The sequence below is a fragment of the Odocoileus virginianus genome, chromosome 28, assembly GCF_023699985.2.
Source record: "Odocoileus virginianus isolate 20LAN1187 ecotype Illinois chromosome 28, Ovbor_1.2, whole genome shotgun sequence".
NCBI classification, from domain to species: Eukaryota; Metazoa; Chordata; class Mammalia; order Artiodactyla; family Cervidae; genus Odocoileus; species Odocoileus virginianus.
The window spans coordinates 20,167,285-20,233,551 of NC_069701.1; the positions used below are offsets into that span (position 1 = coordinate 20,167,285).

The following is a 66,267-nucleotide window of genomic DNA, read 5'->3' on the forward strand; positions in this document are numbered from 1 at the left end:
GATCTCCTGGAGAAGGAAATGGCAACCCACTCCAGTATTCTTGCCTGGGAAATCCCGTGGACAGAGGAGCCTAGTGGGCTACAGTCAATGGGGTTGCAGAGTCAGACATGACTTAGCAACTAAACTATAGCAACATGCATGATACATGTATTTAAAGCAATATATAGAATCATCTAGAAATTATTGCTTAAATAAATGCAGATATTAGTTTGACTTTCCACATTGTAAGGGATAAGCTCAAAATTTCAAACTGATTATTCAACTATCAAGAAATACTTTCCATTTGTAATGAAGTCAAATAGTAAGCCAATCGGTAGTTAGTCCTGACATATTAAGAGATTAAGCACTAGGTTATAATGTATACATCATCTTGTTAATCAGAAGGACTGTTCAGAAGAGTAAAAATGCTCACACGCTTAAATATTTTATCTAACTATATTGCTATGTGTAGAATATCTGATTTATAAAACTGCTGTTTTTGTAAATTAAGTACTTTCCCCATAAATTATATATATATATATATACACACATATATATATACACATATATACACATATATACACACATATATACATATATATATATATATACACATGTATATATATATATAGTTGAATTTCATTATTTCTGCCACTATACACCTAGAATTTTAAAGAAAAGGGAAAGGAAAAGACAAGAACATCTGTTGTATTCAAGCTAGGTATGTCCCTCAGAAACACTGTGAGTTTGTTCTCAACTCAGACTTAACCACCTTTCCATCATATGCCTAGCATCCTGCTTTCTTCTCAAAATCTTCTCTCAGTTCTTTGCTTCTCATTCACATTTCATTAACCGATAAAACTTGAAATTGCATCTTGAACAATTTATTTCAATGCCGTGCTACATCACTTCAGTCGTGTCCGAATCTTTGCGACCCTATGGACTGTAACCCACCAGGCTCCTCTGTGCATGGGATTCTCCAAGCAGGAATACTGGAGTGGGTTGCCATTCCCTTCTCCAGGGGATCTTCCCAACCCAGCGATCAACGAGTCGCTCACATCTTCTGCACTGGCAGAAAGGTTCTTTACCACTAGCGCCACCTGGGAAGCCCCGTTTATTTCAATATTCTTCCCTATCTCTTTGAATCCTCTTAACAGTGGCCCATCAAAGACTCCTGAAGCCAAGAATCTTGACACTTATCATTAAATCTCCAATCTTAGCACCATTTTATACCAATAACCTTCATTTATTGAGTATCTACTGTATGTCAGGATCTGCCCTAAAATTTTTTTATACATTCCCTCACATTTTTTAATCTTCACAACTGCTATCATGTAGATACTATCATGTAGTATGTAGATACTATCTCTACTTCTCTGACTATCTCTGCTTCATAGATAAGGTTTGAAAGCGTGTTAGTCACTCTGTCATGCCCGTCTCTTTGCAACCTCATGGACTGTGTAACCTGCCAGGCTCCTCTGTCCATGGGGTTCTCCAGGCTAGAATACTGGAGTGGGCAGCCCTTCCCTTCTCCAAAGGATCTTCCTGACCCAGGGATCGAACCTAAGTCTCCTCTATCACAGGTGGATTCTTTACCACCTGAGCCCCCAGGGAAGCCCAAAATAAGGTTTAGGAGGCAACAAACCTCTCACAACTTTTAAGCCAACGCCTCTAGAAAATATTAGTCACAATCCATACATAGTTATTTTATTTGATGGGAATGCTAAGGACTATGAGCCCGGGAGGCAGTATCTCTGAGAAAATTGCTCCAAGTAGGCAAGAGATGGGCTCAGGCTATACACAAGTTTGTATCAAATGGGACAGACAGTCTGAACATCAAAGACTATTGTTAAGTAGTAAAGAAAAACCAGATATCAGGCTAAGGAATTTAGTGTTCTTCTGTGTATGGGAAGATGCAAACCTCTGGGCTCACTGAATTTGTTCCTTTCGTAAGCACCTCAGCTACCTGGGGCCGAATCCTGTTTCTTGATTGCTCACATCCTTAATTCCTTGTTCATCATAAGGGGTGACAGGTGTGGATGACTGCTTCTTGCATCCCCCTTCCCAGCTCCTCAGCAGTCACCACTGGGGATGGGGTGGCATTTGCTGGAATATAGGCATTGTGTTCCCTTTTGGAAGCCCTCATTCACATTTGGAGGCCAGAAATTGCTGATAGCTGTGACATTTCTTGCCAACCAATATGGCAGGAAATATTTCATTTCACACTACTGAGCTAGTAAAGGAGATCTGTCTACTGTAAGAGATAATGCATTTAAATTCTATGTTGTTTTGTGGTCTTAAAAAGGTGTCCAACACATGTTTGTTTAATACATCTATTCTAATATCAATTCAGTTCATCCTAATGAGAAAGCTGTGGAAACTCTTGGCTTGAAAAGAGTCTCTGTTCCATCAGGACCTGTCTTTCTTTTCTTTATTCCAGTTGTTTTTGCAAAGAAGGGACAATGTACCTTGTAAGCCAAAGGACTAATTGTGAAATTTCTCTTGATCATGATTTTATAGGCAGTATCATTCTTATCAAGTGGGTTTGAAATATGGCTGTACTTTAAACTGTCTTAATCAAATCTTTCTTTTAAATATATGCTCTTCTCTAGTATTTAAAGAGCACATATTGCTGTGGTTCTTAAGCTTATCAAAAGGTCACACCGAGATAAATTCAAGTAGAAGGGTGAAATGGCAAGGGGAAGGAGTGGGGATTTGTTTCAGAAGGAAACAGCAGGCCCAGTGGGAAGACATCTGACTCAGTGGGGGAGAGTCAGGGTTGATAAATGTACAGAAGAACGGAATCTAATTCCCATCAATGTCCATATTTGAAGGATGGAAAAGGGCAGGTCCAAAGCACAGGCCCTCCAAAGAAGGTTTTCTTAGGGTCCAGGAAAATATCCTGCCTGAAAAGGGTCTGAATCCTTCTTTGAGTATTACCTGTCACTTACTAGATGAGATCTTGCCTTGAGGGAAAGTATACTTCCAATAAATCACCCAAGAATCCCCATTGCAGGCTTTACTTTAAAAACAACAAGCAAACAAACAAAAGAAACCCTATTTAAGATTCCTCCTCAGAAGCTTTGGGCTTCCCTGGTGCCTCAGATGGTAAAGAACCTGCCTACAATGCAGGAGACCTGGGTTCCATCCCTGGGTTGGGAAGATCCCCTGGAGAAGGAAATGGCAATCCACTCCAGTATTCTTGCCGGAGAATCCTATGGACAGAGGAGCCTGCAGACTAGAGTCCAGAGGGTCTCAAAGAGTTGACACGACTGAATGTCTTTCACTCCCACACTCAGAGATTTTCTTGACAGCCAGACACCTTCCCACCGTTCTCCATCTCATTACCCTCCTTAATTTTTTGCCCTAACACATACCATTCTTAAAGTATCTTTTTTTATTCATTTACTTAGAAAAATCTGGTCACCTAGACATGTAATAAAGTCCATGACATACCTACCTATGTTTGGAGCAATACCTGCTGGTGTGTGGCCACATAGTCAATATTTGTTGGATAAATGGAATTCAGGCTTTTAGACTTAGATGAGGAGGGAAATGCTTTCTCTTTCTGGACTTTGATCTCTCAAACCTGGCTTCTGAGATGGGTAGATGCTTTTAAGCAGTTGAAGGAAAAAGGTAATCTTTGCACAGGGACATCAGCTAAGAGGAACCCAGGGAGTTATTCTTAGCTATTGCCAGCAAATCAGGTTTATAATGAGTGTGGGGCACCCTAGAAGATGCCTGAGGAATTTCTGAGCCTTATAGCCTCTAATAAAACTATGAGCCCAGAAATTTCCAACTGGGAGCCTGATGGCCAAATTGATCTGGAGACATTTTGCTGAGCTAACATTGATTGTTAAGCTGCCATTATGATTGCCAACATTAGAAAAAATTATGAGATTTCTGAGAAATGGAACATTTCCAGCCACAGCAGTAAACAAAAGATGGTCACAGTCATCAGCAATTACGGCCACCATGGAAGGTGATCTGAGGAGCCCCGAGGGAACTCAGGAAGGAAAAGAATACCTGTCCTCTAGGAGCTATCAGACCGCAACTACTCCCCAAGGCCGAACCCTGAGGAAACTCAGAACGTGAAAACACAGGGTACTGGCCCCAGAGAGCTGAGGTACATATGAAAGGAATGAATTCAGTTATCCCAGACTCTTGAATCTTCTTGTACAGAAAAAAAGCCCTAAATTCCTTTACTTGATGTTTGGCTTAATTTACAGTAATCTTTTAACATTCAGACCACCTGCTCTTTGTTGCAAAACTTCTGTGTAAACTGGCTCCCTCCCTGCCTCCTAGGAGCAGTTCTCTCAGGTTTATTTGAGGTACCTGTCTTCTGGACTTATGTCCTCCAAGTTTCTGCCAAATAAAACATAACTCTCAACTTTTAGGTTGCACTTTTTTGTTTTTCAATTGACATGTCACAAAAATATCTGGATTTTTAGTCTCTTGAAAAAAAAATGGCATCATTCCCATGTGACCACTGTCTATTGCAACTAAGGATCTTCTGCCCACTTTTGTCTGGTCATGAGTCTTCCCTGTCACCATATCCACACCATATCCACACTCGGCTCCCACTTTCTTTTGCATAATATGCTATAATCTTGGATCCTTTCTTGGATGAATCTTTGTATAATGAAATCTTTAGTTTGTCTCCTGCTGTGCTGTGAATGACTACATGGAGGGTTAGAGTGGTAAAAAGGAGCTTGTAGAACCATCTCATAACTTCGTGCAAGGTGTAGTCTGCACAAAGGCCAGGCTCCTGTGTGTCAAGCAATCTACCCTGACATCAATCCACCTAAACTGGTAGAAACAATGTCCCTTTCAAGTCTCATCATCCCTTTTGTCATCCACTCGCCACGGGCAAGCCATAGTTAGAAGCTGTGTGTGAGCCATACCCACTCTGGCCAGTGTGAGGGTAGCACGCTGAAACTTCTTCCGTTGAAACTTCCAGAAGAAGCACTGGCAGTGACCCATGGGTGGATCAGCTCCCTGGTACCAAAAACAGTAGAGGTCCTTTCAGTGACTCAGATACATATAGGAGCCAAAGGGAAGCTCCCCTCAAAAGAGTTGGATGCTGAGTCAGAAGGGAACTTCAGGTTTAACTGTTATGTGACCTCATTCGACCCCAGAAAGAGAACAACCTATAGGTATTCCGGTTTTATTTGATTTTAAGGTTCACATATCCTGGGTGTCTCACACTGAGATATGCACAGACGTTGATTCTTGAATAAATACTTGCACCAAATAATTACTCCTGCAGTGACTGCTGTCGCCACTGAGCAGCTTTACTGAATTTTCTGCGCGAGGTTAAGCATAGAGTAAGACACGTACTGCCAAATGGAAGAAATCAGCATCTTGAGTGATTTGAAACACCAGTCACACAGCCAAGTACGCTTGTTTCATGCCCTTGTCTTCAGCGCTCATTTTCTTTCTTGCCCTTTCATCTAGGACGTCTGCCATCTGATCCTTGAGGGGATCGACAGCATGTCTTGTCAGACGGATTCCTTGTCAGCGGAATGGCCATGCAGTGTCTCTGTGATGTTTTCCTCGCTCTCCAGGATGCGTGCTCACTCTCCCATTTCTGGCCATTTTAGCGGTGGGATCAAATGGTCATAGTCCTGCATGTCTTGGAGAAAATGCTGGGAAATCAATGACCACAGAAGCCAATGGCAACAATATTTTGCAAGAGATGTGTTACCCATAGGAAATTAAGAGTATTAAAAATAACTGCTTTGTTATCACTAATTGAACAAGCTCTGAAAAACAGAGAGCCTGGTAGACTCTCTTAAGACCAGACGGAGGTTGTTATAGATTGAATTCATAGGCAAAAGTCCTAACCTCTGGTACTTCAGAATGTGAGTTTATTGGGAAATAGGACCATTGCTGATGTAACTAGTTGAATAAAGATGACATCATACTGGACTTGGGGGAGGGTCTCCAATCCGATGTGACTGGTATCTTTAGAAAAGGAATTCCCATGAAGAGACAGACAGACACCTAGGGAGAAGAATGCCATGTGAAGATCGGAGTTATGCTGCCAATAAGCACAGGAAATACGCCAGACTAGGACAGAAGCCTGGAACAGATCATCCCCTAGCGCCTTCGGGAAGCACATGGCCCTGTTGATTTCAGATTTCTGACCTTGAAAACTGTGAGCCAATAAACTTCTGCTGTTCTAAGCCACCCGGCTTGTGGTACGTCATCACAAGCGCCCAAAGAAACTAGTGCAGCGGTGTTCTGAGCTCCCTGCATCTCAATTTCATATATTAGGTGGGAGGCATAGTTTTGCATAATGTGGGAATATATGAAAAGAAATAAAACATGATTCCTACCTTCAGTGAGTTCACTGAGGAACACTAATTTAGGCACAGACAATGAGACAATGATAAATAAGGGCTACATGGAAATAAAAGTAACTTGCCGTCAGTGGGCAGAGGAAAGAGTGATGTACCAGCCCAGTTCCCTTCCTTCTCAGCGCTCCTTTTCTCCTCGTCCACATGGGAATCCCATACAGTCGCTTGGCTGCTCCTGCCCACCCCCACTCAAGGGTCTCCCCACTGAATCTGCTTTTCCCAGAGAGCAGCTCTTCCCAATGACCACCCCTCCTGGAACTTATTTCCCTTGAATCTGTCCTGTCTAAGAATGAGTACTGTGGTGTATCTGAATTAGTACTAGTCCAGGGTTCTAATTGTGAGGCTGCCAGGGTTAATACCATGACAGGCGGCCTGGACCTAAGTTTTGGCTTTCCACGAAATGATAAGATTCCCTACCCCCATCAGGTAACCTGGAGCCAGCCAATATGCGCCCAGTAAGAAACAAAGGAAGAGCTGAAAAGCCCGCGAATGCCCAGGTTTGAAAAAGCCCGCGAAAGTTTGTACCAATAAAATTGCTTTGCAAACATGTAACCAATCCGCTTAAGCCAGCTACTAACCACTTATGCATACCTTATAAATTTGGATAACAGCCTCTGCTCAAGGCTTTTCTGACCTTGCGCCACTGTGTTGGTTGCAGCAGAAAGCCCTGACTCGAGTCAGTAATAAAACTTCCCTTTTTGTAAATTGCATTGTCTTGGAAGTTCTCTCTTCCCGCTCAGGGATTTGGACATCGGGCAGAACACTAATCCCAGATGGACAAATCAAACACTCTCTGAGTCCTAATTTCTCTTTTGAAATTGGAAAGAAAGTGGGGAAGGGGGATAATGATCCTTCTCCTTTCTATCTTACATCACTGGAGTGAGGATCAATAAGAGAGAATGTCTGGAGACACTTGGAACACCAGTAATATACCATAAAATATTCATAGTTACTAGTGGTCTGATATATTTGCATCCAGTTAAGACTTTCCTTTTACTGGGACCCTCTGGGTGTTATCATCATTCAAATGGAGAAACCTTGAAATTCCTGCCTTTGCTTGACACCTTATAAAAATTTACAAAACATGCAAATCAAACTACCTCTCATAACGTTTATTAGAGTTCAGTGAAATATGCACTGTGACCCCCATTTTGCAAATGAGGATACTGAGCTCAGAGAAATGAAGTGGTTTGCTTATATGTGATTAAAGGTGTGATGTGGAGGCAAGTCCAATACTTGCCTTGTTGTACTTGGCACCCCTAGTCAGGGGGATATTTTGGATCACCCAGCCCTTCCTATGCCTTTTTTTTTTTTTTTTTTAAGTAAATCCCAATACAGGCAACAATAATGTCCACAGTTATTGATGAAGAAATGTGATTTTGACCTTGAAAGCTCTCTAGTGATACATCAAGTTTTCATTTATGTTTCTAGACACATCATAAATAACTGTGCTCTATCAAGAGAAAAGGAAGAAATACGACAGGGGAAAAAGCACAACAAAATAATGGGGATACAGCCAAAGCTTAAGGTGAATCTACCCTTAAAGTGAGTGTCTATCGTTCCCTTGGTTGAATGCATCAATTTCCTTGAGGAAAGAGACTAACTTGAGAAACTTCTGGAATAAACATGCCCCTTGACATGAGAGAGAATGTGTATAAACTTTAGTTTCATACAGAATTCTGAAAATGAACAAGAGAGTATTTTCTCATAAATATTGTGCATGCTTCTTTCTATCTAAAGTTATGGAAGCCAGGGACAAGTGGATCATCCTGGCCTGGAAACATCATTCAAGGTGCAGAAAGTATGAATTGCATATTTGTTAATATTCACTATCCACATCTTGCTCTGTGGTTTGAGTTGTGAGTGGATAGATATGAAAATGAGTATACCAAGTTTTTGTCTTGATATCTGTAAATACGCCACAGTCCCCAGGTCATGCCATCTCCCCACACCACCTCCCTCCCTCCCATATCTTCCGTGGCACTCTTGTAGGGAACCTGCTTCCAGTCTCTCCCCTCTCCTCTGCGACATCTTACCAGATGGAGTCATCACTAATCACTCAGGCCCCACTTAAAATTCCCTCGACTATAAGATAGCATCTGAACACCTTACCCCCGCATCTATGGCACTGCAGAGCCAGCTTAATGCCCTGTCTATCTTCATATCTCCTATGCACACTTGATAGTCCAATCATACTCATTCCTCCAGACACATGCCATGCTAGATACACCCCCAGCATCTGCTAATGTTGGGGCCTCTGTCTCTAGGCCTGTTCTCCATTTATAAGGCTGTGTGTGTGTGTTCAGTCAGTCATGTCCAACTCTTTGTGATGCCACAAACTGTAGCCTGCTAGACTCCTCTGTCCAAATTACTTACCTGGAATTTCCCAGGCAAGAATACTGGAGTTGGTAGTCATTTCTTTCCCCAGGGCATTTTCCTGAATCAGGGATCAAACCCACATCTCTTGCATCTCCTGCATTGGCGGGCAAATTATTTATCACTGAACCACCTGGGAAGCCCTTTATAAGGTGGGCAAATAACTATTGTACTTTCAAAGTCTTGTTCTATGATTCCTCTCTCCAACTTCCTTTCTGGAAAGAAGAATTAATTTAATGAGCACAATATTCTGCCTACCTATATAATTTTCTGTGCATATCAAATATGATCATTCACTCTTCCATTCATTATTAGTTGAATTCTTTATTTATGTTAGACCTTGGATATAGTATAGAGAACAAAAGATATGCTTCATAACATTAATGGCTTAGTAGACATATGTACTAAAGTTATAAACAAACACACGTCTAAGGGCAAATTGTGATAAATCATACATAAAAGTGTTCTGAAAACTTTAAATGGTATAAGGAATAATTGTGAATATCTTTTGATATACAGGATTTGCTGCCAAAATGAAAGATTATATATACATAAGTTCTCTTTCATTTGCTCTGAAGACATTCTATACCTATTTCTATGTGCATCATTATTCACCTCTAAACCATGAATTTCTCAAGAGCAGAGACCATGTTTAATTTATTCTTGTATCCTCATAGTGTAATATAGGCCTGCACATAGCTTAATAGATGTTGGATGAGGTAATGAAAAGGTAAACACTGTAGCTCTTGAAAAAAATGTTTTAGTATGCTAGATTTAACCTTTAGTTGATTCGCATTTCTACATATTAGTTAAATTCCAGGTACACTATTAACTTTTAAGGAGTGCTAACACTAAATATTAAAATGCTTACCAAGATCTTTCCTTCTTGGAGTCTTTGCACATTCCTCTTTTTGAATCTCTCTTCCAATACTGCTCTGCCAGGCTAACTTCATCTCACCTCTGATGTCTCACACTGTATGTCACATCACTGAAGAAATTTTCCTCGACACATTGACTAGATAGATCAAGTCCCTCATTTGAAATCCTCAGAGCACCTATACTTCTATTTCATAAACATCTATCACAATTATAATAGATTTTTCTGTTCATTATTTTTGCCATCTGCCACCCCATTGTATTAGGTTCTATGAAGTCAGGATTCATTTAGTCATTTCCTCCCCCTATATTCCTAGGACCAGCCATGTAATACATTATCAATAAATATTTATTGCTTGAAATACTAACTTAATGAAAGAGTGGTTTTTTAATCTCAAGAGCCCAGTTGTGAATCCCAAGATATGAGTCCAAGTTACCCTTCTACCACTAACTAATTAGATAGTTAGAGACTGTCTCTTTACTTTTCTACTCCCAACTTCCCTAACTATAGAAAGAAGGGATTTGAGTATTCATTTCCATCTTTTCCAGTGCCAGGACTCTATAACATATTCCATTAAACCAGTAAAAGGTGAGTATGACCTGTTATGGGAATTTAAACTCATGTTTTTCACACAAATATTTCAACTCACTGCAGGGCTTTTCGTTAATGAGTGGTTTCATGAAACTCTCAAATCTCAGATCAGGATGAAAGGAGAACCACAGAATCAAGGCCACCAGGATGAAGCAAACTTTCAATAGTGTCCCTCCTTTTGGCTATTGAGATGGTGGCTAATTTTTTTAAAAGTCACTAGAAAGGTAAGCAGAAAATAAACATTTAGTCTTCTATTTAGCAGAATTTTCAGAACAATTATAATATTTCACCAAGTTAACTTGAGGAACTCAGCTATTTGTCAGTGAGAATGAAGTCAGAAAATTTCAGAGCTTCAAAGCTGGGAGGAACTTCAAAAACCGTACAAGATAACCTATCCCTTTATCCTCCAGATGAGAAAGCCCAAGCCTATTGAAGCAACATGACTTGCCTTGGATTATATAAAGGGGTCAGTCGTAAAGAGTTTGAATCCAAACAATTTTTTTTTTTTTTTTGTTTTTTGCTGCGATCCCATTGCAACTGGAATTGAAAGGGTCAATGAACCTTTTGAATGGTGATGTACTAATTTCCACCCTGAATTCATGGAGAGAGACATGCTCCTCCACCCACCCACCACACTCCCTTTTTTTAATCTTTGAGAAGCAGTCCGGTAGAATATGATGAGATCTGTCAGAATGATGGCTTTCATCTGTGACATTTATTCTCATGCACATTTTTGTTGGCTTTGTGCAAAAGAACTTCATTTGGATTCATAAATCTGTTCATAAATGTGTATAATTCTACCTTTACCTTGACTTTATAGAATAAAAACATTCTCCCAAAGCTATTGTATTAAATCCTGTGGCTTCAGAAAATTGTCAAATGCTCTTGAAGATCATGACAATATCTTCATTGGCAGCCCAGATATAAAATTAAAAAAAAAAAAAAACTGGAGAGAAATAAGACTAGTGTTCTCTGGGAATTATATCTTATCTGGTTTTCTTGCTTTAGTACTTCAAAATAAAGAAAATTACCATGAAAAATATAATAAAAAGCCACACATGAATTCTGAAAATAGATATTGATATTTTCTCACACATGATTCAGATCTTCTTTGAAATTAAAAAATGACAATTATAAATTTCTTTTATGCTTTTCCCAGATCCATTTTCTTTCTGGCTCTCCAGATACAACCTTAATGAAGACATTTATGTCTTTCCAACCTATGCATTTAACCTTTTACTATACACAGTAAATAGTTTCTTAAATTTGCATAAGTATACATTATATTTTATATAATTAGCAATGGTGTTTAGTTTTCTGCACTTGTTTTGTGTCACATAATTGATAAATACAATACAAAAAAATAATTTAGGGAACAAATCTGAGTAATATAGTTATGGTCAAAAAAAATTTCTCTAGTTTCCAAAATGGTCCATTTTGATGAAGCTTGCATTGAAGTTACACCTGAAGAGTTAATGTCGAGTATTTATTCAGTATAATGAGAAAGGGGAAAGGATATTTGTTAAACTCTTTATATGTGCAGCTTGCTCTGCTAATAAGCTCTGTTATTTGTTTAGATTGCAAAACCAGCTACTAATAAGGTATTAAATTGTCATTTTACAAATGAAAAAATTGAGCCTCAGAGGAGTCAAGTAACTTCCCAAAGTCACACAACTGTTCAGAGGCAATGAACAGTAGTGATGAAGAGCACAAATCTAGAGCCATATGCCTTGAGTTCACTTCCGACTTCTCTCCATTAGTTGTATGACCACAGATAAGTTACTTAACTTCTCTGTGCCAAAGTTCCCTTGTTTATAAATGGGGTTGATAGTAATATCTACCACAAAAGGGTATTGTGAACATTATGTCATACTGTTCACAGGGTTTTAATACATAAACCCTGAGATTAGTGTCTGGCATTTCATGAACTATAAATAATTCACATTACAATTATTGGGCTTCCCAGGTGGCCCAGGGGTTAAGAGTCCACCTGCCAATGCAGCAGATGCAAGAGACAGAGTTCAGTCCCTGAGTTAGGAAGATCCCCTGAGTAGGAAATGGTACCCTGCTCTAATATTCTTGCCTGGAAAATTCCATGCACAAAAGAGCCTGGCTAACTATAGTCCGTGGGGTTGCAAAGCTGAGCACACAGGCATGTGTATCATAATTGTTATATTTGATCACTCATTCACCTCCTCCTTCAAAATAAAATCAAAGGTAATAACACCAAAACAAACCAACAAACAGTAAAAGATGAAAACCAAATGAAAATGAGGAAAGGCAATATATATAAGCAGCAATTGAGCCAACAAATAAGTCTTTAAGTTTCTTGAGAAGCAGACAGAGGCGCCATGGAGGGTGGGGAGAGGGGGTCCCAGGTTCTTTCCTAAGTGTTGACAGTACTCTAATGCATCAGGAAAGGAATCCCTCAAACCCTTAGAAATGCAAGGATCTTTATCTAAAGCATGCTAAACAGGGTATTAAAACGTGTTTGCAAAAGTGATTTAACAAAACTGGAGAGGTTTCTTCATTTTGTTTGCTCTTGGTGAAAGCCGAGGGTTTCATTCAATAAAAAGCTGCTGAATTTGGACAAGGGTCAGGGTGACAGTCCAGATGATGTGGCTTTCAGCTGCCTGCTGCCCTCAGGGGAAAGCTTGGAGAAGCTGGAGCATTTTAAGGGACTGTATAGCATAGACCAACCTTCACAAGTAAAGTGCTTTTGACAGCTGCTGAACGAAAACTGAGGTTTGAGGTCTTGCATGAGGATGGAGAAAAAAGCAGGAAAAAACTGCTAATTATGACACTACAGCAGAATTAAATGTCAATAGCCACTGTGTTCAGTTAGAAATTAGAGAAGCACTATGTTAACCAAGAGGAAAAAAAAAATGAAAAGAGAAAATATACAGGTCCTTAGAAACCCAGGGGAGAAGCACAAACAAAAAGAAATTTGGAGAAAAAAAGGATGAGAAAATCTTTCTTACCAGAAACTTGAAAAAAAATAAAAGACACAGGGAACACATTGAAAGCAGCCCACAGATTAGGTCTTCGGGAGTTTAAGAAAAAAACCTTTCTGAGGGAGGTTAGTGAGCTTCTGGTATTCAGGAGCTTCTGTGTGGTCAGACTGGGCAACTGGGGTACCACTAATACCTCCAGAAGGGGAACTGGATTTTAGGGTCCAAGAGAGAGGACCAGTTTTCTCCCCATTGTATCCTACCCTGACTGTACACTGCAGTTGCTTAATAGATACTTGTTGAGTAAATAAGTGAACTAGTAAATGAACCCCAGAAAAGCTAATTGCCAGAAACAATATCTATCACAGAAAATCACAATAGCTATCACAGACACAGAAACAATATCTATCACACTTATAGAAGTTAAAGGTATTAATATAGGTGTATAGTATTTCATGTTTCCCCAAAACACCACCGGAGCAGGGGGACAAAGGGAAAGGGGCGCAAAAATGAAACATTCATAATGAAGAATGTATTGCATAAATAAATAGAGTAAATATAGCCCATGTTATGTAATAGAATATTAACTATAGAACTCTAGCATTCAAATAGGAAAATATGCATGCCATACTATTAAATGAAATAAATAGTTGGCAATAAGTAGATCAAGTATGACTTCAAATTTGCAAATCACAAAGTATATGGGCATTTTCTATGTTTTTTTCACTGAAAATAGCCTAAAATGTTAACAGTGCTTATCTCTGGATAGTAGGACTTTTGATTACTATTTTGACTGTTTTTAATACTGCTCTTTCTTTAATGAAGATCCCTTCCCCTTACCTTATATTCATAATCAGAAGAGTAATAAAGTGACTTAGGAGCAAAAAGTAAATTACTCTCCTGCTATAGTCAGATAGTATGTATTCTTGTTCCAATTCTGCCTGGGGACTCTTTAGGAAATTATACTGCTTAGACCCAGTTACTTTACTTGGAGATTAGAAATACTAATACTGATATGTGGCCTTTCAATTTTACAAAGCACATGTGTGGATGGAATGAGCAAATGCATGGAAAACCATTCTGCAAACTGCAAAATACTAGGTGCATAGAACAGGATAGATGGGGAAGGGCATTGGGATGATGTGGAAAATGAAAGGGAAGATGACTTCACACCTTTGAGATCAGAGTAAATGACTGTAGCCCGTGGTAACATTTATAGACATCATTATAACAATTTTCTTATGGGAACTGAAAAAATTATATAGAGTGTTAGATTATGATATTTTCATTCTTGCCATCAAGTTGTATAAAGATGGCATGTGGGCCTCCTTAAAAATTAAACTAGGTCTCTGCCTGTTGTTTCATTATGCACAAGATTATAGGAAGAGAAGATATACTCCCTCACCTCCCACTCAGAGGTTATGTGAGTAGTGAATATAAGGTAGTGAGTGAATCAATAAATATTCTTATTTAATTCCTTAAGTAAAAACCTGCCTAAAAAATAAAAGCAAAAGCATAACTAATCATAACAACTTCTTTCCAAATTCATAATATCCTCTGTGTCCTCTTGATCAAGTCCATTTCCCTTGTCGACCTTCAGGATCCTCATTTGTTAAATAGAGGTGTCAGCTAAGGCATCCCATAAGTCCCTTTAAATAGTACGTTCTATGAGTCTCAGTTACCAGTCTTTTGTAATGATGATCATCCCTTCCTACATATCTGTAAAAACGATGGTCATCCCTTCCTACATATCTGTAAAATAGGGAATCCGAGCAAATGATCACCTTTCCAGTGACAAAGACATTCCTCTGGCTTCGCTGAGAAATCTTGCTCAATGTTTGCTGATTTGGCTGACACATTATACTAACATGTCATGACTCAGTTTAACTTTGGGAAACTTATTTAACCTTTTAGAGCTTTGGTTCCTTCATTTGTAATCCGGGAATAAAAAGAGTACCCAGTTTGGCGGGGAGCGGGGGGTCTTTGTGGCATTGCATAAAATACTCGACTCAAAATGATTAAAGCAGTTCCAGCACCAGGTACGTGTACAATGAAAACTCAGTAGTGTCACTGACCTGACAAGTTTCAAGCTTTTTTTTCCTAATTTTTAGAACTTAGCGCTAGTTGTGAGAAACCAGGCATTGAAAGATAGAATTTGACTTAGAGACCTATTTTTTGATATAAAACTCTCTGCAGAATCACATCCCACACAATCTAAAGAATGCCATATTCTTCCATTAAATCTCAAGTGGCTGAAAAGGCTAATCTTCTTGAGCCTACATTTGACTTCATTGGGGTGTACACAAGCTAAACTATACAAAGTTAAGCTACAACAACATCAAAAAATGACCCCAAATTAATATATTGTTTTTGTGCAAAAGGATAAATAGAGCATTTTATTAACACTTTTGTTTTTGCAGCAACAAAATGATAGTCCATATCTTTTCATTCAACACAGTAAAAGCGATGATCACATTACATCACTTTGAGACACAAAGCAAAAGATATTTTTATTACCTTAAGGTCAAGAATGGTTTGCATTTTTAAAACAAACTTTACGTTTTATATTTGCAGTAGCAGGGCCTCCAGTCACTAGCACAATACAATGAACAGATCAAATATCCAGAATAGACAATTAGACACATCAATAATATTTTAAGTTGAATTGGGAAATGTATCATTGTCATTTTCAAACATTATAAAGAAGTCTGATGTTAACTTTTTAAAGGAAGAAAATCATTCCAACCACCCAAACAGCTACCGCAAGCAAAATGAAGATAATATACAGACAGGAAATTTTATGCATTGCACTTATTGCTCGGTACACAAATGTTGCAATTTCTGTTGAGTTATATTAAGAAATGACAAGCAAAATGCCTCTGCCCCATCTAAAATTCTATGACTCTATGAAAGTAGAAATTGCAGTCCCCTAACCCAACATTAGGTGTATGCTATTTTTGGTTTTTTGTGAAGATCGTTTATTATGTATATGTGTATGGATATGCATAAGATATACAGATATATATAGATATAATTTTATATAATTTATTGTCCTATATATTTAGGACAAATATTTTAGTGGGAATTTAAATAATAAAATCATCTACTTACAATATCTCTATTAATTTACCTTTTCATATTATATATAGCTCTGTGGCACAAGTTTCATATATATTTAATCAGTAAGGAAGAAAGATATCTCTATCATGTCTATTTCTTTTGCTGTTAATATTGCATTTTAAGGGCTATATCTCCATAGTAAATTTCTTATTAGATTCTTTATAGTGTATGTATCTTTTTTTTCCTAATGCAAGTTACAACCAGTACAAAGTTGTAATAAAAAATACATTGAAGTTTATTTATTTTTAACCTTTTTGCAAAAAAGTTATGTGATATGCTACATGAAAAGTCAGATTTTATTGAAGTGTGAAGTGTTTTATACTGTTAGGTAAATGAATGGAAGAACATGAAGCATACCCCGCACTCTACAACTTCTTTCTCACAGATAAAAGTGTTTGTGCCCAAGCGTTTCATATAAAACACTGCAAGATATTCCTCTTGAGAATCAACAAAATAGTCTACATTTTGTAATAACAATAATTATTTAGTACACCTTGCTAGTTGCTAGCCCACAACATTCTTCTCTACATGAGAGAGAGCTCAAACTCTATGATTTATACTCAATAAATGTTGCCAACACCTGATGCAGCCAACATGACAACTTCACCTTTTTTTAACAGGACTTCTGCACAATATCTTGCAATACAGTGTAACAGATATGTAAGTGCATTTTGCATGATCAAGTAGCTTTGGCTTCCTAACCTTTGTAGGATGGGATGTGCCAACTGTTTTAGTTGTGCTTTATTAAATGGTGATGAGTTTTAACTCATATGAATCTAATGAGTAACTAACTTGCTTCTACAATTTTGACCAGCCAACCTTTAAATCACAAATGCAAGAATGGATGACTTGAATGGAAATGATGGAATCTCACAACTTCTATAGATTGCACTTGATGGTAATTTCATGAGTTTGTTTTGATTTCATTTTTACAGCAAGACTTGCCTGGTTGATATGTGTACATGTTTACACCACATCTTTTAAAAGTTTTGTGCAATCACAATTAATTTAATCACAAACACTAAAAATAAATCCAGCAATTAGCTTTGTTATGAATAATCATCTCTGTCCTTATAGTTGTATGAGTCTTGAACATCGTCTTGTACAAATTCCTCTTTCTTTTCCCAACCATTAGGCCAACCTCCATTGGCCTGTGTCGTGGCACCATAAGACTTAGTGGTACCATAATTTATATAATTTTGAGTAATGTCCCCTGTTTCTTCATCGAGTTCATCTTCATGGATAAATCCACATTTTTCTTCACTTGTTTCCTCAGGGTCTGCCCAGGGTTGCTTCTCTCCTGAGGCGAATATTGCATAAAATATAACTCCACCATAGTGGACTAGGGCAGCGATCAGGAAGACATACTGCCACTCTTCACGTGACTGCAGTGACAAAAAGTGGCATTGTGAGAACAAACTCCCTGGGTTTGAAAAGCCTAGCATCTTCTCTAAATGTTCCACCATTAAGCGTTTCCTAAAATGCTATCTTCAGGGGAAACCCTTGTTCTGATTATATTAAGCAAACACTGAGAGAAATGTTCTATAATACTGTGACTTTCATTATTCAAAACTTTTTAATCTAAAGTTCTGAAACAGAACTTCAAAGATATCTATGGTCAGCTAATTTTTTAAATATTCATAATCTCTCTTTCAATTCCATTGAGTTACTTAGTTTTTTTCTCCCACTTCTTTTTATTTCCTTTTGGCAAACCATAATTTAAAAGGTCTACCTACAAAGACAAATACTGATAACAATATTCTTGCCATCAGAGAAGCCCTAATTTAGAAACTCTACCTATAAAGACAAATACTGATAGCAATATTCGTCCATCAATTACTACAGAGAAGTTTAAATTGATGTTTACAAATAAAGCTGAGAAGATTTCCACTTGTCTATTCAAATGAGCTAGGATGTTGTTGCTTTGCCACACCAGAGATTCCAGAAATATTAGAAGGTGTTGAAAGTATAACCTTTATCAGTTGGAGAAGCAGGCTTCCTCAGAGTTCAGAAAGAGATTCTCTTCTGAGCCAGTTATCTCCCCTACTCAGAGATGTGGTGACTGGACCACAAGCAAAATGCCAAAGAGCACATACAGATGCTTTTCCTAATCATGAGAGAGAATATTCCACAAATGAACATTTCTTGCTCTGTCTTACCTTATTCTTTGTCATTGCGCCAACAATAATAGGGCAAACCATTCCTGACAATGTGCCAACACCATTCGAAATGCCCATTAAGATACTGGCATATCTTGGAGCAATATCCAAGTGGTTGACATTGAAACCTGAAATACACACAGAAGATGTGACTCAGAGAATCCCAAACCTTGCAGAAGTAGGTGGCTACAGAATATCCTCCACCACCCTCACCAACCTCCTTAAAAGATACCAGGTTCATAGCATGTGCTTAATAACTATTTTTGATAATTTAGCTCAGGGATATAATGAGAATAGAAAGAGGTATGATTTGTTATCCAATACTTAACATGTGATATTTACTCCATAGAGAAGAGAAGATGCTCATTTTCAAAAAAAAGATAAGCAGGGAGTAAGTAAGTAGTGAATAGTAACAAATCCCAATGTGTTAGTTGCTCAGTCATGTCTGACCCTTTGCGACACTATAGACGATAACACACTAGGCTCCTCTGTCCATGGAATTCTCCAGGCAAGAATACTGAAGTGGGCTGTCATTTCCTTCTCCAGGGGATCTTCCTGACCCAGGGATCGAACCCAGGTCTCCTGCATTGCAGGCAGATGCTTTACTGTCTGAGCTACTTTCATCGTTGTTATTTTCTAGTGGAAATATATTGAGTAAACTTTCTCAACTGTCAAAATGTTAAAGAGGAAAGTAGAATATAAATTTCTTTTTATCACTAGCAAAAATCAGAATGTTATAAGTATATTTTTTTAAAAAAAGTATCTTACCAGAAATAGCAAATCCACTGAATCCCACTGCAAGTACCAAGAATGAGATCGCTACCCCTCTAGTGTGAGAATAACCAACCACCAGAAGCAGCGTTGCCTCCATGCCGAAGCCTTCAGAAACAGACATATGAAAATACTTCAGAAATTTATGGAAATGTTTCCACTGAGTCAAAACTATTAAAAATGAGCACGCTTATTTGACCTAGCAAAAACACTGCAGGGATTCTATCTTCAAAATAATAATAACAGTAATTTATTCACAGAAGTTACTGAAGCCTTCTTTGTGTTTTAAGAAAAACAACAAAAACAACCTTCAGTTTCAATAGTGGGAAGGGTCAAGTTAGTTATGCAATTATCTAAAACTAGAAGTTATGAATACTTGAAGATGGGAGACTGATTCTGAATGAACATTGAAGGTACAAATTTAATAGCATAGGTGATATGCATAGAAAAAGTTGATTCATGTCGATTCGAACTTTGTGAAGTAAAAACATATTCTTAACATACTTACCACCACAATTCATGATCTTCCTTACTGTAGTAGTTGAAAGAATTTGCTTGCTTCTTAGAAAATCTGCAATCTGCCCTCCAATAGGTACAATAATTGTCATTACTAAGTGTGGCACAGCAGATAGCATGCCAACCTTGATGAAAAACAAGAAGGAGAGAAATACCAAAGTAGAAAAACAAAAAGGAGAGAAATAAGTAATGTGGGCAATTTAATGGTCTTGTAAGCTCTTTATGGACAAAGGAAGGAAAAACTACTGTCTGTAAATGACCACTTACTCATTCTCAGAGTAAGCAATAACTTCCACAGAATAAATGAGAAAAGCTAAGTAAATTTACTTTGATTCTTTCTTCTCTTCTAGAAGATAACACTTCTTTTCTGCTATGAGTCAGTAAATCTTGAGTTTCTGAGTAAACTATCCTGAATTTTATCACAGAATGATTCACATTTATGTGCTTACTTTATAGTCTTAAATATGTTTGTAGAAATTCATCATTAGCAACAGAGGAAAAGAGAGAGAGAGACAGAATCAGAGAGAAGAGAAATACATTTGACAAACCTTGAAGAGACTATTTTAAAATTTGTTTTTAATTCGTAATAAAGATAAAACCTTAATTGCATGTTAAATATATATTTCTAATATATATATATAAACATATATATAAAACTCATATATAAAACTCATATATAAACTCATATATATAACTCATATATATATAAAACTCATATATATATGAGTTTTATATTTAGTTTCTATAGATTAAGAGCTCAAAAAATACAGATCAATTCTCAGTTTTAGGCACCTCCATGTCAAATACCAATATTTGGTTACACTGTCACATAGCATACTTAGTTTCTGAACTAATTTCATACTAAATGGCCCAATCTAAAACCTAACCTGCCAGCATCAATTCAACAAACATTTTTTTGATCAACAATTATGTGTAAAACACTGTCCTCTGGGCATCATGGAGGCAGAAATTGTGAATAAAATGTATTTTTATTGTGTATTACCACACATATGGACTTAGTAAATTTCATATACATCAATATATAAGGAAGATTTTTACTAAGCATACTTTGAAGAACAATTCCTAGAAAATAGTAAATACTAGATAAATGTTCATTATTTGTATAAATGTGTCCTTTCAAACTAGATTACTGAAGGATTAAGAAAAGATTCTGTTTTATTTTACAATGCTGTATACTGTGGTGTCACAATCATGGACTTGGGATGATTAATGACTAATTGAGATATTAAATGACTCTAAATAGTTTAAATATCCAAGCAATTTTATTCTTTCTTTCACTCCAAACAGAAATTTTAATATTATTATCTTCATTGCAATGATGAAGAAACTATGACTTAAAAGGATTATGCCATTCTCAAGAGGTTGAGAAGTTTCATATATGAGTATAGGCTGAGACTGTGTATGTGTGTATCTGTGTGTGTATTTATACACACATATGAAAAAAGTCATTGCATTTGTGATTTTATCTGTAGGATACTCAGTTTAATTAAGGTTTATTATACAATCCTCTGTATAAATACTTTAGTTCACTTAAAATTTCCTGCATTTCTGAAGCATGATCTTTTTTTAAAATTAATTTTTATTGGGGTATAGTTGCTTTACAATATTGTGTTACTATATAGCATAGGGAACTCTACTTAATGCACTGTGGTGAAAGACAGTCTTAACACTGTTATTTGCAGGTCAGAAAACTGAGGAGACAATTATTCAAGAACAGAACCAAGGTTATGTATCAATACTCTCTTGTGGAGCTTGGATTTAGGACCATGTCAGCCTGGATCCAAACCTCATGTTTTATTGCCTTCATCATCTCCTTTTCACATACTTTAGATAAGTCAGTCATTTTTAAAAACCAGTATAATCAAAATCTTCAGGCCGATGTGTATGTGTAGAATTTATCAAAATTGTAATTAAAACATAATAAGTGAATTAGATCAACACAGATGGTGATTATATTTAGGTTTTGCAAAATATCGTTTACTCGGGCATTTTCCGTTAATTGGAGCTAAGGGCCAGAATGACCACACAGTTTCACTAACATCAGTTGGCTTCCTCACTCCCCGATGAGACCTGACTTTATTAATAGCCTCTCAGTGTCATACTTGTCCTAGATTGTGAAAATGGACTCACACCTCCAGCAGCCTTTGTTGAGACGTATAACACCTCTTAGAGCTCCCAAAGGCTGCCCTGCAATGTTTGATCAGCTCCAGAGAGAAGAGCCCTGTCTAAAGCAGTCATTCTTCTCAGGCATGGAGGAAGCAGTTGCTTAGAAACAGGGATTACAAAAGAGCTCTTAGAATAGCTACTCCTAAACTCGGGTTTTCTTCAGTTTCAGGCCTCAGATAGTCATTCAAAGAGGCATAATATGAATAGCGAGCCCAGCTGGACTTATGTAATGACATGAAGAGAAATGGCAAGTCCATGGCCAATGCAGACAAATGTATTCAGCAAAGCACTTGGCACAGAGGTGGCATTGAGCAAATACTTGCTTCATGTTGAAACGAATTATGGTTTTCCTGAATTTGAATGGCATAGTAAAGGGAATTGAAACATAAATCGAAGGGTATGGGCTTAAACTTAATTCTGTCGCTTATTGTTAGCTTGACCTTTGATAATTTAAATACTTTCCCTAGCTTCTGTTTCTCCATCATTTCAATAGAAATGATGATAGTTATTCAGTTGGTTGACCATACAGGTTATTCATGAATATAAGAAGACCTTGTAAATTTCAATATATTGTAGTATTTTATGTTCATTTAAGCCTTACAAGAATCTTCAAATGATTATATTTTCATACCTACAAATAAATGCCTCTAGCATTGAGCATGCTGTGCTGTAGTTGGAAATGTTTTATTTTTGTCTACACCACCAAGCTGTGAACACTTGAGGAACCACATTTTTATTTCTCAATATAACACATAAATCTTCACATATCATGTTCAACAAATGCTTGCCAAATGATTAAACTGGATAAACAAGATACAAGAATGTTTTCAGATATTTTTGCTATCCTCAAATCTTTTAGCCAGACAGATTTCTGAGGGTGTCGAAGCAGAGTTAGACTGATAATTATATAAATACAATTCCATTTAAATGAAATGTTTTTTTTTGTTCACTGATGTATTGCCTTTGACCTGAAACTTAAAGGGAATTATGCTTGTTTACAAGAAAAAGGCTATGTTGTTGCCCGTCCCGACCAAGAGGTAAACTCTGTGAGGGCAAAGACTAGGTCTGTTTTGTTTATATCCCAGCAACAGTTTTTAGCAGGTATTTAAATGTAGTAGGCACTCAGATGCCTCACTTAGTCTTTACTAGAATCCATTTGTAATTTTAACTTTCAAGATAAAATTTAGGAGATAAAATATTGGCAAAGGAACTTAATAGTCACTAAAGTACAAAAGTAATGCTCTATTTAAAGAAGAATAACTTTTACATACCTTGCTGATTTCAAATCCAAAGACTTCCTCAAAATATGCTGGCTGACTAATAAGCAATAAATAAAAAGTCCAGCTTCTGCAGAAGTTTGCAACAATTATTGCATAGACTGGCATAGATGTAAAAAATTTTCTCCATGGAGTCTTGAATTTCTGAAATTCCAAAAAAAGAGCCATTCTGATCACTTTAAATATTTCCTAACTTAAACAAGAATCATAGATACTTTTGCATTTTTAGGATGTGTATGCATAAGCATGAGTGGGAGATAGGCAAGAGGTAGTGAGTTGTTAATTGCAACAGTCCAGTTAACCTTAGCTGCATAAATAACTGTTGGAAGAAGGAAAGAAGATACGGCTCTCCTTCTGATTAAGTTGTTTAAGTTTTAGAAATATATAAGATTCTATTTTTCTCAAAAAGTAATTCCAAATGCATAGACCCTAGTTTCCAAGATTTTTGTTTTATTTTGTTTTGGCAGTGATAGATCAGGCCTCCGCTAAAACTCGCTGCCAAATCAATGACCTCACTGGTATCTGACATATTTTATTTAAAATGTTGAAAATTCAATTCTGTTAGGAGAAGAAAATAAGAAGAATGTGCAGTATTCTAGACCCCATCAAAAGTCAATGATAACATCACCTAACTACAAATTCTCTTGTTAGCCAATGGATATCAGTATAAATTCTGTGACACTAAAGTGCAAGACTCTTTAAAATTCACATCGTATACATCTGGGTTAAGCATTTGGCCATCCAGCACACCATAACTAGCTATTTATGATATGCAAGACATTCAAAATTAACTTAAATATGATTGGCTTTGCTTATGAAACTCATTAAAAAATTACACCAAGTATATTTAAAGATGCTGTGTATGCCCAAATACAAAGTAATTATCTTCCCTCAAGACTAATATTCTTACACCTTAAAAAATTTCTCATAGTTCCAAACACTTTCTTAATTCTTTATTTTGAACACAGAAATACTCTTTGGTGAAGGAACAAGCACCTAATATAAATGTTTATCACTAGTTTTGGATTTTTTTTAGTATTATATATTTATTTTGGCTTTGTTTATTTGAATGTTATTTGTTTATTTAGGCTGTTCTGGGTCTTCGTTGTTGCGCAGGCTTTCTCTAGTTGTGATGAGTGGGGCCTTCTCTCTAGCAGTAGTAGACGGGCTTCTCATTGAGATGGCTTCTCTGGGTGAGGGGTGTGAGCTTAGCTGCTCCCCAGCATGCAGGGTCTTCCTGGCTCAGGGATCGAATCCATGTCTCCTGCATTGGCAGGTGAATTCTTTCCCTCTGAGCCACCAGGGAAGCCCTGTCTTGGATTCTTAACCTGATAAGTTAGTAAAAGAGGTGGCAAACAGTTTTTTTTTTACAAGATTTAGTCATTATTGCTGTGTGTAGAGCCTCGTAATTACTAGCAGTGGTTGTGAATCTAATGAAACTTTTTATAGATCACTTTAAAGCGATATAGTAGGAAGATACATTGTGGTGATCTCAGGGAACAAATTAAAAAACAAAAACCTGTCCTAATAATAAATAGTGAGTATTTTGGCTTTAGCTAAAAGTTTCTAGTGACACCATCATAGAGGGATTTAAAAAGTGCAAGCTCAAAAGAATTTTTTCCTGATAAGTTCTAGAAAAATGGTGCCAAATGAATACACTTATTTCAAAGATAATAAAAATGACCAAATACAGGAACATCTATTATAGCACTGTATTTTAATAAGTAATAACTTCAGAAAATTTTAAGAAGAAAATAACTTTTTCTTGCTGAGAAAGTGTTGTTTTTAATTTTTACAAGGATCAGCTTCATTAAGTACTTTTTCTTCAGGCCACAAAGCACTTCTTCAAATGTAAGAGAAAGTGTCTAGTCATCTCTCTTAAAAAATTGTTGATGGCTGGTAGTGGGGCTTGTAGTATTTTGATAAAATTCTATTTACTGAACTGGTTGTTTGTTTCATAGGTGTGTTTAGTTTGTAAAAATACAGCAAGTTATTTGCTTATGATTTTTGCATTTTCCTGTTTGCATATTTAATTATTTCATAGAGAAAAATAATAGATTTAAAAGACATAAGAACCAACTACAATATGTGATCCTTAATTTGATCCAAACTCCACAAACAATGGCTACAAAAGATGTGAATATTGATTAGATATTAGGATTGAACTGGGCATCTGAAATTTCAATATGATCTAGTATTGGATAATGTTAGAGAATTACTTTTAGTTGTGTTAAGTATGATGATAGTACTTAGATTATAAAGGAAAATATTAATTTTCTAGAGAAGCATATATTTGTGGGTAAAATATTATGATATCTCATTTACTTTAAAATTGTTCAACAAAAAGAAAAGTGAAATAAATAAGGCAAGATGTTAAAAACTTTTGTTTCTATGCAGTGGATATATGGATATTCCTGTTACTTATTCTTTCTGTTATAGGTTGAACTTGATCACAATAAAAGTTAAAAATAACTAAAATACAAGGCCTATTCCCACTTGATCTCATTTTTAAATTTTCTTCAGGAAAGTAAACAGAAAAAATCAGTAAGAAGTAAAACATTGTGTTTAGAAAAACAATAAGATCTAAGAAATGGGGAGTTTGAGCTTGCCTATACTGTTTTCTCAATCTACTGATTATTCTCTTTTGAGTCATTTCCAGAAATTGGTTTTCACTTAGACTAAATTTCTTGCTGTTTAAAAAAAATATACACCTCACCTCAACACACAATCTTTCAAGAACTGGTAAATAAAAGAAGCATATTTTATCAATGATGATATGGGCTAATCAGAATATTTTGGACTAGAACTTGAAGCTAAGTATGAACCCGCTCCCACATCATCACTTGTTTCTTGAGTAGCTACCATCAGAAAAAAATTATCAGTCTACTTACAGAAGAAAACAGGAAGGGGAGCATTCTAATGCCAGCCTATTTAGCTAATGGAACAACTACAATGTAAGATTTTTTTTTTTTTAAGTACTGGCTTAATTTTGAATGTTACCCAATATGGCATTTTCTTATTCATTAAAGGCCAAGATGCCCTCAGCAACAATGGGTGACAGACCTTTTTTCCTAGAATGAGATGTCAGGGACAGGCCTTTCCTAACAAGTGCAGTAGAGAATCAGAGCTAAAATCAAATACAACTGAAGTTGGGGGAAGCATAATGCATAAGAGATACTGGTTCCTCAACAAATGTACCATAACTTTCAACTCTTAGCATAAAGAAATTGAGTTGAGTAGGTCCTGAATTACCAAAACTGTCTACAATACTTTTGCTTAAGGGTTATATTTTATTTTTATAGCATCAGATGAGTATTCATTGGTGTACTAAAATATTTGTATTACTGTTATAGAACTGCATTTCTTTCTGTCAGCAAATCCTGCCCAAGAAACTAAATTATAATCAGAAAAAGGCTTTACAACATTATAACACTTTATCTTCATATGATAATCCTAAAAGTGGTAATATTTTATCAATAAAAGGGTTATTATTAAAAATATTTTTCAGATTAGCTACCTACGGTTGGCATGTTAATGTTTTAGTATTTACAAAATTGTGTAGAAATACACATGTATAAAACTTAGATTTAGAATATTCGATGAGTAAAAATATCTCCTTTCATGACTGTGTTAGGTGATTTGACATTTCCTGTCATCTAAATTTAACAAATATTGGTTTAACTTTGTTTCAATTAGCTATGTTGAGCTATTTTTAAAAATTTACTGAGGTTTACAGCTACAGTATTATAGCTATAATCCAGTTAAACTTTGAAGGTGCTTAAGAAAAGTTAAAGAAAAAAAGAAATCATAGATGGAAGAAGGCGCAATCATTTCTAAGTCAGGGAATATGCATGGAGTTTAAAAAAAAATCAATCATGACTGATACCAAATTAGTTTTGCTGAATAGGGACACATAAAACAATCTGCTTGGTCGAAGAGAGGTGAGATGGAGAACAAGAATAGGAATATACACCATAATAAAGTTCTTACTTCCATTGCACCTAAAAGATTTGCACTCTCTCCAATGCTTTCTTCTATGTACCTACGTTCTTCATCTGTAATAGTAGGATGCTTTGCAGGACTCTCGTAGGACACCAAAAGCCAAAACATGTACCAGATCATTCCAAAGCTTCCTGAAAGTAACAGTTCAAAAGGAGGAAGTCAAGTAAAGGCATACTCCCCTAACTATTTCCGTTTAACGGTCAGTAGCTGGGATAAAACTACAGTAATCTTGTGACAGGATGATAAAATGTGAATTTGAGCTTATGCATCTCCAAATGAATCTAGTCATCTCTATTTGTCTTTTGTCACTAGACTTCATGCAATCTGAAGACTGGTGCTGTAATTTAATCTTTGTCACTGTTAAACAATGCTGAAACACAGGAAACTCACAATAAATAATTATTGAATGGTATAGTTTGGAACATGTTTGTACATTCAACAAATATTTACTGAACAGTTACTTTTCCGAGTACTCTGCTGAATGAGAGAAATATGATAAACAAGAGAAAATTTCTGTCCTCAAAAAATTTTGCTGGGACTAAATCCTTTTATTTGTGTCTGTCTTTAATATGGGTAGTGGTCTGCATTTCCAGGGAAAAGGAATGCTTTTTCCCCTCTCCTGTTAGCACTTTCAGATCTAGTAATGTGTTAGTTGCTCAGTCATGTCCGACTCTTTGCAACCCCATAGATGATAGCCGACTAGGCTCCTCTGTCCATGGCATTCCCAGATCTATTAAACAGACTGTTAAATAAAATCTAGAAGAATATTCTTGGGCTTCTCTCATAGTTCAGTTGGTAAAGAACTGGTCTGCAATGCAGGAGACCCCAGCTCAGTTCCTGGGTTGGGAAGATTCCCTGGAGAAGGGATAGGCTACCCACTCCAGTATTGGTGGGCTTCCCTTGTGATTCAGCTGGTAAAGAATCCGCTGGCAATGAGGCATACCTGAGTTCGATCCTTGGGTTGGGAAGATCCCCTGGAGAAGGGAAAGGCTACCCACTCCAGTATTGGTGGGCTTCCCTTGTGATTCAGCTGGTAAAGAATCCGCTGGCAATGAGGCATTACCTGAGTTCGATCCTTGGGTTGAGAAGATCCCCTGGAGAAGGGAAAGGCTACCCACTCCAGTATTCTGGCCTGGACAAGTCCATGGACTAGTCCATAGGGTCACAAAGAGTTGGATACAACTGAGTGACTTTCACTTTCAACTTTCAGAACAATATTTTAGCCTGAATAGATACTGTACATGGAAAATGGGCTTCTGTAATTAATGTGGTAATATCTAACAGTTTATGTGACTGTATATCACAGCATATACTATTGCCTATTGATCATTGTTTGGATAGATGAAAGTTACAAATTCCAATACAATAAACATGCTACTGCAAGTTCTATTTCATCCCTTTATTTAGCACTTTCACCATTAAAATATGACCTTACTGTGCAATATAAATCTCAAGCATCAATAGCAGAAAAAAGTCACATAATGTATCCTGATTCTCATCAACTGGCCATTTCATTTTTCCCTCATCCTGTTCTATTTCTCCCCTGGGTAACAATCTAATCCCTGATTGCTATAGTACTGTTTTTTTTTTTTTTTTTTTTTTGGTGGGGGGCTAGTCAGTCTCTAAGTGCTTGTTAATATCGTAACTTCTGATGTACTGTGCCCTTTTAATTACTGAATGTGATAGCAAACACAATTTGGAATCAGATGGTGTGTAACAATTTAGTAGAGTGTAGTGGTTGTAGAATATGGTTCTCCCATATTCAAATTGCAGCTGTGTCACTCATTAGCTACATCTTCTAATCAGTAACTAAATCTCTGAAAATCTCTACTACCAAATGAGGTAATTCATTTTTTAATAAGATTTTTGCAAACAGAAATTAAAGAAGGCAAAACGTAAAGAAACTAGCATAGTGGATGGCACAAGAAAAGCACTCAATAAATGAGAACTCTTGTAATTGAGTAATAATTATAATTTCCACTAACTGAATACATCTGAAGTGCTAGACGCTCAGCTAATTGAAGTATATGCATTATCTTTTTAAAACTTAAGCTGCCATATGGGTCTTATCTCATTAATTTTTAAAAAATAAGTATTAAATGTGTGGCTCAAAGACCAATCTTTTTGTCATATACAGCAAGTAAGCAAGTACTGTTATTTTTATATTTTCAGATTGTGCATGCGTGTTAAGTCACTTCAGTCATTGTGTCCGACTCTGCGACCCTATGGACAGTAGCCCACCAGGCTCCGCTGTCCATGGGATTCTCCAGGCAAGAAAGCTGGAGTGGGTTGCCATGCCCTCCTGCAGAGGATCTTCCCAACCCAGGGATTGAACCCACATCTCTTATGTCTCCTGCATTAACAGGCGGGTTCTTTACCACGGTGCCACCTGGGAAGCCATTCAATGATAAGTATTAAGTGAGATATAACTTGAAATAATGAGGTAGGTTTTCTTGGGTCCTTTATGGAAAATTCATATTCTTAAAGTCATATCACATCGTCAATTAAATAATGGACAGAGAATTTAATGGCTGGCCATGCCAACTTTACTATATACCTTGTAAGTAAGTGCTTTAAATATCTTTGAATTATGGGCTTTAAAATAAAATCAAACAAAAGCTATGGATTAAAATCTGTTAAAAAATTTCTCTAGAAAACAAAAATATGTTCAACTGCATATATAGCTCACCATTTAGGGTATTCATGAATCCAAAACCCAACCATGGCTTTTGAACCAGGATAAGATCCTCCACTATTTATATTCTACAAATATAAGAATTTGCTTTGATGAGAACATTTCAAAATGAAAATGGATCATAGCACATTTGGAAGCAGCCAAATTCTGTTCTATTCTCCCACATGACTTCATTAATCTTTCAGATTCTCCTGCCCATGTCCGAAACTGGTATTAATCAGTGACAACATCAGTTGGAATCCAGATCTCTTATCTTTCTTCTTTCCTCTTTATTAAAAAAGTGTATCTTAGTGAGAGACTATGGGATACTTTCAAGAAGTAAGACTCCATATTCTGGTTAGAAAGTGAATCGAAAGGGAGTTTGGACTTTGGGCTTCCTGTCATTCTTATTTCCACTTGGGGTCTTAATCTTCTTTAATTCTGGAGAAATGTGGACTAAAATGTGCTGCCCCTGCAGTGACTGCTAATATTTCATCACAAGATTGAATGTTTGCATTAACACTAATATGGCCTTTCAGCATCCTACCCTATTGAGTCTCAAGGAAATTGAATCAGGAAAATAACCAAGAAAGCAAGAATCAAAAAGAGAAGTTGGTGCTGCCTAGCTTCTTCCTTTTAATCAGCTTTGAATCAAGAGCTAAGTTAAATTTTTCATAATCAAGGACAACACATACTGTACATTACAAAGTTTCCATTAGCAATGTGATTGCTTTTAAAAATAATAAATAACATTGCAGAGAAAATCACAGAGATAGAATATTACACTTGATCTTAGATTATAAAGAAAAGAATCAATGGAATAACAATAATGAGTAAACACAGAAGTATATTCATTGATCTATCACACTGCTTTAGTTTATGCACATTTCTTTTAACTCTATTGTAAGGAAATGCAACATACCATAGACATAGAATACGGAAGACCAGCCAGTATACTGCACAAGAATGCCAGCTAAAGGCATTGCAATCACAGCTCCAGCATAGGAACCTAAAGTAGAAGAGAAAATGAGAGAAAGGTAAGTGAAGTCAATAGAAATTCTTGACTTCATCTCATTTTCCTTGGCTGGATCTTACAAACACACCCTTGCACACTTGGATGTATATGCACTCTCATCCATATACTTCAAACACATATCCAGCAGTACAAGATTACACAAGTGAATATAACCTACACACCCAAGCCAGAGATATAAAAATAGTACAACACTATAATAAAAAACAAATTCCAAAAACTAAAATAAAAATAATTAGTGAATATATTTGAAAATCCAGAATTAATTAATAAACTCCCAGAAAAATACATGTAAGAGGGAGTAGAAGATTTGAGTAGACCAAATATAATTAAAGAAATTGAAATGATGGGTCAAAAACATTTCCTCATGCACACATACAGACACACCTCAAATGGTTTTACATGTGAATTTTAGCAACTTCTAATTCTTACAAAAGTTGTTCCTAAGCTTTTATGCACATAACTGTATCTGCACATAATACTCACCACAAAAGGAGGTGGTTGCCAACCGACTCCTCTCTAAAGGGGGAGCCCATTTGCTCCATATCCCATGACATGCTGGGTAGGTGACACCCTGTGATGGAAAGAGATATATCAGCACGGTGTAGAATCTTGGAACATAGGAAAATAAGTCCATTCACTTCTCTGATGTGACGCTGTTTTCTTAGAATGGGCACAGGGTCCCCAGTTGCCATGTGAGGACTTTCTTTGCTGATTCCATAAAATTCCATTTTAAAAACTTTCAGCCCAGACCAGGTAAGACATGACATCTTTTTAGTCACTTGTTCAAATTATCCCCACCCTTCAAAAACCTTTTACCTCAATTTTCTTCTGATTAAGGCCAAAGAAAAGATCCTCTATTATTCAGTTCATCTGCAATTCTGAACAATTTGAGACACATTTTTGTAAGGGGTTAAACTTAGTGATTCCCAAATAAAAGGAATCCCCTACAGAAGAAGGTGCAGCTTAGGATCCTTGAAGGTTGTTATACTTCCTGAAATTAGCATCTAAAATTTAAAATCTTTAAAATATTCTTTTTTTTTAAATTGTTTTGATCCTATCATGTTTTCTTTCTTTTTGGAAAGACAGGAAACTGTTTTCAGTGCCTTAATACTTTTTCTGACTTATCTACTGCCACTGTATTTCACGGAAACAGAAAGGGTATGCCATTCTCAAGTTTTAAATGATATTCTTTCAAATGCTACAGGTTGATGGAGCAAAATTCAATCACTAGAGTTGATGCCCATAGATTACATTTGATGAAATTTTTTTTGTGTGTGTGAAAATTCAGATCATGATGTAAAGTCAACAGGGACTTGTTATAAAACTCTCCAAATGTATTAATTTGGAGGATGGGCTCAAAATTTTTATCACAGCACATTAACAAAAACGCCTGACCTTTTTTTTTTTTTTAAGTCAGTCACTAAACACTTCAATATCACTCAGTTCTAAAGAAGTGGGGATAAACAGTCACAGTGGTAGTTTGTCATCATTTAAAGATACCTGATTTCTAACTTTTCCAATTTTTTTTAGCACCATGTAGACACAACCCAATGCAATGTGTTTGTAGGTCAAAACAAAGATAATCTTCTGATTCTTATTAGCATGCCAACCTTAAAATGATGTCATCCTGTAGGTCCATACCTCAACAAGTCCCTGCAGTATCCTAACAAAGATGACACACCCATAATGCACTCTGGCCGCTGATGGGATTAGCATATTCAGGGTAGAGGTAAGAAGTATGGCAGCTCCGAAAACCCTGAAAAATAAAAGGAGTTAACAGATCTACATTTCTCAGACCAAGTTAATTACAAGCAATTTCAAGATAGACTGTGTTTTGTTTTGCTTTTGTTTTTGTTTTTTTCTTTCTAAAAGAATAAGAATGTTCTGAACTGGATTGGCTAGTCATTGCAAATAGATATTCGACTATCTTGAACTGCTACATTATTTGAAGCACAAAACTCAAATTTCAAAAAATGAAGATCATGGCATCTGGTCCCGTCAATTCATGGCAAATAGTTGGGGAAACAATGGAAACAGTGAGAGACTTTATTTGGGGGGGGGGGGGCCTCCAAAATCACTGCAGATGGTGACTGCAGCCATGAAATTAAAGGACATTTGCTCCTTGGAAGAAAAGCTATGACCAACCTAGATAGCATGTTAAAAAGCAGAGACATTACTTTGTCAACAAAGGTCTGTCTAGTCAAAGCTATGGTTTTTCCAGTAGTCATGTATGAATGTGAGAGTTGGACTATAAAGAAAGCTGAGTGCCAAAGAATTGATGCTTTTGAACTGTGGTGTTGGAGAAGACTCTTGAGAGTCCCTTGGACTGCAAGGAGATCCAACCAGTCCATCCTAAAGGGAATCAGTCCTGAATATTCACTGGAAGGACTGATGCTGAAGCTGAAACTCCAATCCTTTGGCTACCTGATGTGAAGAACTGACTCCTTGGAAAAGACCCTGATGCTGGGAAAGACTGCAGGCAGGAGGAGAAGGGGACAACAGAGGATGAGGTGGTTGGATGGCATCACCGACTCAGTAGACATGAGTTTGAGCAAGCTCCAGGAGTTGGTGATGGACAGGGAAGCCTGGTGTGCTGCAGTCCATGGGGTCGCAGAGTCGGACACAACAGAGTGACTGAACTAACTGAATAAATCTCTTTATAGTCAATTTTAGTCACTTTCCTCATAGATATAGTTACAAATCGTAAATAATCAAGCACTGTATATGGCTTGAGTCTATAAATCTTCTACAGTGTAAGCTGCTGAAGGGCGAGAGCTTGCTTTTCAGATACACTGCTGTATCCCTAATGCCTAGCACAGTGCCTGATACATAGAGATGCTCACTGGAGAGCTGCTGAAGAAACAGTGAGTGCCTAGACAGAGTTGTGTCTAGCGTGATACCTTGAAGTATGGAAATTATAACACCATTCATAAAATTTTATGAAGGGAATCATATGTAAATGCTCCCCAGATCTCATGAGCAGCTCCCATAGGACATATTTTTAAAATAGAAATAATTAATACTTCATATATCTACCTCAGTTTTTTTTTTTTTTCCGTGTAGGTGGTTGAGTGGAGGGGTTCTGGGTACACCTCTCTTTGCATACATATAAACCATTCAAAATAGAATTGCTAACACATTTATCCATCTGCAAGTAAAAATTATATTCCATTATTAACCAAAAGAATCTTTCATAAAGACCCTGATGCTGGGAAAGATTGAAGGCAGGAGGAGAAGCGGACGACAGAGGATGAGATGGTTGGATGGCATCACCGACCAACTCAATGGACATGGGTTTGGGTGGACTCTGGGAGTTGGTGATGGACAGGAAGGCCTGGCGTGCTGCAGTTCACGGGGTCGCAAAGAGTTGGACATGACTGATCGACTGAACTGAACTGAAGCAAGAAAAATATCCCCTTAACCAGATAACTTTAGAAATTTGTCTTGCAGAGAAATTTGAGGACACATTATCTCTAGTGAGCTAAGCTGTGTGTTCTCAGCAAGTTTTTTCAAGGCAAATATTGAACCTTGATTTCACTCAAAATTGGTTGCCTCATAGAAGTTCTCATTTTTCTAGGAGCATGTTTAAATATAACTGTTAAAGACATGAGTTTCTGAAAGAGCCTTGATCATTATTAATCTGCTACTGAAATTTGAGAAAGGACTTCATGAAGGGCTGAAGTGGATCAGCTTTTTTCTATGAATCATAGAGTGGGCCGCAAAGTTGTGTTTACTTGCCATAGCCCAATAATGCACCTGTCCTCAACGACTTCTCTTCACCGAGGTAAACAGTCACTCAAGAGGTGAATATTCTCTTCTGTTCTTCCTGTGTGCTGTTTCCTGAATAGGTATCTTTGGCTCTGAGTCAGAGTAACTTATTTCCTAAATGTTTGGCACAAAATAGAAACTTTTTATTTCTAGAAATGATTATCCCCATTAAAATGCCAGGCGATATTAAACTTCTGCCAACTATGGATTTATTTTCCAGAAATTAAATGCAAAAACCCCATATCCTGTCTTTAAAATATAAAAACACAAAATTGTTATTAAAATTGATCAAAAATGTATTTTTATCCTTCATTATTTTCAGTTGAATTTTCACCTGTCTCAAGACTGAAATCCACATGCTCTTATGTAGAAGCTCCAGAACATTTTGGAGGTTTCCTTTAGGGCCGAGAAAAGCTAGATACAAAGGAGTGTATGTAGCAAGTTTCCTGGACCTAGTGGGAAATGGTACCCAATCCCAAAAGCCAATGTCTTTCCCCTGCTCTGCAAGTTTGAATGTTGAACCTGTGTACCAGAAAGGGTGAAAGCAGAGAGAGAAGATGACACAGCAGGTTTGGGTTTATGGGTAGGTTTCTATATGTTGGAAAACTACTGTTGTTTCTGTAGCTCCATCTTACTTTCCTTATCATGCTCAATAAAAATGAGACTGAAGCTACTTAAGACATCAAGGATAAAGAGAACCAGAGCTACATAATGCTAAAGGAGTTTCAAAAGTGTTTATATGAGTTATACATCCAACTACCCCATTCAGCTCTTTGGAAGAATTCCTTCAAACTGTTGTCCATGAACCAGATGCATTAGAATTCCCTGGAGTGCTTATTAAAAATGCAGACTTCTTACTCCAGACTTTCCAAAACAGAATGTGCTAAGAGTGAAGCCTGGAAATCTGTTGTAATAAGCAGTCCAGGTGATAATTTTGCATGTGCATGCTAAGGTTTGCAAATATATATATATGTATGTATATATGTTTTTTTAACAGGCTTATCTAATATATGTCTTCTTTTCTAATACTTATTTTGAAAGAATGATGTATGGCATTTATTTTATAGCTTTCAATCATCAGTTTCTTTCTGCCTGTTTGAAAGAGTTTAAAACACTGCTATCTCTAGATAAACTGGAGAGAGATTAATTTTATCTTTTTTTAGTTTAGGGTTTCTCAACCTCCACACTTGATATTCTGAGATGGATAAAATTCTTTATTGTAGGATGTAGTCCTGTGCATTGTATGATGATGTAAACAGCACCCCGACCTTTATGCACGAGACGCCAGTAGCACATGCCTCCAAATGGTGACAACAAAAATGTCCCCAGAATCACAAAATATCCCTTGGGGGACAAAATCATCTGCCAGTAAAGCTGGATCAATCATGAACTATTTGTTATTCAACTCATATTGTAGTCAGAACTAAATTTAATGAGTGATTATTCAACTGGTGAGACATCATGCTTATACTTCACATACCAAAAATCAAACAACCCAATGACATGGCATGGTTAATATACCCATTTTCTAGATGAAGTAAGTAAGTGATATCACTTTTCAAAGTTGCTAAGCAGCTCTAAGTAGAGGAATCTTGTTTAAAATCTAGTCTATATAATTCCAAGTTCAGTGGGTTTTGCTGCTGGGATTTACATCTAATTGTGCACATAATAAACAGTCAGTAATGTGTTTCAGAATTAAATTGCAAATTTAAATACTCATCTTCACAAAGTTACTTGAAATTACACTATTCCTGAGATTAAAAATGTCAGTAGATTACTTTCAATGTTTATTTTCCATTCTTACCCTGAATAGTGTTTCTAATTATATAATCTGTGACATTTCTAAATGCTTCCTAGTTTTAACTTTCTTAATTTGTTTAGCCATCCTTTTTATTATCAGTGGCCATTGCATTATAAAAATGGATTGACTTTTTCTAACTATTTAAGAATATAATTCATAAAACTTTTCAGAATTTTTTTTTCTAATTTTATGAAAATGATACCTAAATCAATATCCAAGTAATTAAAATTATGATTATCAAAATTCTTGGCCAATATGGAAAATCTTTACATTTTTCTTACTGTACTACAGATAGTCAAAACTGAGACAGCCACTTCATTCAACATTGATTTATGCTTTCACACTCCAAACCTCTATGAGACTATATTTAGGGTACTATGTTGAGGAGGAAAAGGGAGCCAAAATTGACAGAGCACTTACTATACTTTTTCCACCTACATTAATTCATTTAATCCTCACAACAACTCTGAGTTACACTTTCCTTTCATTTTACAAATCAGAGACTACACACAGACTTTGTAAGAGAAAAAAGCAAGCAATAGAGCTGATACCTGAATTCCAAACTCTCTGACATGGAAATCTGTAAATCTCTGCTCTTTTATCTACAAGATGCGACTTGTTGTTATTGTTGTTTAGTGGCTAAATCGTGTCTGACTCTTTGGGACCCCATGGCCTGCAGCCCACCTGGCTCCTCTGTCCATGAGATTTCCCAGGCAAGATAGTGGAGTGGGTTACCATTTCCTTCTCCAGGGGATCTTCCCAACCCCAGGATCAAATCTGCATCTCCTGCATTAGCAGGCAGATTCTTTACTGCTGCCCCACCAGAAGAGCCCACATGATGCAACTAGGCACCTAGAAAAAGAGACAAAGGTGTGCTATGTGTAGTAGAAGAGCAAAAGAAAGATAACTAGCCAAAAACCAACATACGCTAAAGGCCATAACAGGAGTGCAAATGGAAAGCAAAGGAGGGAAAAGTCCATTCCAGCTGCATGACAGGGAAGCAAGTCCTTCGGGAGGTAACTTTAAATTGGGTTTTGGAAGATTAATATGAAAAAGGATGAAGGCATTCCAAAGAGGAAATGAATCAGCAAATCTCAAAACATGGAAGAGATTACATTACATGTCCCAAACAAAGGCAGAATTGAAAATGGCTGAACATAGTGACACATGTGAGTAGAACATTAGGAGTGAGATGATGAATAGGGAAACTGGAAGGAGGGTTTAAGTAGGTGTAGATACAACAGGGAAGGCAAGAGAAGAAATCATAAGTCCATGGCATCTTGGAGATGATAGAGTTTAGGGTGACCACAGAGGGAATGCAATTGTGTCCCTGAAGTTAAGTAAACATGAAAAGCGTACTGAAATTGAGGGGGTAGGAAATGATGAAGTCAGGGAGACAGAAGGTAAGAAGCATGAAGTAAGTTCAGATAAGAGGAAGGCTTGCAGGGAAGTTAAGTGGTGAAAGTCACTAAAGTGGGAGGGGAAAAAAGATGACAACATTATTGTATAGAAATTTTTGTAAGACTCTAGCTTTGTTGGTTAATAACTATGTGACTGGAAAGCTACTTAACCTCATTAGGCTTCTGATTTCTTGTCTATAAAAAGGAATGTAATGGTCTAGATCATGTGTACTAGGGCCAGGCATCTGAGATTCAAAGTCCATTTCTGTCACTTACCACTTGAGTGATCTTGAACAGTGCACTTTATTCTCTATGCTTCAATCCTCATCTACAAAACAGGGATATTTATAGAACCTATGATTTATTACCAGTTAAGAACCCAGAAGAATGTTTGACATATCCTAAGCATTTAAAAGGTGTTAGGAGAAAAAATAAAATAAAAGGTGTTAGGAGTTGATCAATGATTGTATTAGTCTATCACACTTCATAGGGTTGTTGTGAGGCTAAATGAAACAATATACCTAAAAGGCTTAGACTAGTGCCTGGCACATAAAAATAAATCCATAAATGTGAGTCAGTCAGGGAGAAATAATCACAGCCAATGGTATTGTGCTAGTTGTGTGCCAGGCCCGATTCCAGATTCTCATTTTAAACTAACAACTATATTAAAGGGCTACCACTGCCATTCTTATTTCATGGATAAAATAACAAGTCCCGGTGAGTTAAATAAGTTGCTGAAGTCACATAGGTACTTTAAGTGGAGAACTATGTCTTATAATGACTCAGTCTGGTTGTAGATTCTAAGTACTTAACCCCTAAGCTATAGTGTACTTCAATAATGGCAGAACAGATACTAGCACTAATAGTGCCAACAGCAGCAGATAAAATAACAAAAACTCTGAAAGACCAAAATGTTATTGAACGATGAATGATCACAGCAGTGGGGGGTGAGAGAAGAATTCTATTCTGTCCCTCCTATGGTTTGTCTGCTTATTTATTTAGTGCAGTTGACTTACAACATTATACTAGTTCCAGGTGTATACAACATAGTGATTAAATATTTTATAGACTAAAATTCATGCAAAGTCATTATAAACTAATGCCTATATTTCCTGTGATGTGTTTTACATCCTTGTAACATTTAATGTATACCTAGTAGTTTGATTTGGAGTAAGTAGTTAAATAGAGAGCTCATTTGAGGAGGGTTTTGTCCTTCTATGAACAAAATCTAAGCTTCAGAAAAGAAGTCAAAGAAATAGGAAAACTGAGTATGGAAAAAAAGTTCTGGAATGTAACATAGTTTAGCACTATGATTTCCAGAGTTCCTCATGTATGAACATCACCTTAGGGAGCGTGTTCAAACACAGAGGGCTGGGCCAGAGCTTCTGATTTCCTAGCTTGGCGTGGTGCCTGAGAATTTGTATTTCTAACATGTACCCTGGTGGTGTTGATGTTGCCTTTCCTGATATGAGAGTAACCAATTTAGCAGTAGTATGCTAGATATTCCCCCCAGCCTTCACAAAATAGACTGATCTGGGGCAAGGGAACGGCCCAGAGAGAACAGAGCTTGTCATAGCTGAAATAAGAGCCTTACCTTTTACTATAGAGGGGAGCAGCAAGGGTGAAGTGAAACCCTGGAGAAGGGAAAGGCTACCTACTCCAGTATTCTGGCCTAGAGAATTCCATGGTCTGTATAGTCCATGGGGTCTCAAAGAGCCGGACATGACTGATTTTCACTTCACTTCACTTCATTACCCAAACTGATCGAGTGGCTGCCATATTTTTCTTCAGAACATATAAACAGTAGGACTTAACATTAGTTACGAATACACGTTCTGTGGTTACACTGTATGAATTCACCTTCCAACTCTAATTTCTTACTAGATCTGATCTTGTGAAGTTGTTACTGGTTGAATTCTCTAAGCCTAACCTTCATTTGTTAAATGGAGATAATGTATTTTCATACTTTAAGGGATTATCATGAAGATTAAATGAATCAATTACGAAAGGAGACAGTATCTGGTTAACAGTAAGTGGTGTATAATATCAGCTATCATGATATAGAAACTCCCTAACATTCAACAGAGTTCTCCAGAGAACTGTTATTGTCTGTCTTTTTCCTCCAGAATGTTTTTGCTCTAATTAATAATGCTATTCCTGTGACCATGGATTCAAAGTTGTCCTGTATCATCCTGAAATTCTAGAAGCTTCAAGTGCCTGAATCTTAGCTCCCATTCTGAGGGCGCATAGTGTGGACTGAAATACATCAGTCCGTAAATCTGTGCCTCAACAGTCTATTTTAAATATCTGACAGGGAACAAGCAAACAAAACTGACAATCTTCTTCAGATCAGTTTTACTTATCTTGGTATCCTCCACACACTTGCCTTCAATACCTACCCACCATACAAACACACACGCTCACACATACATACTTTTCTTTTCCAACTGTCTCTCTCAGATATTTCTAAAGCACTGTAGATCACTTTCAAAAGACTTAACCCAAGATCCTCCACATTATTTGTATCTCTTGGACACCATAGTCTACGTCTTTTATTTCTTCAAATTCCTGGATGGTAGCAGAATACTTTGCATGTGGCATGTGCTTAAGAAACAATCACCAGCTCCTTTTGTATAAAGATTTTAAATCCAGGGAAGTGATATCTTCCCTTCCCTCTATCTAGGTGATAACAAGTCTTTCTTCCTTGAGCCTTCTTTATCCCAATAGCCTTTAAGATCAATTGACCATTTATTTGTTCTTGAGTCTTTAATGGGCACAAGCTACTGTTCTGGGTATTCTAACAATCCTAGAAGGCTGAGTTACTCCCTAGAATAACTGCAGGATAGTAGTTCTGGACTAATAGAATTGAGAATATTCCTCTGGATAAATCTGCACTTGAAATAGCAAGTACGTGGCCCAGTCTGACCTCATCCTTAAGTCTTCCAAACAACACTGTGAGATATACTAAAATCAACTGCCATTACACTTTCTATTCAGCACATCTTCATTTCAGCTTCTGAAATGACTGTCTTTAAGCTCTGATTTCAAAATCAAATTAGGTGGTAATGTTTCAGAGGTGATACACTGCCTCCTAAAGAATTTCTCTATTTATCAGTATTTAATGTAGTTGTGCTGACTGTATTATGCTTGACAGTCATCATTTTTGTTTGGCTTGATGTTACAAAAACAAGTAAAAGCAATGAACATAAAGAAGTTGAAGAAATAGTAAATAGATTATGTACTAAGAAACGTTTACTATTCTTGTGGGTCTTATTTGCCTAGCACTAGTCTCTACTTTGACACACAACTGCATTTGAAAATAATACCCACCATCATCTGTTTTTCAAGTTTATCCTCTGATCAAAAGACTTGTCTTCCTTTTACCAGGTAGTGATCTTTGGGAAAGTTCCTCTGCTATTCTGTTCAGTTCTCTGATCAGTAACACAATGTCTTTCAATATATAAGAATGTCTGCCTGATAGAGTTGCTGTAAGGAAGAATGATGATATATAAAAAGTTTAGTTATATGTATATTTATTAATTTGTTTAACTCTAATTGCAATTGTCATCTGCCTTTTGAATTGGAGAACAAAGGCAATTATGAAGACAATTTATATTTCATATCCCCTTTCTTCCCACCTCCAGTACAAATATACTGTTTGTACTATTTAGGGAGAAGAAGAAATTTTTATACCTGAATGATCTACCTCACGTTGATTGAAAAGCTCTTCTGATAACCATTCACCTCCCACTCCACTTTACATGATTAGAGTGTCTCTTCTGTGTTGCTCCTCAGTAGGGCTGGCTTTCTATTTTCCCCCATTTTAATATAAGAGCTAGGTTTCTGAATTTATTTTAACTATGGGTTAGGAGAAGGTTGTCTCTACAGTATCATATAAGTTAAACAGCCACACTACTGCTTGACTTCAGGAGCTCAAAGAAAATATTTATTTTTCAGGTTAATTTTTATAACCCTTTTGTCTTTTGAAATTCCACTGTAGCTCTTTTGCAGGTGGGTTTTCAATGTCTCTCCATAGGTTAAATGTTAAACTGTAAAATGTAAATAGTAATGTATTTTATCTGAGAATATTTTAATGAATTGATGCTTATAGAATAGACATTTAAGATTTTATTCAATATAATTAACCAACTACACATTTGTAAAATTAATCCAGTTTCTGATCTATAGCCTGAGTTTTCCATTTGTTTTGTTTTTTTGCTTTATAATCCATTTCAATTAAGAAACTCATGTAAGATCTGATCACATCTGCTTCCAAATAAAGGTGAATAGTGTGAAGAAAAGTAAATATTACATTTTACATAAAAATATATTGTAGAAATACATTTCCCAAATAAATATATTTTCATTTTAAAATAACTTGCTTAATTTTCTGACTTGTAAATGTACATTCTCAATAATATCAAACAATATTTATATCAGCATATGTAATATCAGGCAGTATATTTATATCAGTATTATATATAAAAATAAGCAATCAATGCAAATTCTAGCAAATTATACTAATTTTGTAGCAATGAACTAAACTAAAACATTGCTTTATCTAACAATAGTCAAACTATGTCATCATTAATTAGATAAATATTGATGAACTTGAAGTTCAAAGTAATAAGAGGAACCTCAACTAAAATTATATTTTATTCTGTTTAAAGCCCTTCTCCTTATAATTGGCAACTAATGTGCTACCTAAAAAATATCCACTCCTGGTGTAAATTTTGGTGTTGTGGGGTTGAGGAAAAAAAGCAAAGAAATATGCAAAAGTAAATATAAAAAAATCTTAACTTTTCTATGTCTGAAGAACAGGATTAGAAACTAATTCATGCTCTAAATGTATCAAAGAGCATCATTACAATATCTGTGAAATGAAATAACAGCCATTTGCTTATTAAGATTGCTTTTCGAATGATGAACTGCTTGAAAGCTACTTAAAATTGTTTTCCTCATGATTTCCTTTGCAGTAAATGACACACTAAGATGAATTCGATTTGCTTATTTTCAAGTTAAAACTTCATTTTACTTGTTTCTCCTCTGTTATACACACACATACACATACCCTCCAGTGTTCTTAAAGTGATTATATGTAAGAGAATACAATCATTTCAAACTGTAAGACAAAAAAAGATGAAAAGTGTGCATGTCTGCATAAGTGTGAGTGAGAGAGAGAGAGAAGATGTTCTCTATTATAAACAGATAACCAGAACTGAGGAACACACAGTATCCCTGCTACAGAAACATCTGAAAAAGCAAATGCGGTTGGTGAAAACAGCATCACAACCTGCCTGATGATTAACATTCAGTGTGACCCACAGTGAGTTCGCTGTGAAATTCCCAGTCATCTTCTTTTTTCTATGACCCATAGCCACAAACAACCTCACACATCAAGCCCACCCGACAAGTATTTGCCTGGAAGAGGTGACAGAAACACTGGTGACTTGTCATTTCTACAGATGATATCTATTTTCCTGCAATCAATCAATCAGTTTCCATTTGGGCAGGGGCTTGTCACTTAACAAGGATCTAGAGTTTCTCACCCCAGGTGGGGCACTAATCCTCTTGGAGAGGGTCTGCAGGAATAGACTGAGCCTGGCTGTTTAATGGATTTAATCTAATCAAATCAGGGCTCGGGTGCCTCCCTTTGTCACATCCGATGCTCCCATTCCCAAATTAAAAAAGGAATACACAAGCGCAAGCCAGCCCTCTGGGTCCCTTGGTACCTCATTATGTTGTAAAAATGACTTCATCACTCATGACAGAGAAATTAGACAGCCCCAACTGTGGCATATGGCAGCAGGAGAATCATTCTACCAGCTGCCCACCTGACTCTCCTCCCTCAAAATCATGTCCCTCCCCCAGAGGCTGCTTCTGCACTGCAGTAGTAGGCTGTGGCAACCGCAGCGGAAGCCAGACCTAGTAAGGGCGGGAGGAGAGGAGACTGGAAGGCCAGAGAAGCCCGTGTCAGCAAACCACGTGCAAACCCTTTGGGACCCCTCCTCCCCGATACATCTATTCATCTCCTGGAAAGGGTATTTCTTTTGTCAGAAGAAAAGACGGCCTTTTCTGCATTGCCCCAGATACCAAACCTATAGAGCCCACAATGGGGGAATGGCTAGATGTTTGATAGGCAGCCAGATGACTGATCTAGAGATAGTCACCTCTGGCCCTAAAGGACTGGATCACTGTGAACTAGTTCCCTCATAGCAAGATGGTGGTATTTTTCAGCAGGCTTTATAGTCACAGTCTGAATTATTTTCTCACCAAAAAGAATTTGTAAATGCTTCTCATTGGAAGAGTTAAGAAACCCCTGCATGCAATCAATGTTGCAATGGCTAAGTAAGTATAGAGGACAAACGATGATAGACAGGTGAGACACACAGAAAGAGAGAGAGTCTGGTGATGAAACTTAAGAATCTATTTCCAGTGCTTATCATAAGAAATATCTTCATTAGTTTATTTTTGTGAAAGAAAATGACAGAATAGTACCAGCAAAATTATTTCTTTCCGGGCTTAAACTATGAAGGCATTGTGTTTAAAGCATCTTTGTTCCTTTTTCTGAAAATCATTCTCACAAGAGAAGTTTTCATAATCAGGCAAGCCAGAATATTTATCTAAAGTATATGCAATTCCACTTTTATAAATGCAAATGCACATTACTAAGCAGTTCTATAATCCATACATTGGAATTCACTAATTTTTAAGTATAAATCCTCTCTTCTTTATAGCAGTAGTACAAACTGGGCTGTATCAATTAAAGTTGCAAGCAAGAACCTCTTTCTTCTAGACAAAGGGTCTAAATTATCCCAGTCATGCTCAAGTCTCTACAATCTTCTAGAAGCTTAAATTGCCAAAGGGCTGGATCAGTAGAAAAAGTTCCAAATATCAGGTTTTTTTCCTCCAGAAAAATCACACTATTTGTCTAAGTCGTTATCAAGTTTGGATTTTGCCTCTTGCAGGGAAAAGAACAGAATCACTTGTGTTATGGCTAAGTCATTTGGGAGCCAGTACACACAGATGCAAATACAGTATGTTTCTCCTGCCACAAAAATCTAAGAATCCCTGGGGGCTGCTAAAGGCTTCTCTCTCTAATTCATGGATTTCTGTCCTGGATTTAGGGCATGATAGATTGTAGGCACTCATTCAGAGACTAGAGGGCTCAACGTGCTACTGAAAGTCAATTTTGTGATAAACCTATAATATGTCAACTTTCAATGTAGAGAGAGGTTGTGGTCATGTATTACTGGACACCTGAGTTTTAGTCACAATCTCTTTGTGACTTTGAACAAGTCACCACCTCCCTGATTATCCATTTCCTTTCCCAATGGATAAGCTGAGAGGATCAAATGAGTTGAACCCTCAGTTCAGTTCAGTTCAGTCGCTCAGTTGTGTCTGACTCTTTGTGACTCTATGAACAGCAGCACACCAATCTTCCCTGTCCATCACCAACTCCCAGAGCCTACTCAAACTCATGTCCATCACATCGGTGAGGGCATCCAACCACCTCATGCTCTGTCATCCCCTTCTCCTCCCGCCTGAAATCTTTCCCAGCATCAGGGTTTTTTCCAATGAGTCAGTTCTTTGCATCTGGTGGCCAAAGTATTGGAGTTTCAGCATCAGCATCAGTCCTTCCAGTGAATATTCAGGACTGATTTCCTTTAGGATGGACTGGTTGGATCTCCTTGCAGTCCAAAGGACTTTCAAGAGTCTTCTCCAACACCATAATTCAAAAGCATCAATTCTTTGGCACTCAGCTTTCTTTATAGTCCAACTCTCACATCCTTACATGACTACTGGAAAAACCATAGCTTTGACAGATGGACCTGTCTCTAAAGTACTGTCTCTGCTTTTTAATATGCTGTCTAGGTTGGTCATAGCTTTTCTTCCAAGGAGCAAGTGTCTTTTAATTTCACGGCTGCAGTCATAATCTGCAGTGATTTTGGAGCCCCCCAAAATAAAGTCTCTCACTGTTTCCATTGTTTCCCCATCTATTTGCCATGAAGTGATGGGACCAGATGCCATGATCTTAGTTTTCTGAATGTTGAGCTTTAAGCCAACTTTTTGACTCTCCTCTTTCATTTTCATCAGGAGGCTCTTTAGCTCCTCTTCACTTTCTATTTTTTCTGTTATTGGGAGTTCACTATATGCTACAGATACATGCAATGGTCAGTTTGTTATCTGAATAAAGAACTGTTCTCTCTTTAGCAAAAGTCAAGTTAGAAACCCAAGAATACCTGAAAAGATAGAATGTTCCATTAGGAACTGAACTCTCTTTGAATAAAGAATAGAGGTGTCGGAAATAATCTTTAATTTTCATCAGAGAAGTCTAACCTCAAACATATGGATTTCTCTAAGTGTATTTATAATGCCTGGCTAGAATTCAAAAAGATTCCATATACTGAAATTCTATAATCCCTATACTGGTGGCTAAAAGTATTTTTTAAGACAGTTGTTTACAAGCCTTTACATGAGACTTATGGCACTTTCAGCAAACAATAATTTTAACTATAAATAATGTGTATGGGAAAATAATTTTAAAGGCAGAAATATGAGAAAAGAGCTATTTTTTTCACAAGACAAATAATCTTCTTGCATTACTAATTCTTAAGGCAAATTTAAACACAAATGATACTGAATGATCAGGGCTTTTTTCTTTCATTTTTTTCTGAATATAAAATGCTATTAGAAACAAATAACAGTCAACAATTATTGAGTACCAGGCATGCTTAAGAATTTTACACATATTCTCTTATTTAGCTGTCATGATACTCCTACCAGGTAAATAGTTTAACTAACTCCTTTTACAGAAATACAAACCAAAGCTCAGAGAGGTTAAATAATGTTTCATGCCATTTGGTTATTAAGGAGTACATTCAGAAGTCTGAACACAAACCTACTGGCTTTAGAATCTATAGCTAAAGTACAAAACACTTTGTTGAGATGTTTATTTCATTTACTCAACAAGTATCTATCATGAGCCAGGCTCTTTGAGATGCTAGAAATATAGTTGTGCTAATACATGACAAAACTACTTGCACTCACGGAGCTTACATTTTATTGTAGAAAAGCAGCTATTTCTTAGTTATAGGTCACTAAGAAAAATACTGGTAAGATAGCTGGCAGTAGTGCTACCTAAAACATTAAAGCAGAGTTGGGAAATCAGGAGGCCAGGAGCAGAATAGGGAATGTTTTTAAATAGAGCTTAAATAATATTTCCACCTAGACAGAGGCAAGAATAGTCTTTGTGAATACAACATCATCCACTAAAAACATAATGTTGACCAAACTTTCTTTGATAAATCTGACCTTCTTTGGTTATGTCTTTGCAAAAATTTTGTTGTTTCTTCCATTAAGTCATTGACCAGGCTCCTCATCACTCTAAATGCAAGATCAAGATAGTTTTTAGTAATTTCACATTTGTATTTGAGTTACCATAAGCCCTACCATCTTATTGTTTAAAGACAAAATTGATTTTCCCCCAATACTTTTTAATCACTGTATTAAATATCTTCTCAGCGAAAAACAGTACAGATTTTGTAAGAAATCTTCCTTTGATTCCCCACTTTAAAGCTCTCTGAAGAGGGAGTTGACTAAATTCTCCTGTCCAGGGTGTGCAATAGCCCTTTAAGGAAAGGTAAAGAAAATAATGATTCAGGAGCTTTCCTGGAGACCCAGTTTTCTTCCCCCCACAACTCCCCTACCTCCTCTTCTCAATGAGCAGAAAAGCAATACTGAGAATTGGACCAGAAAAAGAACCAAGAAATCTGTATTCTGACCAAGATTGGGGCTGTTTTTGCTTAATTCATAAAATGGAGAAGCCAAATCATTGCTGTTTGTTTTTCATTGAGAAATCTGCCAGGAGGTGTAACCAGAAGCCCTTCTCTCTAGGGGAGCTGTCTCCAGGAGAGTCAGTTCCTCTATTCCAGTTCCACCCACAACAGTGATGGCAAACACTTCCAAAGAGAGCTTTTTTTACACCAAGAGGGGAAGGACTCTGTCCCCAGCATCCCACTCAAGGGAAAGCTTGTTCTATTATTAAATGGTCTGTAGGGAAGGCAGAATGGGTGCACAATGCTTGCAGGTGGAAAACTGGTCTTGCTGTGTTGCCTTTGCTGTTTTGAAAATGGAAACATACATCTTTCAAGCCAATTCTAAAAATTTTTTAAACTTTATGTTAAAAAAGTCTTCTAAGATAAAATTCTATGTAGCATGTACAGAACTAATTGGACATTTACCAAACTAGTTAATCCAAGTGTTTCTGGGTGATTAAGTTATGTATGAATTTTATTGTCCTTTCTTTTTAGTATACTTTTTCTATTTGATATGTAACACATTTATAATCAGAAAAGGAAATGTTATACATTTTTAAACCTGTTTTCACAAGAGGTTTCCAGTGTGTATTTCTCATTGTATGCTTTTAATAATATTTTAAAAAATATTAAAAATAAAGCAGATAATCAAAATCTTAAAAAGTGAACAGGTTCACTTTCTTCTCTGTTCACAATATTTTACAATGAATTTTGACTTTGTTTTCTCAGCCTTGGAGAACACAAAGCATTGTATATGAAAATACATATGTTTCTCTCTCCTAAATATCTACTTAAAGATAATGTGGTTTTGGATCCAAATAAAAATTCTAAGCTTCAGGACATTTTCTCTTGAGGAAAATCTTCAAATAAATTAGAACCTGAGTCAGCATCAGTCTTTTCTTTACTAGACAGGACACAAGTGATAGCAATAAGCTTGCATTTTTTTTAAACCTAGAAAAACCTGTTTACTGACCTCCCAGTGTTAGAAAGAGTGAAAGCTAAAGCATCCCTGATGTTTTTTCCTGGCAGGAAAATGTTAGCATTTTAACATTTGGCAAGCTGAAGGTTTTGGCTCTGAAAAAAACTTAAAGGCATAGCCATTATATTTTTATTTCACCTTTTATTGCGTTTCCATTTTTTTTTTTTTTTTATCAATTGATGCATGGTTTTCCACTGAAGTGAAAAATATTTTATATACGTATGTTTGGGGTATCTTTCTGGGAAGTTATTTTGTTTTGGAAAATATTTTTAGGAAAAAATTCTTGGCACTGCATTAGGGATAGAAAAGTCAAAATGTAACATATTTATCGCCAGTAATATTTAAGAAAATATTCCTTTAAATTTTCTGCCTTATGTCAACACTTCCATCCATAAAATAGGGTTCTCTACACAGTTAATAATTTTCAGTTTAAACTGATACCATTTTTAAAAGTATTTATTTTTTTATCCTGTTGGGCCTGAGTGTTAGCCATCACAATGTTAGGGTAAAGACAGTATTCAAGAGGCATTATTTCTAGTCTATTGCACTCTCTTCTTAACATTTTGAGGACAAAAATCCGCACCCTAGGGGCATTAAGCCTAAAATAAATTCCCAAGAATCTCTTCCTAGGCCTTGGAGATGACTGAGAAATTTGGGGCAGGAAAACAGCTCTCCTGAATGGGGCTGTAGGTAACAAAAGGCAGGGAAGGGGCTTGGGAGACATCCCTGAGGGATGAGAGACCAGTTTCGGGAAGCAGAGAGGAGATCAAGACCAGAGAGGTGCCCAGTTCTAGATTACTTCCCAGGAAAACTTAACCTTTGGTGGGGAGGGAGAGAGGTGAAGTCCTAGGTATAGGCCCTGAAAGAAGACCCCAAATCTTTATTTGGGGTCTCTATGCAGCAAATGGATTTCCCTGTTGGTTCAGAGGGTAAAGAATCTGCCTGCAATATGAGAGACCCGGGTTCCATCCCTGGGTTGGGAAGATCCCTGGAGAAGGGGATGGCAATCCATTCCTGTATTCTTGCCTGGGAAATGCCGTGGATGGAGAAGCCTAGCGGGCTAACTCCATGGAGTTGCAAGAGTTCCACAAGACTTGGCGACTAAACCACCAACCACAATGCAGCAATGCCAGGAAATGCGAGGGCATCTGTTCTTTCTCAGCTTAACACTTAGATCTAAGGAGTACTTAGTTTTGTCTATCATTATGCACAGAGTGAAGCAAATGAAGCTCTTTCTCACCGTCGGAGGGCCAGGCTATGCTCCTTGACACCCCCACCCCATCAGCCGTGCCTCGCATTTCCGGGTGCCTCTGCAGGTGCCGGCGGGGGCACGCTTGAGGGCTGGCGCTAGGACCCCGGCCGCCGTCACCGCCGCAGCCAGGCTGGAGGCCGCTAGACGCAGCTGAGCGCCTTCCCCACCCCGCCCCTACTCCGCCGAGCTCATTAACAGGTGGAATCGCACCCGGGGCGCCTGAAATCCCGCCTGGCTCCATAGAAACAAATCCGGCAGACCCAGAGCACCATCTGGGCGGGCTTTCGATGCGCCCCGCCGGGAGGTCACCGGGCCGTGGTACCCGAGGGATGCGCGGAGCGGCGCGCAGTGACGCCCCCATCCTTTGTGCACGGGGCGGCACCGTCTCCGCAGCCCGGCTCCCCGGCCGGCCTCAGCACCTATCAGGCCTCGGGGCACGTCGACCATTTTACCAGAAGCCCGTGACGCCCGCGCTGGGAGGGGGCGGCGGTAACCTGCACCCACATCCTTGAGGGCGCCTTATTCTGGAAGGAGGCACCGTGTTCCAGCCCCGAGAGTGGATTTCAGGGGACTAGGAGACCTCGTCCAGGAGTTCCCCAGTCCCACGGAGCTGTCGCCCCGGCCCCCAGCTTCCGCTGCCCCTCGGGGGGTGTTAAGTCCCACCTCTCTGCGCCCGCGTCGGGCCCCGGAGCTTTACCTGTTGGCTGCCAGCCGAGAAGCGATGTAGCCGCCCGGAATCTGGGTGATGATATAGCCCCAAAAGAAAGAACCGTGGATCATTCCTACGGTTTCCGGGTCCCAGTTGAATTTGGCTTTCTATGGGAGTAGGGAAAAAACAAACAGGTGGAGGGAGATCGTTTAGTCAGGGCTTTGGGCTGGAAATTCACGATCAGTTGTTCTCGGCCGAACGGCCCTCGCCGCCCGAGGTACTCCCTGACTTCTGGTCGTGGGGATGGCTTAATGTTCGTTTCCTAACAAAATTAAATCTATACCTTCTTAAAGAGAAGAGACGCCTCTTTTCACTGAAAAACCGTGCTCGTTTGAAATGGATTCATAGCGAAGCTGGGCGCCTCGACTTTGCTCCCCGACGACTGCCTGGCAGGTCGGATCGCCTCTGTGAAGGACGAGCCGGCAGGGCTGGAGTTTGGGAAGTGAGGACTCTCCGCGAGGAGATGCTGTTCGCTGGCGGAGGACAGAGACACCTGGCCGGGGTACATTAGCCGAGGCCGACCTGTTCGGCCGCAGCGGTGGAATCGCTGGGAGAATGGAACCCAACTGGGAAGAGGCTGGGGAAGAGGGTGTGGGGAGCTTGGGATGGAACGCGCGGAAGTCGGAGGAGCTAGTGGGAAGGATGGTGGGGATCCCCCTGCAAAGTGGGGATGGGCCTGGGTCAGAAAGATTCAGAAAACCCAGGGAAACCGGGGGAGTCAGTGGAGACGGAGGTGGCGCTCAGGGGTAATCTGAAGTGCAGGAGAGGGGTGTGTCTGAAGGTCCGGGCCTAACTCCGCCCTCGCCAGCGTGACTTGCCATCCGAGGTGAACCTTGCAGTAACCTGGGGCTAACTACCCGCACGGAAAGAGGAAAGAGCCCTTATTCGGTGTGGGCAACTGGAGACCCTTTTTCTGCCCCTTTGAATAAAATTCTGAAACCAAACGCCCTTCGCAGGATCTCCAAGAATAACCCAGGGCCCATCAGCTCTCACAGTCTCCCATCCACAGCTCATCCCGAATTTATCATCCCAACCCCCAGCCCTTGCTCTGCCCGACTTAAATTCGCTCAGGTCTCTAGACAGGAAGTCTCCGGACCCGCGGGCATCTGTGACCTTGACTTTGACCTCTTCCCACCCTCTCTCTAGGCACCACTCAACGCACAGCGTAAGATTGCGGGCGGGCGGGACTGGATTCCCGTTGACCTGAGCCTGTCAAGCTCCTCTTTGTCCGCCGGTCAGGGCGGCTCCTAAAGACCTCTGGCTAAAACTGTCGATATGGGTGCACAATTGCTTTGATTTGTTTTTCGGTTTTGTTTCATTGTGAGGGTTAAGAATGTTGGGCGAGAATTGCAGGGAGTTGGGGGAAATAATAACTGATCTGCTGCTCTATTCCTCCGGTAAAAGAAAAATAGTTCGATTTAGATTTTGCGGACGGTATTGAGGATCAACTCCTTGTATGAAATCTCTATCCTCAAGAAACTATTGAGCTCGGTACTATTTTCCACATTGCTGGGGAGAAAAAGAAGACCCACAGAACAGAAGCGGCGTGCTCCAACGTGAACAGGGATCGGTAACACTGCCTCGGCCCCAGCTAGAAGGGCAGGGCTAGAGGGGGCCTCGAGGGGCAACCACGCCCTCCGCACTCGGCTCCAGCAGGTGAAGTGGTCTGCGACACCCCCGGGCCAGCCGTCGCGTACCTCCTTGATAACCTTGCCCCCGCGGTGGATGGTGCTGTTGTTGACCAAGTCCACGATGGCCACGCCCAGGTTGCAGCGGATGCCGAAGGAGATGCAGAAGCCCAGGCCGCTCATGATGGCGATGATGTAGCGACGCGGCAGGCCGAAGCACGTGCAGTCACACAGAGGCGCCTTCTTCTCAGGCACCTCCAGGGGCTTCCCATCCTCCGTCAGCTCGATGGTCTCCCCGGCGTCCTGCTTCTTCTCCAGCACCCTGCGCGGCACAGCGTGGGGAGGCAAGGACGCGGGGGGTTAGGCACCCCCTGACGCCGGGACCATTCCCCGCTCCCGGAACCCGTCAGATCTGGGGGCGGGGGGCCCTGACCGCCTTCCCCATCCTCAGGAGTTAGGGAGCTGGGGCCACACCAGACTTCAGGGGCTCCCGGGCTCGCTCCCCGCGGCCACATCTCTTAAACTTTCAATATTTTATCCTCTGGCAGCCAATCCCCCTTCCCTCGGGGATTCACCCCACAGTGCCTGATTCATTCACATCCACCGCCTGGGCCTGACTTTCAGGGTCTGCACTTTGGAAAGGAAGGGTGACCCGATCGGCGTCTTCTCAGCACCTGTGTGGACGCCTCCCAAACGCAGCGCTCTACCCGAGTCGCTTTCCTAAGGCCTCCAGTCTCCCGAGGGCTGCTCGGCGGCGGCGGGCCCAGGCACACTCCTGCACCCGCGTACCCCTTCCTTTCCGTCTAAGTTAACCCCCCCCGGGCGGAAGGCGCCGGGATACCGTCCCGGATGAGCCCGGGAGCCCCCGGGGATCGAGGCCTGTCCCGTCCAGTGCCCACGCGGAGGTCTGCGAACGCTCCGGGAGCGTCACGCCCTCTCCCTTCTCGTTCCTCTGACCCCAGGATGCCAGTTCAACGTTTACTCTCCTGTGACACAGCTTACTCTTTTCCCTCTTTTTACTCGAGTTTGAAACAAAGGCCTCCGCCGCATATGGCCGACACCAAAGCTTCCTACTGCCAGAACATGAATAATTAATTATTCACAATCTTGCGTCATTACTATCTCAGTTACAAACACCGAAAAATGTCCTGGGCCCGTTTCTAAAGACAATGCGATTCCCAGATACACGAACGCGCCCCCAAATCAACTCTGGGAAGATGTCCCACATCAAGGTAGAAGATACCAGATTTATGTTTCTGTTTGTGTTTTTTTTTAACTTGTATAGTGTTTCACAAGATTTCACCCCTCTGATCCAATCGCTTTGGGCTTTGTCCTTGGGGGAAGGGGAAAGTAGAGTGATGGAATGGTTTAACTAGAAGCTGGTAGTGCTGTTCTGGTCCACAGTATATCCGTGAAATTTCTATTAAAAAGAAGAGGAATGTGAAGGGTAACACATCGTGAACCTTTGAGATGGATATTTAAACAAAGAACCTCTCCGTTTACAATTTGCAGATGTTTTCCAATCCACCATGTATCTTGCCACACAGAATCATTTTCATACACACGGGGAAAGCAAAAAATAGATCAATTTCAAGAATACCTAGCTTGGGAGACAGCTGTCAAGCAATTTGAAGCTACCAGGAAAAAAAGTCAGACTTGCAAATTCTACAAAATATAAACTGGGGACTAGATCATAAAGCTATCTGTAGCTATGTTAGTACTTATCCCTAAAGTCTAATTCCAGCATTAGAGCATATAGCAATGTATTTATTCTAGGAGAGTAAAATTCCATTAATGAGATCCTTTTTTTTCCACATTGGCTTCATATGCTCATATATGCAAAGTTAAACTCTGCACCTGAACTCCCCACTGATGGCGGTTGGGCTGGGAAAGAATAGCTCTTTCCAGGGCATCCGTGGAACTGCAGGGCCCTTGCAGTATTTACTGCCGCATAGGTGCATGATGGTGCCTACAAGCCCACCAGAGCTGGAAAGATTGGGAAAATTGGGACGTGCATTGGTCATTTTCTTTACATTTCCTGTACATTTCCAAAGGCTTCAATTTACCAAGTTTGAAGATTAGCACTCTCTTAGAATCGTTTCTCCTTTTGTTTCTGCCCTTTCTTCTTGATTTTGCTCCTATTATTAAGAAAAGGTGCATTTGTGTCATATTCTTGAACAGATTTAAAGTTGTAAAATTTATAGAATAACTAGTACAGTGACTACAGAGAGGATTTAAAATTTTAAATCATTTCTAATACTTCCAAAGCCATTTGGCTGGTTATTATTATGGCTCTTCTTAAAAGCACTGTGATATTTCCCACACAAGAAATAGACATCAAAGAGAGGTCAAATAATTAAAAATACATATACATTGTTTCAGATTTAAAAAGAGGAACTGCTTCCACTATCAATTATTGATATATTTTGATTCTTCCTTCAGTACAGAAGGAAGATTCCACTGGGGGATTCTCTACTCAAGTGGTTTTGAAACTAAGACCCAGCTTTCTTTCTGCCACTACTCTTTAGAATTTCATTAATTTTTTAGGTGCTTGTGTTCTTTATTCCTTTTTCTGCATTAAAGGAATTTAATTTGGTGTCACTATAAGCAACAAAAGAAAGGCTCTTTGAACAGGTGCAGGTCATTTCTCAATTGTAAAAAGGATAAATCCTCAGTAGGAAAGGATAAGAATCTGCAGGTACCAAAACAAAAATCACACACACATCCAAACAAACAGCAGACAGGTTAATTTAGTGCAACATTCCTGAATTAATAAGTAGGTTTCCAGAGCAGCCTCACTTCAGCAATGAGCAAAAAGAAAGATTTTCCGATCATATTACAATCTCTAAGCAACCAGGGTTTAAGGAAATAGCTCTGCAGATTTTTTTTCATGCTGAGTCCCAGGCAAACATAGGTTTGCTTTCCCTTACCTGTAGATCTGGCCGAGGGATTTTCCAGCAAAATTCTTTAGCCCCTCTTTTCCCGGGGTCAAAATCCTTTGTTTTACCGACTCCATTCTTGCAAAGCTTGGTGTCGGCTCTTGCCAGATTTAAATAGAGATCGCTATGAAAGGCGAGAGTTGCGCATATTGTCTTAATCGCTTAAGGTAGTTGTAGGTTTTTTTTTTTTTTTTCCTCCTCAGCAGAATGGTATCGGTGTGCCTCTTGCTAGAGTGCGAGTGAGAAAGGGGAGGGAGAGTGAGAACGGGAATACAACAGAATAGCTGCATGCAACCCACGGGTTTCCTAATAGGAGAGTTGGTAGACACAATCAGAAAGTCTCATTGGAAGGCGAGGATCCGGTGGCAAAGGGCGCACGCACTGCCATGGTATTTGAGCGGGTGCAGAGGAGTCCTTGTTCTGAAGTCAGTCCACTCGAAAGCAATGTAAATCCTCGGTTTTAAAAGCCTTGTTGCTGACAAATCCTCTGCCTTTCTAACGCGGGTGGAAATATCACAGAACCCTTGTGTAAGGACGGAGTCAAAAGAATAGTACTTTTTAAAATGGTGCCTTTGCTGTAAGGAGCAGAGCACTTCCGAAACTCATGGGAGCATCTTAGGTCTCAGGTGAGCGATGCTGCTATTAGTTTTTCCTTCTTGCCCCTGATCTCCTCCCATCACGCCGGCGCAAACTCTGCTCTGCGGTAGAGTCGAATTAAGATGGAGAAAGCTCACTGCTGTTTGAGGACGTGAGTAAATAACAGATACACTGTTCTGATTTGGGCAGCGTCAGGGAAGATTTTTTTCAGCACCGCTGACAGCGCCCGTCTGGGCGCTTCTTGGCAAAATGGTTCAGCACCACGGACAGAGTAAGTCTCAGGAAAAGGGGCGGTTTCTTTTGGCTGGTCAGGTTGCCAACTTTCTAGGGGAAGGGAATTGGAAGGATGGCCCTGACCAAGGACCACACTGGAGATTCAGGAATGGATGCTATGGAAACCAAGTGAGAAGATGTCATCATCGCCAGGGTTTGCAGGGAGAATGGTGCATTTAGCTCTGCAAGGGAGAAAGATTTTATTAAAAATTGACAAGTTACTTCCAGTTTGCTACATTTTACCCAGCATGCTGATGCCAACTCGGACTGTTTCAGGGAAGGAAGATTACAACATATTTTACTTATTTTTGTGGAATTTGGGGCACCTGGGCTCCCTTGAATATAAATTATATGCACACAAACTGCATAATTATATTGCTCATGTGTTTTGCTTTAACCCCTGATAGGTAAGAGAAAACAAAAAGGTAGAAAGGAAGAAAGAGAAGGAGGAAGCAAGAAAGAGGGATAATAGAGACAGAAGAAGGCAGAGAGGGGGAGAGAGAGAGAGAGAGTAGAGAAATATTTTTTTTAAAAAGAGAATAGTTGTTCCTCAGTGATCTTGGTTAAATAAAAAACAAGCAGTTTAATATAAATTCCTTGGAATTGTATGCTTCTTTACTTTTAACTAATTTTCAGCACACACACTACTAAAATATCAATGTATGAGGACATTTGTGGCTACACCTTGTACTTTTTAACAAATTATCGCTGATGTATTTTAAAGATTTATTTAAAATTACTTACAATCTTTTCAAATAAATTTTTTTTAAATTTTGTAACATCTTCTTCTAAAGCAGAATTACAGAGACATTCGTGAAAGACATTTGCTCTCAGGTATGTAAGTTCAGCACCAATGAATCTATTTCATTAAGCAAAGTGAGGAAACTATGCAAGATTAATGTTAATTATTAATGCATTTGACGTGAATCACAAACCTCTTAGATATAATTCAGGCAAATAGTTACAAAACAGATTGTCCTTGAACTACATTCTCAAAGTCAAAATCCTTGAATTTCCTTTAAACCAACAGGGGGAGTAGATTTTTCTTAGGGAGTCTGGTACCAAATCTCAGAAATATGGATCTAAATACAAAATCAGGTAAGAATATTCCCCAAATAGGCCAAATAATACAATGAACATGCATGTACTGAATAGATAGTGGGAAAATAGCTGAAGTTTCAAAAGTAGCTGAAGCCATCTGCTATTATTAAATTTAACATTTATCAAATTATATTTTATTATGAATTATAATAAAGAAAAGGATACTGGGGACATCTTTCTCTTATTTTGATGTGTATTTATATATATTATATATATCTCCTATTAGTATACTAAACAAGATTTTCCTAAAACTCTGGAATGCCTCAAAACAGTATCCATCCCCAAAAGTGATCAACTATAAAAACAAGGGGGGAAACATTAAACTATCTTCTTCCAAACAAACTACCTTCTTCCAGCTCATCAGGACTTGACTCATCTAGTGCTTTTCAAAGTATCTATGTTTTCCAAATCTTTCATGACCAAATTCATTAAATTTAATTCATTTAGGGATTTCAGTGATCTTGAAATTCTAGAAAATTATATACAAAATAGAAGTCCTATAAATAACTGTGAAGTTAGGATGGTGATAAAAAAATGATTTTTCTAAGAATTCCCGCCTAAGTTTCAGGCCAAATGACTAAAGATCTAAATCACTGGCAAACCTGATTGCTGAGTCTCATATATATGAGACACAAATCCAACACAAAAGCATTGTTTGTGGTGTAAAATAATTACATTCACCTCATTGAAATCTCTGTCATTTGGCTCTCTTCTCCATTCTCTTAATGAAAGGGTAAGTGTTTAATCAGAATTACTTCTAATATTCATTTATTCATTTTAAAGATAATTGTTTAATGCGCAAAATTTCACTAGGTTCTGGGACTGTTCCCTGAAAGATCTTACAAGTTGTATGGGAAATAGACACATAAATATAATTATAACTACTTATGGGTGAAACTGGACAAGTTAAGTAACCCAGCCTGGAAGTGAAAGTGTACAGAAAATATTTCAGGACGTGATGTTTCCTTGTCTGTTTTAATACTTGAAGAGAAATTTAGTCCTATAAAAATGATGACAGGCCAGGAAATTGGGTGGGGGAAGATGGTGGCACTTAGAGCGATCCTAGCTGAGGGGACATCTTGAGCAAATTCATAAACAAGGGGGAAATGTTGTATGTGAAAATTACAAGAATTGTTAACATTTAGGCTATTCTTAGGTTAATAGCTAAACCCAATATAAGAGACATATATCCAGATATTAGTTACTAATCTGACATATTTTCTTCATGCATGCTCCCCAAATCCAAACATTAAATATGTACCTTTGTGACCTTAATATCACCAGTTTTCAGTTTATGCAAGGAAATATTCATAGTTATACAAATGATATTAATTTAGGGACACTGAAAAAGTCTCTCATTCTCTGGACACCTTCCCTTAATATCTTCCATCCAATTTTAGCCTTAAATTGCATTATTAGACAATTCTTCTAAGAGAATTGTCCCCTTTTTCCAAGCACTGTTATCAATAAACGGAGGTTTCATTGACTACAACTAATGTGTGTCGTGTTATAATTTATGAATGACTTTCATTTACATGATCTCATTTATTCTTTATAATGATTCTTCAAGCTAATTTCATTCCCAGTTTTTTATTTTTTGTTTTTTAATTTATTTCTAGTTTATTGAGGAGGGAAGTGAGAGTCAATGATTTGCCTGAAGTCATGAAACCAGTGATGAAGAAGAACATGGATTAGAGTAGTTTTTTCACCGCTTAAGATCTTGTTAAAATACATATTCTAACTCAACAGTTCTGCAGTGGAGACTGAGGTGCAGCAATTCTAACAAGTTTCCAGGGCTGCACCCCTGAATCACAATTTGAATATCAGTGGTGTAGAGTAAGAAATGTGAAATCAGCTGACTGTGTTTGGATCCTGCTTCTGCTGATTATCATCCCTGCAACTTTGAATCAGTTACTTAGTTTTAATAAACTGATTTTCTTATTTGTAAAAAAATGAAGGCTTGCACATAATCTCTATCATCCCTTCCACATGTAAAATTCTATGACTTTTTCATTAATTTATTCATTGATGTTGAACAGTATTTTCTCATTTCTTCTACCCTAAATTTTTTTTTATTATATTTGAGTTACAAGGCTAATAATGAACTGAAAAATAGTCCAATGACATAGAGCAATATATTCCTTTCTGAAAGTTCTATCTTCTTATATTTTAAAGAAGTCAATTTATTACTTGTGTTTTACTAAGTATTATTGTTTTATAAGCAACTGTTTAAATAATTATCATCATCATCCAATTTTGTATTCTTCAAAATTTACATAAGATAGTACCCAATAGCAGTGTTATAAGTTTGCATTTGTTTATATTTTTGTGTTAGGAAATGCTTTTGAGAGATCATTTAAATGTCATGCAAATGTTGCCCTCTGGTGGAAGAATATGTTATCATTTTAGAAGCAATTGTCTTTATGTATTAATAATTAAAACTGTTTTCTTTCTTTCCGTCCTTCCTTTTTTCTCTCCTCCTTCTTTCTGAAAAAAAAAAAAAATGTTTATTTATTTGGTCGCACCAGGTCTTAGTTAGAGCATGTGGGATCTAATTCCCTGAAAGAAAAGAGAAAGTGAAGTTGCTCAGTCCTGTCGGACTCTTTGCAACCCCAATGGATTATAGCCTACCAGGCTCCTCTGTCCATGGGATTTTCCAAGCAAGAGTAGTGGAGTGGGTTGCCATTTCCTTCTCCAGGGGATCTTCCCTACCCAGGGGTCGAACCCAGGCCTCCTGCATTGCAGGTAGATGCTTTACTGTCTGAGCCACCAGGAAAACCCTGACTAGGGATCAAACCCCAGCTCCCTGCATTGGGAGCACAAATCTTAATCACCAGCAAAGTACCTTCTTTTCTTCTCTACTCTTCCTTCCCCATGTCCTCCTTCTTCTTTTTTGGTACTTGTTAAGATCTACACCTAAAAATATGAAGTATACTTTGTGGGCAATATGTTTGCAATTGTCTAACCAAGTACTAAATGTCCTTAGAAATAATTTGTTTGTCTGGGAATTTCTAAGTTAATGAAAGAGTCATTATACTTCACTCTGTTAAGATTTAGAAATGACATGGCAATCATGGGGGTAAAAATGGGCTAATGGTTTTACTCACAATAGAATAAGTTGTGATAACTATAAGTTTTTTTTGAAATAGTAATGTTTGATAAGTTTCCTTTTTATCATAATTAATGTTATCTATCAATCACTGGTAAGGTGTTTTTAAAGCAAATTTATTTTGAAAATATTTCGAGGAGACTAATTCTGAGGCTGTTTTGAATGCAATATTTTCTGTTTACTATCAACAAATACTCACTCAACAGATATTGCACCCACTGTGGGCTAGGTGCTTTCCTGGGGTATAGGAAACTAGAGGACTTAGTACAGTTTATAGCTTTCTATACAGGTTATACAGCTTGCATATTCTTAAAGAGAAAACTGCTTTGAGAAGCTTTTTTATAGTATGACTTTATTTGACTTTGCATTCTTTAATCAATGTTCATTCTAATTACATACTTCTTTCAAGCTGAGACAATGCAAATAAGCCCAAGGATTCATCTGTGACTTTTTTCTTACTAAGGATTTTTAAGTGGACAGTTTTTAGTTCAGCTTTATTTGCCTTTACTTTGCAGTGTTAGCTTTAGAGACATTACCAATAAATTATGGTGCAATTTCTTGAGAGCCAGATAGAAGAAATAATTTAGTTTGTCTTACTCACATCTGTGTACATAACTCAGTACTCTGCACTTCTGTATTTAATGGCACTTCTGTAATCTGCACTTCTATATTTAATGGCCTAATGTGAATTATTTTTTTATTTACCTGTGGTCTGTCCAATTAAAAATTTGGAAGTAGGAAGTTTTAAATAAATGTAAACTGTAATCAAGTATATATATATATATTAACTACCAAAATACATATTAGTCTTTTCTATGTGCATCTTACTCTCTATAAATAACTTACCATTCGAAAGATATATACATTTTATGCCATTTCTTTCTTTGTGTACCCAAGGGGAAAAAATCCTTATTCACTTTCACAGCATTGTACCTTGGAAAAATCCAAGTGTTAAAGTGAATGAAGACCAACTATTGCTTTTCTAATTCCAGAAACATATTCCTTGTTTTGAATCCCATACTATATACATAGAGCAATGGGATATAATACGAAAGGATTTTGAAAGCACTAGCTTCTTTAAACTCTCAAAAGTTTTTTCTTAAAGTAAAAGGTATGATTGACTAAGAAAATATTGGGGAAAAATTAATAAGAGGTGCCACTTGTAAAGAGAATAAAAGAAATACTGCAATATGAAGAAGCCTAAAATAGAGAACACCATGCCTTAATGTATTTTACAGACTAATAAATAGACTAAGTGACAAGTATTATAATATGGAATATTTTTATGGTCTGATGAAATATTACCTATTTGAAATCTCTCTCTCCTATAGGGACGCTATTTTGCTTTCATCATCATTCCAGATTATGGGATATTCTATTCCTTGGAGGAAAGCATATAAAATTATGCTTTATGCATATAAACATTATGCATAATGTTCCCACATTATGTGGGAACACTTGGCTGCACACACCCAGAGATCGTCAGTTTGACTTCTTCACTCTGCTATCTAAGTTACTTAAGTTATGAGAGGCAGAAGATGAAAAGCTTTCACTTTTAGAATATTTAAAGTGACACTTTCTAAAGTAAATATATGAATACACAGTTTGCTAATAGTATAGAATATTTAAAATATACAATATTTAACTGCTGTAAGCATACTCTGGTCATAATTTTGGAGAAGAAACAACAAAAATGTAGTGAAATACAGTGGCGGCTATTAATGTTTTCTAACTGCTGCCCTCTCGTGGTCAAATAGATAATTTTCTTTGCGCTAAAAGGGCTAACCTCACAGCAGGTCGGAGAAGGAAACGGCAACGTACTATGTTGTAGCCACGCGTTCAGGGAAACAAACCCACTCAGAAGGACAATGCAGATAGTGGAGTGCAGTTTATTACACTGGCGGCCCGAGGCAGAGTCTCCTCTTAGCCAAGGACCCCGACCGGTTTTTGTGAAAATCTTATATACCCTAATTGCATGTGCCCAAACCCACCTCCTCAAATTTCCTGAAACTAGTGTGAACAAAGAAAAAGAAAGATACAATCAAAGCTAACCCGTGATTCATATGCTTTAAGTTTGGGTAGTTAACAGTGGACAATTATCAATAGGCCTGTGGTCATACCCCAATAAGCATAATAGAATGCATGATTCTTTTCGGTTACACAGATAATCAGGGTATTCTCTTATGCGACTGAGAGTCTAGGTAGGCGCCCTGGGGCTCTTCCTTCTGGGGGCCTGGTTTTCCTGTTGCTGTGTGGTTTCCATAGATACTGGGCATATATAGCTCAAAGTCCACAGTCAGGCCCAAGATGGAGTCCTGCTTTCAAGATAGAGCCTGTTCTGTCTGTTTCCTCCTTCAACTCCAGTATTCTTGCCTGGAAAATCCTGTGGACAGAGCAGCTTGGCAGGCTGCAGTCTATGGGGTCGCAGAAAGTCGGACATGACTGAGCAATGAACACACACCAGGAGGTTAATTTTAATTCTTTGAAAGTCAATAGGAAAACATGTTTCAAATAATATTTATATGCGTGGTTTTTCTCTTAGTACGAAGAATAGCAGCGCACTGATAGATCATAATTGAATAATCCTGTGCCGTCTACACAATTTTTTGTGCCTGTTAGTGGGCTTATAATAATAGTAAAAATACCTTTGGTGGCTCAGTGGTAAAGAATCTGCCTGGCAATGAAGGAGACCCAATCCCTGGGTCAGGAAGATCCCTAGAGAAGGAAATGACAACCCACTCCAGTCTTCTTGCCTGGGAAATCCACGGACAGAAGAGCCTGGCAGGCTGCAGTCCGTGGGGTTGCAAGGAGTTGGACACGACTTAGAAACTGGATGTGACTTAGTGACTGGACATGACTTAACAACTCAGTACTAGCAGGAGATTGACCCTCACAGCCTGGTGAGAACCACAATGGGTAGGCTTTACTGTGGAAACTGAAGAGACTGTGATCATTCACTGAGAACCTGACTGTCAGTACCTTCGGTCATTCATTGTGCTCTCACTGACTAGAGTGATTTTCCAAATTTTTGAGTCAATGAATCCTGTAACCGGGAAGGGTTCATTTTGAATTAATGCTGGATCTGCTTCCCTGACTTTACCCTCATCCTGCTGTTTGTTTCTTTTGTGGTCGTTGCTGTTACTGTAGGCATACTTAATGGCCTGCCTCAGGGAGATAACCTGAGCCTCCCACCAGTGAAGGACCGTAAGGAAGTGAAACTAACATCTTTTCCTGTCTGAGGCTTGCCCTTGAATAGTCTTTTGTTTCCTCAACCTCTCCCTATCTCTGACCCATAAAGTGAAAGAAAGTGAACAGTCGTGTCCGACTCCTTGTGACCCCATGGGCTGTAGCCTATCAGGCTCCTCCGTCCATGGGATTTTCCAGGCAAGAGTACTGGAGTGGGTTGCCATTTCCTGAGACATCTCAGGGGATCTTCCCAACCCAGGGATTGAACCCAGCTCTTCCGCATTGCGGGCGGACGCTGTTAGCCTCGGAGCCACCAGGGAAGTCTGACCCATAAAATAATCTGGCAACCCAGCCCCTACAAGATGGTTATTGTGAGGTGCTAGCCTGCCATCTTCTGGGTCAGCCAGATCCCTTGATGAACCCAACACTTCATCGGAGATTCATTGACTTATCTTGCGGTGAGCAGAGGGAGCTTGGACTCGGTACCAATGCCACTTAATTAATACTAAAGACAATTGGAGTTAGATTTTCCATTACTTGCAACTGAGAGTATTTTGATTTATCATCTTTGAAAATATCTATGAGTGGATAAACAGATGAATGAAAAAATGATGGATACACAAATCTGAAGTTTAGAATACAAATTAAAACACTAGAAAGAGGGAAGAGTCATATAAGAGTAATTATAGAACAAAATATTAGAAAAGCAGAATGGGGCAAGACAAAAGAAAGCCTTAAATTTCAAGTTAATTCAATGAAATCTTTGTTAATATTGCTAAGTCTTAATTATGTGCTCCATCTTTTGCTGGATACTACAGAAAAAGAAATAAATAAGACACATACTCTCTTACTCTCAGAGACCTCAGATTTTAATTAAGAAATTTAGATATTTTTTTTCCTTATGAATAATTGGAAAAAAATTATGATTTCATCAAGCACAGAAATGTTCTTAGAAGTTTATCAGGCAACAGTATGATGAATTGTATATGGAGAGAAGATAGAACAAAAGGGTCAGAAAGTAACTGCTGTAATAGTTGTGTGTGAGCCAATAAAATATTTTTAAAAAATAATCTCCTTTCCCCTTTCATCATCAGACTTTTAACTCATTCAGGGATTGAGGAAAAATTACCCATAGACACATAGATATAGTACACAGCAGCCATCATTAGAACACTTGCTTAGATCTGTTTGAAAATTGTGGGCTCAAATGGCATTGGGAGATTGCTTCTGTAAGATAACTTAATTTCTAAAAAGTATATTTTATTTCTCCCTAGCCCACTCTCCTGTTTCAACCCTGGCATGATCCCAGACATTAAAAAGAAAAATTAGCACTTTCATTTAGTGAATGGAGAAAAGGAAAATGCCATCCATTAACAACTCTTACTTTTCTACCCTTCTCAGTTCAGTTCAGTTCAGTTGCTTAGTCATGTCTGACTCATTGTGACCCCATGGACTGCAGCACGCCAGGCTTCCCTGTCCATCACCAACTCCCGGAACTTGCTCAAACTCGTGCCCATTGAGTAGGTGATGCCATCCAACCATCTCATCCTCTGTCATCCACTTCTCCCACCTTCAATCTTTCCCAGCATCAGGGCCTTTTCCAATAAGTCAGTTCTTCACATCAGGTGGCCAAAGGATTTGGAGTTTCAGCCTCAGCATCAGTCCTTCCAATTAATATTCAGGACTGATGTCCTTTAGGATAGACTGGTTGGATTTCCTTGCAGTCCAAGGGACTCTCAAGAGTCTTCTCCAACACCATAATTCAAAAGCATCAATTCTTAGGCCCTCAGCTTTCTTTATAGTCCAACTCTCACATCCATACATGACTACTGGAAAAACCATAGCTTTGACTAGACAGACCTTTGTCGGCAAACTGATGTCTCTTCTTTTTAATATACTGTAGAGGTTGGTCATAGCTTTTCTTCCAAGGAGCAAATGTCTTTTAATTTCATGGCTGCAATCACCATCTGCAGTAATTTTTGGATCCCAAGAAAATTAAGTCTGTCACTGTTTCCATTGTTTCCCCATCTAGTTGTCACGAAGTGACTGGACCAGATGCCATGATCTTAGTTTTTTGAATGTTGAGTTTTAAGCCAACTTTTTCACTCTCCTCTTTCACTTTCATCAAGAGGTTCTTTAGTTCTTCTTCACTTTCTGCCATAAGGGTGGTGTCATCTGCATATCTTAAGTTATTGATATTTCTCCAGGCAATATTGGGTCCAGCTTGCGCTTTATCCAGCCCGGCAATTCTCATGATGTACTCTGCATAAAAGGTAAATAAGCAGGGTGACAATATACAGAATTCATCCTCAGGACAGAAGTAGCTAACAGTGGATCTGAAGTGGCTGATTCCTTTCAGAATGAGATGACTTGGGAGCAAATGAACCCCATTCATTGGCCCCTTGTTCTTTTTCCTTTGGGGAAGGTCCTCAGGGTTGAAATGAGTCTTGAAGCAGCATCAGAACATGCAAGTTGTTTGTAAAAGAAGTTTCCCCCATTTGAGTGGAGCTCAACTTTGTTACAGCACTTCCTGCCTCAGAGTCTATAGATCAGAAGAGGGTAGGTGGTGAGAGGAGAGCAATTTTCAACAGTTCATGATTTCCTATCCTTGTGTTTGTTCAGTTGCTCAGTCGTGTCTGACTCTGTGACCCCATGAGAAGCAAAATTTTGGTAATAACAGAAATTAAAGCACTTTTCTATCATAGCAAGTAAGACAAGATAAAAACATCTCTAGTGCATTATACATTTTATATTTAGTCTAGCTTGACCCCATGGGAAGCAAAATTTTGGTAATAACAGAAATTAAAGCACTTTTCTATCATAGCAAGT

General features: G+C 38.1%; 1 protein-coding gene across 1 annotated transcript; it reads right to left on the reverse strand.

Moving 5' to 3' along the window:
• Nucleotides 1–15,500: 15,500 nt before the first annotated feature.
• SLC17A6 (solute carrier family 17 member 6) lies at nt 15,501–56,088 on the reverse strand. Its single transcript, XM_020882653.2, has 12 exons — nt 55,164–56,088; nt 52,303–52,555; nt 50,594–50,712; nt 32,520–32,634; nt 31,362–31,449; nt 30,765–30,851; nt 27,157–27,299; nt 23,161–23,310; nt 19,695–19,827; nt 19,184–19,294; nt 18,416–18,543; nt 15,501–17,641 (listed from the first exon to the last, which is right to left on the reverse strand). The coding sequence occupies exons 1-12, from the start codon at nt 55,247–55,249 to the stop codon at nt 17,306–17,308; spliced, it is 1,749 nt and encodes a 582-aa protein (XP_020738312.2). The 5' UTR covers nt 55,250–56,088; the 3' UTR covers nt 15,501–17,305.
• Between the last annotated feature and the right edge of the window lie 10,179 nt (nt 56,089–66,267).

Excerpts from the sequence above, each read along its gene's own strand:
- SLC17A6 (XM_020882653.2), bottom strand. The coding sequence starts at position 55,249 with ATGGAGTCGGTAAAACAAAGGATTTTGACCCCGGGAAAAGAGGGGCTA. Across the intron at positions 31,450-32,519 it reads TACTGCAGGGACTTGTTGAG|GGTGTCACCTACCCAGCATG; the intron begins GTATGGACCTAC and ends TTTCCATCACAG. Across the intron at positions 19,295-19,694 it reads GAAGATCATGAATTGTGGTG|GCTTCGGCATGGAGGCAACG; the intron begins GTAAGTATGTTA and ends CTGTTTCTGAAG.